Source organism: Tiliqua scincoides, chromosome 5, assembly GCF_035046505.1.
Source record: "Tiliqua scincoides isolate rTilSci1 chromosome 5, rTilSci1.hap2, whole genome shotgun sequence".
Classification (NCBI taxonomy): domain Eukaryota; kingdom Metazoa; phylum Chordata; class Lepidosauria; order Squamata; family Scincidae; genus Tiliqua; species Tiliqua scincoides.
In genome coordinates this window covers 29796181-29868269 of record NC_089825.1, presented here as the reverse complement: position 1 = coordinate 29868269, position 72089 = coordinate 29796181, and the positions used below count along the sequence as shown (strand labels likewise).

Here is a 72089-nt window from a genome sequence, read left to right as displayed (position 1 = left end):
CTGCACAGTGAACAAGTGAACAATGTTGAGTTTAAAATATGTCCAAATAAAATAATCTCAAGAGATGAAAGGAATCTGGTGGGCTACTGTGAGATGCAAGAAGCTGGACTAGATGGGTTTTTTGGTCTAATCCAGCAGGGCTCTTATTTTCTTATGATGAACAATGTAACCATGACATTCGCATTCCTATATATGCCTTTGACCATTGCTAACCGAACAAAAGCTTCAATTTACAGAGATCAAATTTGGATGGTACTCTGACCTGCAGTCTACTGGGGTGGCATGCCAGACTGTAGTGGACTGGATTTTTGGTTGTACCACCTGGCAGTGACATCATTGCTGGGCAGCAAAGTAGCCCCAGAACAGGCCAGTGGCGTAGCTGACCTGGGCATCACTGAGTGGGCAGGAAGGGGCTGTGAGGGTGCAATAAAGGGGATGCTGTAAACAGTTGCATATCAAGAAGGAAAGCCAGCATTATTGCCTTTCCCACAGAGGCACCAACTTTCCCCCTCTCACTTTCTTTTTGAACCAACTCTTAGAAAGGACGACAAAATAATTTCTTTATCCAAGAGCTCTGAAGCAGTTATTAAACCAGCTGTTTTCAAAAGTACACAAATCTGCGAAGATGCAGTTGGGTAACTGTTAAATGTTAAAGCAGTGAATGATCAGTATGTAGCAGATGGCCTGGGAATGGGTTAGAAAATGGCAAAGTTAATACTACCAGACTGAGATGTTCATTTGTGCTGTGGTATGCGCAGACAGGGTGAATAATGAAGGTTCTGTAATAATTGTGTAAATCCCAACATTATTAAACTGATTCAGCTGGGGTTTCTTAATATATGGGAAGCACTTGATGTACTTTGAGCAACACCTCCTCTGTTGCTGAAGCTGTTCTCATTAACTCATACCGCTTTATTTGCTGTGACCTCGGTGTTCCTGTTCCGTAATGAGTGGAATAAGAATGAGAAATCCACTCTCCACCTCACTATTCAGAGGAGGAAAAACACTAAGAAAAAGTGCAAGGGCCTGGACATGTAACCCCAAGGGTCCTCAAGCAGTGAGGGTTGACTGAATTCAAGCCAAGACTGAGAATGACGATGGGTGAGGAGGACAGGGGGCTATAGTATCACCCAACTGGATCTGAAACATTGAGGCCACATGGGTACCAAAGCTGATATTGTTGGCTCCTAGAAGATTTGCTTGTGAAAAGTGGTCAGAACATTGTTCTGTCTAGCTCAGTATTGTCTACACCTGTGTCCTTCAACCTGTGGGTCTTGACCTCACTGGGGTCACAAATCCTCATTGGGGGGGTGCGTAAGGACAACCTTTCAAAGCCGGTGTAAGAGAGGGCTTGGATCCAATTCAATAATTGTACTGCCTTGTAAAAAAGGAGTTCTTAATACAAACATGCACAGCCTCTTCTCGCTGTCTTGTCCTGCAGCAACTCGGGCCGGTCCTGCTCAGGGTTGTTGTGAAGACACAAGAAGTAGGGGGAAATGGGGTGGGCAGGGGCAGGGAGTGAGCTAATTGGGTTCCAGGAGAGGCAACATGAGTCAGGATCAGTGGGAGGCTCCCCAGTCTCATTTATTTATTGCAGTCTATACAAATTGGCAGTGACTGTCTAGGACTTCAGACACAGATCTTTCCCAGCCTTATCTGGAGATTGGCACAAGTGGATACACTGTCACTGAACAACAGACCCTCCCTCTGATGAAGGAGATGCAGGTGTGATGCCACTTATACTGCAACAAAAAAAAATCATTCGCAGCCAAATCTTATCTCATGATGGGGTGTAGGACGTTGGCCGCCAACGCAGCTGCAGCTGTATCCTGTGTGCCAGCAGGGGACCAGGCTGGCTGGGAGAGGTAAGGAAACTATCATTTTACTTGCCTCTGTGGCTGTTGCCTGTATTGGACATATAATTTATTATTAATTTATTTTTCTGGGGAAAAAAATTGTTCTGCTACTTTTGTTCATAGGTCAGTTCTGAATCACCTCTTCCAGAGAATCCTGCAACCTGGTCAGCAGGCCTGTGAAACATTTTTTTCTCCTGATTATCATGTCCAGAAACATCCCTATCAACGCAAACAACAGACCATTTATTGGCACTTTTAAAAAGTCAGGTTTGCTAAAGCCAGGGGCATCCTATCCATAAGGTGATGTGGTTTGCATTAGTGGCAAATTGCAGGGAGGGGTGAGAAGGTTGTGGATTTGGGGTGCCCTTCACCCTGAGTTTACCGCCACCGCCATCTCCCTTGGGCCCAGTTATTTTTCACATTTTCATCTCATGGCACACAGACAAGGCAGTAAAATTGTCAAGGCACACCATCAGTTTGACAATTGATAAGACACACTGCTCTGTCAGTCAGGGGCTCACGTCCCCCAATGACTTAATAATAAATGATCCTTCCCCAAACTCCCATGGCCTGCCTGCAGATCATTTGTGGCACACCAACGTGCCATGGCACAGTGGTTGAAAATGGCCGCTCTAGCCTGATATAGATGCAACTTGCACTGATCTGCTGTCCACCAGCTAATAGCAAAGCGGATCGTGGATCACCTGCCTCCTCTCCTAGCTCCAGGCATGGGTTTCTTCAGTTGTGGAAGTGCAGGACTTCTGCTTTGATTTATAGCACTGGTTACCAACCTGTGGGTTCGGGGACCACAGGTGGTCCATGACACTCTGAGAAGTTGTCCGTGGGGTTTCAGGGGAAAAAAAAGACCTTTGCTTGCACGGCGAGACACTGGAAGTGATTAATCTCCCATGGACCACCAAAGAGAGTGGATATGGACTCCCCACAGCCACAACCACTGACGTGTCAGCTGAGGCTGTGGGCAAGCCATTCTCCATCCTCTCTGATAGTCCATGGGAGAGCACTTGGGAGAAGGACCACCAGAGATTGTGGAGACCAGAATCTTCACAGCCACAAATGGTCCATGACAATTCCAATTTTTGCCTCAGTGGTCCATAGGCTTCTAAAGGTTGGGAACCACTGATTTATAGGGACGCTGCAAACGAAGGAGCTCCTCAATTTGCATGGTCTCTTTAAATCAAACCAGAAGTCCTGCACTTCCACAACTGACAAAACCTCACAAGGACCACAATGAGCTGTTGCTGTTCTCTTTTTTTTTTTTTTTTTGTCAATGTGCAGTCTGTGGACCCAACATCAGGCAGTATTTAGGGTTGCGCTGCCCCTGGCGAAAGCTCCAGCATCCATCATTTACAGATAAGCAATCTTGCCTCACTGCAGCCAGGCAAATGGCCACTTTCCTCCCATACACCCTTTTGTGTAGTTTAGCCATCATAACACTTTGTGATCCTGCTGCATTTAAATAAAACTCGATCCATCTTTTTCCCGGTAACTCTCTCTCGGCATAAAAGAGCCATCTGTGTGCATGAGAGCACCCACATCCCGACTGGCAGCGATAAGAAGCTTTCAGGCTACATATATTTCCTTTCTCCCTTCTTATGTAATTTGAAAACTACAAAATGGCTAAAATGTGCACTGAATTGTTTTTAGAGAGTATTTAGTGCTTGTGGAAGCAGCCAGCCAGAGAGCCCCGCGGGCTTAACATCTTTGTTTATCCATCCAGTATCCAGGCCACAGAAAACGCAGGCTACCCCACACTCCCCATATGCCTTAAAGCATATCTTGAAGAGGGAGGTGGGATTCTATTACCTAGAAAAGGGCAGCCTCTTTGGAAGACACTTTTGATCAAATATTTGTTTCCACTCCATTACTCTACCCATAAAAAAAACCCACAGGTTTTTCTCCTCCTTTTTTCTTTTCTTTGCCCATCCTCCTTGTTTCATTCCCTGTTGTTCAACATAATGCTTCATCTCACAGTGTCCTGATGCTCAAGAGAGAGAGATACCAGCAGAGATATCACAAAAGTCTAGGAAATTCTGTTTTCCAGGTGAATCTGGTTTGCAGATCTTACCATGTTATTTCTGGGTGTAACTCTCTTTCATGGCCTCTCTCAATCTCCTTTGGGAGAGAATTGGTTGTACTTCTCTTTATGTACCCCAGGAAGCAGGGGAAAGTGCACCAAAGTTTTTTGTTTTTTTTTTGTCTTGAGATTTCCAAGTCAAAAAAAGTGGGGAAGGTATAAAACTGTTGTTAGCTAGACAGAAGATACTATAGCCCAGCATCACTCTACTGTTCCTCATTTCCTTATTCTAGTCAACATTTCTCCATTTGGAAAAGTGAAGTGTGGGACAAGGAAAAGTAAATTGCAGAAGGCAGTAAGCACTGAGGAGGAGAAGGCCAGTCAGTAGAGAGGTGTAATAAGGCCAACAATGAAGGCGATAGATGGATGCAGACCACCATATGTTGCCAATCTGTTGCTGGAGGTAGTTGCTTCAGCTGTGGGGCCAATCTTTCCAGTTAAATCAGTGCAGTTTTGAGAAAGGTGGTGTAGGTTTCATGGAAAGACCTGTGTAATCAGGTCCTGTCCATGCAATTAGAGGCCCAATCCTATCCAATTTTCCAGCACCAGTGCAACCGCAATGCAGCCACAAGGAACAAATGTTCCCATACCTTAAGAAGGCCTCTGTGACTGCCTCCCCACCACAGGATGTAGTGTATGCCCCATTTGCACAGCTACACTGGCACTGGAAAATTGAATAGGATTGGGCCCTAGGTTAGGTCAGTGGTTCTCAAACTTTCTAGCACCAGGTCCCATGTTTTAAAATGACGCTCTATTAGGACCTACCTAGCTTTACGAGACTTTAAAAAAAAGTAATTTAGAAAGAAATAATATTTTTATTCCCTGCCCCCAAAGATCAATTTCTTGTAATGAGCCAGCCCTAATGAATAGCCTCAAGGCTTGAGGGGCTTAGTTATGTTCACCGAGCCCCCACTACCTGATATTGATGGACTTGGGGGGGGGGGAGAAACACACCAGAAAAAAGATGCTCAAACTTCTATCTCCCTATATTTGTTTGCATGCTCAGCTATTTGCAGAACAGTTAGCAGCAGGGTGACCAGATACGATGGAGGACGGAATGCCTATACCCAGTGGCGTCACTAGGGTTCGCGTCACCTGGTGCAGGATGCCAGCGCGTCACCCCCCATGCAGTGGGCGGGGCAACACCCCAGGTGGTGGGCGTGGTGATGTAACATCACTCCGCCCCCCACTGGTTTTTTGGCTGTACCTTTTGATAAAACAAAGATAGAACACATTCTGCATGAAATTACACATTGATTTATATATAACATGATGGTATTATTCCTCCAAACTGTGATTTTAGTTATTTTGGTAACTCATGGTGTCACCCCCCCCCCCCAAGGGTGTCAACTTACTAACACCTTATTGCAGCAGTTCTCAAACTTTTAGCACTGGGACCTACTTTTTAGAATGACAATCTGTCCAAGACCCACCAGAAGTGATGTCATGATGGAAGTGACATCATCAGGCAAATTAAAAATAAATAAGTATAAATAATTAAAGTAAAACAAATAATTAAATAAGCAGAAGCCAGCCTGGTCCACCAAGTGAATTTCCTGTGTAGTCTGCCTGCAATAACACCCCCCCCCTCCAAAACCAGTAAGGTTTTCAGCCCTACCCAGTGCCCACTTCCATTTAAGAACTTCTGTTTAAACCAGATCACTGTCAGGATCCACCTGGCTTTGCAAGTCTCAAAAAAGTTCACCTTATCAGCTGAAGCCTCTGTTTTGATCCTTTTTAGTGGGGGGGGGGGAAGGCTGCCTTCTGGAGCACTTGTTGAGCTCCAGGTGCATAGGATCAGGACCATTCTGGTAGCCTTACACTCTCCTTCATCTGATCTTCCACACCAGCCAAGGCAAATTTGCTTACTCTCAAGTAAACATGACAGTGTGGCTTAGTTTCGCTTTCCATAGGGCTCAATACATTCAACTGCTTGGAGGGAGGGACTTTCTTCTTAGGTGTTTTTGGGGGCTGTATTCATTGAATCAGAACCATTCTGGTGTTGTTGGATTCCTCTCAGCCTGCCCTTTCTGAATGACTAAGGCAAGTTCACCTACTCCGGAGTAAACATGCGATACAGCTCACTTTCACTTTCCATAGGGATCCATGCATTTTTTGTTCTCTGGTTTTTTGGCCATAACTTTTGATAGAAAGGAGATATTTCACTCTGATTTTTTGCATTGCATTCCGCTCGAAATTCTGCATCCAACGTTATATAATATGATGGGGTTACTCCTAACCACCACAATTTTAGCGTTTCACACCCCCCCAGTGCGCATCACCCCCTGTGCGCGTCACCCGGTGCGGCCCGCACCCCCCTATACCTCCTAGCAACGCCACTGCTATACCTTTAACCAGTGTATAGATGAGGGGGTTTTGGCAGGTGTGACTTTTTAAACCCTTTCATGTTGAGCTGCACCTGCCAAAATGCCCTCTTCTAAATAAACAGTGGTTAAAGGTATAAGCATTCTGTCCTACATTGTATCTGGTCACCCTGGTTAGCAGCTATTTGATTTCAATAGACTCAGAGCTTGAGGCAATTAATTCAAGCAAATCTGATCTTTCCATCACCTATATTTTCATTAGAGTCTCTGCAGAACCCACCAGAAATCATGTCACAACCCACTAAGTGGGTCCCAACCCACAGTTTGAGAAACACAAGGTTAGGCCATTAATGTTTCAGTCTGATGCCCATTAACCTGAGAGTAAGCCCCGTTAAGCAAAGCTGGACTTACTTCTTAGTAAACATGCATAAAAATTGAGTTGTTACTTATCCAAGTGTGTGTGTGTGGGGGGGGGGGATTTGACTACAACAAACACATCAACCTCAGTTCTTCCTGCCTGAAATTTAATGACCAAGGTGAAGTTTTGTATCTTTTTTTCATGGCAGAAGTTCTGATTGCACCACTAAACAAAGTGATTCTTTTCAGTGGTGCCATTAAAGTTAATGGGGCTTTAGACTCATAGGTGCTTTTTGAGTAGCAGCCTCTATTAGTTATCTGCTGAATCCTCCTCTGTGTGTGTGTGGGGGGGGAGAACCTTGCTTGCTTCATAAATATTTTTTTAAAAATCATGTTCGGAGGAAACTAAAAAATTATTAGCATTTCCTATCTATTTTGTGCCTTTTGGTAATCATAATAAGAGAATATTCTTAATTAAGGACCTGATTAAACAAAATTGAGCATTCACCAGAAAATTATCTCTGTGTAATAAATCAGTGCCACGATGACAGCAATTTGCTTGGTAGCAAAATAGCCGAGGAATTTCTAAAAGGGGAAATAGTGTACATCGGAAAAGTCAGAAACCATGCACTAAGGCAGAAACAATGCAAACCGAAATAAAACTGCCTTTAATTACACGTCTTTTTATCCTGTCTTAAAATTAATCAGGCCTTCCTTTGTTTTTGTTCCTCTTCTGCAGACCATGTGGGTCCAGATGGTTTTCAAATGTAATTTCTGGGGGATTTTAAACAACACATTCTTATTCTGTAATAGAAGGCATTTGATCCTTTATTTGATGTTGGTTCTTGGAAAATCCCTGCCTTTAAACATTCATGAGAGGATTTGAGTGGTAATCTAAACAGCTGGTCATTTTCCTGCTCAGCTCATTTCAATCGAACCCCCCTCCCCCCCCAAAAAAGACAGAGTGAAGGTTTTAAACATGTTCAAGGGTTCCAGACCCTAATAGAGACAATATAGTGTGACAATTTCATTTCCCAAAAATCTTTGAAATGTCAGAAGTACAAGTTCATCCCCCGTTCTCTTTATTTGATTTTTTGCTGACACCGCAGAAGCATTTTGGAACAGCAGTTTGGCATGTCAATGGTATAGATTTCATTGCTGTGGTTTTTCTGTCCAGGTGTAATATCAAGATATATGATAAATAATAACATAACAAGATGGGGTGGCTTTTCTCTAGTACTTTCTTTAAAGTACTCTGTAGTTGATCAAATCTGACCCAAGTGAATAACGAACAGCATTCATTAACACTTCATGGTCTTAGCTGCAACAGGCATTTTATTTTATTTATTTTCTCAAATGCTTTGCCTAATCTCTAAAGTGTGCACACATTTATGTAGGTGACAGTAGCCCTGTGCTGGGAAGCAATCTGAAGGTTACCAACACATGGAATTGCCTGATCCTGAGGAAGGGGGCAAAGTCAGGTCAGAAAGACCTGTCCCAAAACTAGTCTGAGGTTTCAAGACTGAAGCTTTGGGAGTCTGCGGATGCCAGCCAGCAGATACCAAAGGCATACAGCCTGTTACTAGAGATCCTGCTGCTAGAGATCCCAGAAATGGAGACCCTGCAGTTGGCTTCCTCTGAACTAGAGCTGTAGCCCCTTGACACAAATGTCCTACAGATTATGTCAGATTACCCTAGCATGGCGCTACCTTAGGTGGGGAACACTTGATCCAATTGGTTCCCCTGCCCAAAAATGTTGGGGAACTTTATGGTCAGAGGTCACTGAAAGATCTATCCTCCCTGTATTCATTTTTAAAGTGAATTATGCTATTAAGGACATATTCAAAATCACTTCCAAATTTGCTTTCTTCATCTCAGTTGTATTTTTCCCTCTTCATCCATGCTTGCTTCATTGTTGTACTGGAAGTCTTTGGAATGAGAAAGCACCAAGCCTGTTTTTGAATGCTGTGTCAATATGCATTCAATATGCAATATGCAACAACAGGGGAGAAAGCAAGAAAAAGAATGACTGTTGATTAGTAGTGGTGACCATAAATATGCATGGGTTCTAGCATTGTCCAAATCTAATTACTGGAATGAATGGCAGGAGTATATCCTTAGATACTTTGGGCCAGGCCTGCCAGGGGGATTCAGCTGAAAGAATAGCCTAGTCAAAGCACCAACTTTGTCCCTTCTTCTCGAGGACTCTGTGGGAAAATATACAAAGTGTAAACATTAGTGGATTATCAGCATTTAGTGATATCATTGCTCTGCACCTTTCCACCAGTGAAGAGAAGGACTAATTGTTCATCTTGAGAGTGATCCTCTGTTGAAAGATGGAATTGCTTGTGGATTATAGGAATGCAATGTACCAGTTTGGCTACATCCACGAGGAAATGGAACATTTGTGTTTGAAAGGGAAAACAGGAACCGTGGACGTGTGATATCAGGAATAAATGAACAAAAAGGAGAGATCAATGAACCCTACTGAGTGAAAAAAAAGTGCGTTTGAGACCCGAGACAAGAAAGAGTTAAATTTCCCAGCCTGAAATATTTTACAGGTTTATCTTTCATTTCCCCACTAAGATCTTTTTTCAATGGTGCCAAAGTAATGTGCTGAACAGATGCAGAGATCATCAGGATTGTAAACAGATTACATTTATTATGTTGACTGCATAGAAGTCACTGGCAAATATTAGTGACATCTGAAAATAATGAAGTGTATAGTAATTAACTACCTCCAAGACACCAGCCACATTTTCTTTGAAGGTTAATAGCATCCACTTCACCCACTGTGAAAGGCTGGTATCACTGCCACTGACATGGCATTCTATGCTTGAACACTGGGAGAGAACCATAGCATTTTGCCTCACTCAGCTACATGCTACTGTGTTTTCCCTTATTTTGGCAATTTGCTGTTGTAGTGACTTGCGCTACAGCTAGGGAGATAGGGTTTCTCTGATCAAGCACTGGTTAAGTTGTCCCACCTCCACAAGGCAATCCAGCCAATCATTGGGGTGCTCCTATCTGCTGTGCATGAGGCAGGGCGGGGCAAACACCCCAGCATGTAATTGTGCTCTAATGACCTTATAATTAGCATTGCAGCCCTCCTTCACTGGAGTACCCGTAGATCAAGTTGAAGATCAACTAAGGGGTGTGCTGAAGTCCCTACTTAAGCTATTTCTGCCCAATGTTGCATATACGCAACAGGGACTAAATGTGTACAACTGTGGGCTGGGCAAAAATGAACAGGGCGGATTTTAGCTGTTTGTTGGCAGCACACTTTAGACAAGTTTTTCCCAACAGTTATTACATGTGGGCTTTGATTTTACTGGCTTGGCTCTGGTGAAGGACTTGCAAGCTGTTGTAGGCTTCCTAGAGTAATTCCAAGTTGTCCAATGATGGTGCTACTCAACAGTAACCACTCTGCATGCCTTAAAAGGCATAAAAGCATCACTTTGGGTTTCCCTTGGGAAACGAAGTAGCTTTTTTGTGCTACAGGGCCATTCTGAAGCCCGCAGAGGCAAAATTGCTGGTGCGGATCTAAGCAAGCCCCATGGGGTGGCTGGAGCTTGTCATGGGGTAATGAGAAAAATATCCCCTCACCCCAAGGTGACCTCCAGACAACACCTAACCTGTGTTGGGTACAGTGCAGGCCATTCGGAGCGCAAGTTAGGATTGCCCTCATAGACACACAAATGGATTAATTTCTTAATCTTGACCTTCATGCCTTATCGAAATTTAGATGAAAATGTATTTATAGGTCCATGAACGGCAGTCTCAATACAAAGGGAATGCTAGCTTTGGAAACAGTGCTGTTGGTTTGGTCTTTTTGGCAGGGCGGTTTGGTCTTTTTTTAAACCAAGCACGTGTTGCAGGGAGAAAAAAACCGTTATTTAAGACCACGTATCACACGCCACCACACATATCTGTGGCAGGGGCAACAGGGTTTAAACTAATCTTGGTTAATCCTCAAGGCCATTATCCCCTCCTCAGGAACAGGGATGAATGGATGTTCCCATTCCATGTCGTTATTGTTCCATGGTTGGCTCTGCCTCAGTTGTCTGCTGCCAGCCTGTTGCTTTCATTGGGAGAATTCCGAACATTGACTTTGGAGCAGGGCCCTGTGCAATTTACTGCATTATTTTTGACAGTCCAAGTGCAGAGTGATGGCATCCAGGTACCTTTCTGCATAGTGCAGCAGTTTCCAAACTGTGGGTCTGGGACCCATCAGTGGGTTCTGGTCCCATTTTTGTTGGGTTGTGAAACTGACAGGGTATTTTAGGCTATGTGCATAAAGGGTTAAACAAGCTGCTACTTAGGTTGGGCAAGCACTGCTGCTCAATCACTATTGTAGCCACACCCCTTGTCATTTATAAATCAGGCAGCAGCCTCTAGGGCCTCTAAATATTTTGGGAACCGCAGTATTGATCAATGTGCCAATCTGCCTTTGTACTCATGCACTGGTAAAGAAAAACACACAACTGAGAACGATTGCCTAACTAGTCAGGTACAGCAGTCTGAGTAATGAGTTAACAACAAGATAAATGAACTGCAGATTATGAATGCATCTGTGTGCCACTCCGCAAACGAAATCATAAGGATCTAGAAAACTGCCTTGTCAGCCTGGTACTTTCTCAATACAAAGCATGTGCTTCACCACTGAGCTTTAGCTTAATTTAACTAACAGCGCAATCCTAACTTGTGCTGGAACAGACAAGTCAGTGGGCCTGTGCTGTATCCAGCACACGTTTGGGGCTGGCTGAGAAAAATTCCCCTGACCCCGGGGAGAGCCAAAGTGGCTCCAATGAGTCTACTCGGATCCTCCTGAAGAGGTGGCACAGATCAGAGCAGCATGGAGCCACTCCACACTGCCCAGGAATGGGGCTAGGATCAGGCATAACTGCACAATCCAGGCCCCATGTCCCACTCTCTGCCCGCCCAGCCATGGACCCACCCGCTGCCCACCCTCTCCCACCCCAACACGCCTTCTCCCACTTCCTCCCCACCCTCCACACACACCCCGACCCCCACACTGACCAAGCTCGAACTTATTGGGCTCGGTTGGCGCAGAGCCGGGATCCAGCCTCCACGGGTCAACGCACATCCCTGCACCAGCTCAGCTGACTCACATGGAGGCGTAAATGTGCTTTACAGCATGTTTGTGACCCTCCCAGGCCAGCGCAAGGGACTTGTGGTGGCCAAGCGCATCCTTTAGATTATGTTCTTAAATAATTTAAATAACTCTCAAATCAACAGAAACATTTGAATGGGAAAAATTTTGCAAGCAGCACCACTAGGGAGGTATGGAAAAACCATAATGAAACTTTTGTTATATTGTTCCACAATGACTTCATCAGATTGGGTATCTGCCTATTTATGGTTAATCAAGTATGTTCTTTGATTATCTGCTTTGCAGTTCCAGACCATATTTTGACCTGTTGCTTTTGAAATAAGCCATTTGTTTTGTTGAATTGCTGTTGCTTGCGCCATTGTTCTGGTTCAGATATAATGCTTAAACCAGCCATTTTCAACCACTGTGCTGTGCCACACTAGTGTGCCGTGAGTGGTCCACAGGTGTGCCACAGGAATTTGGGGGAAGATAATTTACTAGTAGGGCCAATGGGGATGTGAGCCCCCCACTGGAAGCATGGTGTGCCTTGTCAAGTGTCAAAAACCTAATGGTGTGCCTTGACAAATGTAGTGCCTTGTCAGTGTGCCACGAGATGAAAAAGATTGAAAACCGCTGGCTTAAACTATTGTTTAACATCATATGCTGGGCAGCTCTGAGTCTTATGATCACATACACCACCCTTCCCCCTTTCTTAATGAATTAAGATTGATGATGCAAAGCTTGGTTTGGGAATAAACCCATTTCCCTTTCACCTGGATGCAAGAAACTGGTTTGTATTATACAGGAAGAGAAGCTTTACTTCTCCTCCTAGTAGCATAGCTGGGGGGGGCAAGCAGTAAGTACTGCAGGCACTGCACCATGCCATGTAAGCTGTCCCTCACACTGCATCCTAAATCTACCAGCTTGGTTTTTTGCTTCATGCTTGTAAAGTTGGTGTGAATGAGTCCTTAGGGAACAATGTGTGGACACAAAACTGAATAAGTCCCTCCTCAGCCCTCCTCCCAGATCTGTCCAGACTGCTTCAAAATATTCACAAGAAATGCAATAAAATATAGAATGGGATCACTCTAGAAAGCAGAGAGCAGGGAAGAATAATGGCACTGAGACAGAAGTAGAAGCAGATAGGAGAAACAAGTGCAGTGGACAGCTTAAAAAAATAATAAACCCTCCCCAATATAAGACTTTTTTTCAGGAAATAGTTCTGCTTCTCAAAGCACTGCTTTTGACCCCAAAATCCATCGAGAGTGAACATTCAACTTAGCTTTTCTTCTGACAGTTTACCTAAGCGCAATGTGCCTGCATGACTACATGCTGTTTACTTTCAGTCATACATTAATTCATTAATTTGAAATGGACTAATTAGAAATAATGCATTTTGCCAATTTCTCCCCTCTTTTTCCCCAAATTTTTTAAAATATCACCATGTGACATACCACCTGCCATGTTGCATATGCTCCTCTTTTTTTCATTATGATGCTCTGTGGTTGATAAGAGAAGACATAAAACTGGCCAATATTCAGGGAAGTCTTTTTGTGCTGACACCAGGGTGACTGGTGCTTTTTTATGAATGTATTTTAATTGTGATCCAAGCCTATTGTGTTTTATTGTTTTGGGTTTTTTTACTTTATCATATATGTATCAATGCTTTTAGTATTGTTTAGTATTGTTTTATTTGTAAGCCGCCTTGAGTGCCCCTTGTGTGGTAGAAAGACGGGGTATGTATAAATAAGTAAGTAAGTAAGTAAGTAAGTAAATCAATCAAATAAATGCCGAGTCCTGGAATAAAAATTCCATGATGTGGGCACTGCTTTTACTGAAGCTGCTTAAGAAAAGAACTTTCCATGCTTCTAATTTGTTTTAGTTCCAAACTAAACCATTTGTGATCTATTGCACTAGAATACACATTGTTCTAGTTCTGTTCCTAGATGGAGAGATGGGGTGGATATCTGCCAAGTCTACATCTATTGAATTAAGCTGATTCTGGTGGCTAAAGGCCAGACAGAAAGTCTTTTTCTTGACTTGCTGTGGTTCATAAGGGGAAGGTTTCTGTGGCATTTGCCAAAAAATCAGACCTATTATACAAGAGGAGCTGTGCTAACCAATCTAAGAGCTGATGTAGATATTCATCAGAAGCAGAGAATGCAGTATAAATTTTTTTCAGCTTCTGCTGACCATCCAGATCAATTCTTAACCACTACTACTGGTATTTTTTTTTGTTGAAAAATGGTATATAAATATTCTTAATAATGATAATGACAATACTCTGACGTGTATCTGTGATGGCACTGAAATGTGACTTGTGCCAATGTAGCAGGGTGTAGAGGCTGCAAGAGGGGGTGGATCCAGCAGCAATGGAATGCACTGGATCTTATCCCCCTTTTCGGTAGCCTCCCCACTCCTTTTTTCTCCTCAGACTGAAATTGAGGAGACATTGCAGACTGGGAGGCTTATAGAGGTGTGAGTGGATTTAAATCCTCTTTTGCTTCTGAAGCCTCTTGATTCCGCCCCCCCTCCCTGATACACCACACCCATTTTTGGTGCAGGTGCACCAGCGGGGCAGTGTGGTAGAGGACAGGATTGGGCTTAACACCCAATAGCTATGAGAGAGCCACCAAGACTGAGTTATACTATAATTGGAGCATCCAACTTAAGTGGGCATTCTTGGTTGATCTCACAGGTCTCGATGGGGCACAACACAAGGTGTCCCCTAATGTATGCCAAGCTCAAGCCATCAAAACATGGTATAGTATAGTGGCAAAGAGTGACTGAGCTATGAATCAGAACTTCCCAGGTTCAATCCTTGCAGCAGACATGAAGTCAGTGTGTATCCTTCAGCAAGTCATTCCCTCTCAGCCAAGGCTGCAATGTAGGAACAATACATTTCATTTACAGGGTTGTTGAAAGGAGTACATTGAGATGATACATGTGAAGCACTTTGGACACTCAGAAACACTATATAAATACTTTGATATTTTGTGGATGAAACCAGTGCCTTGAACAATCAAATGTCCAAATACTAAGATATCTGGGTCCCAGAGGATGGGATACAGAAGCCTTGCTGAAATTAATTGGGTCAGGTTCTGGTCTGGGCCTGACTAGGAGACTACTTGGAAATCTTACATTATGCAGCCCTGAGTACCATGGTGGAAGAATGATAAACTGTAACAGCCCAATCCTAACCTGCGCCGGAACACTCAAGCCGAGTGGCCTGTGCTGTATCCAGTGGCAGGTTAGGAGGTGACTGGAGGGTAATTTGGATAATTTCCCCCCTTATCCTGTGTTGAAACCCAGCCACCCCTCTGCTGGTGTAAATCTGAGCAGTTCATGTAAGACTGCTTGGGCCAGGGACAGGGGTCAGGATTTGGTCTGTGCTGCCACAGCCGATCCTGCTTCGCTCCTGGGGGGGTCTCCTGGTCCTCCTCCTGGTCTGCCCTCCCCCACCCAAAACACCCCTCCCCGTCTCTGTTCCACCTTTCCACCACCCTCTCCCACCCTCTGCACCAGTTTGCCAGGGTTGGCACAAACTGTGGATGCAGCCTCCAGGAGCCAGTGTAGGCCTCTGTGCCAGCCTACCTGGTTTCCAAGTACCTGCAATGTGCTTTAAGACCCTGACCAATCTCAAAGTCTGGATTGCACTCTAGATATAATAAGTAAATATAAAAAAATGAGAAAAAAACCCAATTCGTTTTAGCTGGGACACAAAATGGACTTAAAAAACATTAGCGATGCATCACTAAGCTAACTTGTCTAAGAGGGTTGTCTCCTCAAGTGACTTTGGATTTAATGTATGCCACACTGGGGAACTTGCTAAGAATAAAGACCACGTTGGTTTTAGTAATTGACTTTGTACAGCTTCATAAAGGTTATCTCTCCTCCTTACGCTTCGGAAGGCACGATTCCAACAAAGGGTTAGATTTATATCCTGATTAGAAGAAGACATCCTGTGTTCCATTCCACTGAGACATCTCTAGACAGAGAGGGATCTTTCACTTTCGAAATAATGTTCTAAAATGTGTCTCACTACTTTGCTTTCTATTACAGAACTTACATGGGTGCCAGGTGACTGAGCCCGGCTTTAGAAGAAGACCTGAAACAAGAAGGCAGATGGTGAGCTTAGAAGACATTCTCCAAAGACTTCCCTTATTTGAACTTATTTCAATAAAAAGTGAATTGCTATCCAAGACGACTCCGGGTGGCTTTGCACTGCAGAAGTTATATAACAGCTTCCTTTCGTCGTACATGCAAAGATTCATAAAAGTTCCCTTTTTATACTGTGAGGAACTCCTCATTATGATGCACAAGCTGCCTAAGTTAGGTAATTATGTATCATTAGGATAACCATTATGAGATCGATTTCATCACTCATTATGATACATTTACTGTAAAACCCTTTGGAACATTCCCTGCAGTCCCTATTCCTAGATTCCCCTACCAAATATGCTGAAAAAAAATGCCTTAAAGATAAAGCCATTGATAATCAACATTTTAAAAAAGCACTGGTTCCCAACCTGTAGTTCGGGGACCACAGGTGGTCCGCGAGACCTTGAGAAGTGGTCCACGAAGTCTCAGGGAAAAAGATTGCCTTTGATTGGCTCCAGCAAGCTCCCCCACAGACCACCAGAGAGGGCAGAGAATGAACAGCAACCCACAAATCTTCACTCTAAATAATACATCTAAGAAATCTCTAATAATCGCAAATTTAATTGTATTTTTTGTGTGAAGGGGTGGGGGTTGCATCAGGGCCCATGAGAGGAGGGTAAAGGGGGTAATTTGTACTTGGGCCCAGGGTCAAAAAGGGGGCCCAGGAGCCAAAGGAGGGTCCCCAGAAATTTCCTGGGATTTTATATTTTCCAATCACATCAGTAGTTGCTGCCCGTGTGGGATGCTGGGTGCACAGCGGCTGCGGATACTCTATGTAGTTGCTGATACTGTGTGGGCAGGTAGAGCTGGGCTTCACATTGGGACGCATAGTAGACAAGCAGAAAAGTCTAAAGACTTTTCCTGCTGTTGCAACCCTCCCTCTGCCCTGTTTTTCCCCCACCCCACCCCTGTTCCACTAACCCCTGTTGCCAGCCTCTCCCACTCTGTTTCATACCCTCCCCTCCCCCTTTGGGAAGGGGGAAACAGAAACACTGTATCCCCTGATAAAATTCCTCTTGGAGGCCCTGGTTGCCAATTTGGAATTTACAGGGGGGATGTGGGGATATACAGTTTGGACCTCAGTATCCACTGATTTGGTATCCACTTTTTTTGACTCACCACTGATATCGAGGTCCATATTTAAATGCCTTGTAACAAGGAAAAAAGCATCAATATCCAATTTCCAACCTTCGTGCTGTTAAATAATTATCATTTCATTCCATTAGATTCCATTATTCACCCCATCTAGTGACTGAGTGCAGTATAGTGTCTATACCAATGAATTCAGGAGCAACAATGGAGGAGCAAGAAACTTGGGTCTTTAAAGCTATTTTTCCGCTGATTTGGTACCCACTGATTTTTTTTATCCACTGGGGGTTCCAGCACAGAGCCCCCATGGATAATGAGGCATGACCTGTATTTTGTTTTATACAATCCACAGAAATCCAGTTACAAGAAATAGACATTAAATATTGTATAACTTGTGGTTATGAGCTGTATGGTTATATACTGTATATGGTTATACAGTATATCTCATAAAATAAGGTGTCACTTTAATGTAGAATTTCAGCATTCTGCTTTTTTCACCCTTACACAATAAATTTCACTTACACACATTCCTTCTTCGCAACTATTAATTAGAGTGGAACCATGTCTGTGTTGCATCTGGATGCCCTAAGAAGGATGATGGAACATCAAAGCGATTCTTTGTTTTTCCCAACTGTTGGTATCACCTGTCATGTGTATTACAACTCATTTCAGGGAAAACTTGAACCTTTTCAACCGAGAGATCAAGTAAGAAGTCTGATCTTACAACACTATCATCATACCGATGTTCTGGGTCCTAGCTTGCCTCTCTGTGACTTGAAGCATCTTTCACTCGTAGCTGGGCTCACATAAGGACTCCATCCATGAAATGAATAGGTTCACCTTCTGCGAACTGAAAGTGTAAAGCCCAGCTAATTGGGTAAGAGGCACTTTTTCAAGTGGGTGCTCCTTTTTTTTAGCAAGGGGAGAGTAACTGGCCCATCTCACCCCAGCAGTGTCTGTTCTGGTGGCTGTCTGCTGGTATTCTTTTGCATCTTTTTAGATTGTGAGCCCTTTTGGGACAGGGAGCCATTTAGTTATTTGATTTTTCTCTGTAAACCGCTTTGTGAACTTTTAGTTGAAAAGCGGTATATAAATACTGTTAATAATAATAATAATAATAATAATAATAATAATAATAATAATAATAATAATAATAATAATAATAAAGCAGTAATTTAGAATATAGCAACACACACACACACACACACACACACACACACACACAATTTTAAATTCAAACCTGACAAGTGATCGGTTTATAACAAAATTTCCATCATATTTATTGGGCAGCCCAATCCTGACCAGTGCCAGAGCAATGAGGCTTCTCGGCCCATGCTGTATGGCCCCTGCTGGGAAGGAGAAAGCTGGAGGTCTCCTTGGGGTAAGGGGCATCTGTCCCCTTACCCTGGAAAGCCCCAGCCTGCTCAAGGGGGCTACTCAGATCTGTGCCTTCCAAATGGTATTAGTCTCTCAAGCCTGGAATGGGGATTAGGATTCAGCGTGTGCCAGCTCCAACGATCTTGCCCCCCTCCTGGATTTTGGAGTTGAGTTGGTTGGTTGGCAACCTTCAGTCTCGAAAGACTATGGTATAAGCCTACAGCACCCGGTATTCCCAAGCAGTCTCCCATCCAAGTACTAACCAGGCCTGACCCTGCTTAGCTTCCAAGATCAGACAAGACCAGGCATGTGCAGGGTAACAGTTGCTGCCGGAGTTGAGTAGGGATCTCACTTTGACTGATTTCTTCCGCAGTAAGGAATTCAATCATGGCCCTTTGTTTTATATGAATATTTCAAGCATCCACCATTTTGAAATGCTCATGTGCCACACTCATGTGACACTCCACGGGGCTCCCTGCACCCTTTGGACCGCAGCAGCAGGTAAGGCACATTGCCAATGCATATGGTGAAACTGAACCCATCTAGAGACCACCCAGACAAACTCACAACGTTATGTGGTGCCGGGTTTGAAAGGAAAAAAAGGAGGCCTTACTTCGATACCAACCCTCATATCTTTGTTCATTCATTCATTTTATTACATAAGAACATAAAGAACAGCCCCACTGGATCAGGCCAAAGGCCCATCTAGTCCAGCTTCCTGTATCTCACATGTGGTCAACATTCTGAATCAGTGCTCCATGGGCAGGCCTCTTCCTCAGCTTGATTTTCTTGAGGACTGATGAGGCAAGTACCCGTTTTTGAATGAACCGTTTTGCTTCAATGTGAAAAATTGAGCAAATGTCATATGCTAAGAATTTAGCAAACGTCTAAGAATTTAGCAAGTGTCATATGCCAGCAAGGCCCTGAACCCATCTAAAGATGCCTTTAATGACCCATCATTTCAGCTGCTGTCTTCAGAAGCATAATAGAAAAGCCAAGAAATTTTAATGTTTGTTAAGGATCTACTCTGTCATCGCTGGGAAAGCATCTAAATGAAACCGCAGTAAGTAGCAATAAGTAAACCCTATATATCACTGGTTCTCAAACTCCCTGGGAGTATGAGAACCAGGGTAAGTCTTTGTGGGAGCAGGGTGGAAAGCAGCCCAGGATCGCAGCGCTTTAGGGGAAAAAGGTTTTTTTTTTCCTCTAATGTGCCTGATGTGCTGCCAGGGTCTGGGGGTGGGTGGGGGGGGGAAGCTCCATAGAGCCCTTTGCAGGGCTCCCCACAGCTTACAGAAAGTAAAAAGGCGATCATGACTCTCTTCCAGACTGCGATCATGAAACCGGAAGTGGGTTGAGATTACTTTTTTTACTTTCTACAAGCAGTGGGGATCCCTGCAGAGAGCTCAATGGGGCTCCCTGCACCCTTCGGACCCCAGCAGCAGGTAAGGCACATTAGAAAAAAGTTCCCTCTTCTCCTGCAGCCGTGCAATGCTGGGGATCGCATTGCTGCCTTCCCCCTGCCCCCGCCACTTAAAGGGAAAGGGGAAGTGGCTCTCTAGCTGGGGGTCGCAGCCCACCAGTTTGAGAACCACTACTACATATTATTATTATATATTATATTCATAATATTTTTGTCAACTTTGGTTAGGTAATTTTGAAGGACTATAACAGACCACTGTTACGCCTTCGTTATTTAACTAATTCCGTGATATCTGAGTAGCACAAACATAAGAAGTAAATGACAAAAATATTTCAGAGACAGGAGAGATCATTTCCCCCAACACTTCTTTTTTTTTTTTTTCTTAACTAGCTCTTCTCATAGACCTGCTATCAGAGAAGCAATTTACCTGAAAGCCATGGTTTATAATGTTCTCATTTTGGCTTTGTGTTTGCAGATCAAAGAGGAAATCTAGCTTTGGGAAAGTTTCTTGATTTATCACTTTGATGGATTTCACATTTATTAAATGCTTATCCTTCTGAGCCCACATCTAGCTCCATGTGTAATTACCACCATTTATGTGCCATGCTAAAAATATGAACAGCTGTTTTTCAAGTTGCGTTTGATGCAACATGTGAGTTGAACAGCCTGATGCAAGATTGATCAAAGGCTTGGTCGTTCTAATCAGGAAGGATTAATATGTGTGATCGCATTTCCCTTGCATATCCGGTAGGATGAGACTAATTTAATCTCAATATGGACAGTGTATAGGCTTTTTGTTTTAGGAATGTTGCATCCCATCATCTTTTCTTCACTGGCTTTCCTGCCCTTTTCTTATGTCCCCATAGTCACTTGATTCTGCTAATTGTATGAACTTAAACCAGGGGTGTCAAACCCATTTAATACAGCAGGCCAAATACCATTAATAGCATCTGCGGAGGGCCAGAAGTGGCATCATTAAACAGGAAATGATGTAATTAAGCAGTTGATGACCAGAAATAAGCACACCCAGGAACTCATTAGCTGCAAATGACAGAAGAAAAAATACGCAAGCCTTCACCATATTTTCAAGATATGGGAGATCCCAAATATAACATGGGCTCTCCTTTTAGCAGCACCACTTCTGCCGAGATGTTATTTTGCAGCTCGGTAGCTGAGAGGCATTCTGTAAAGCGATGCCTTGGCAGGAGAGGCGCTGTCAGAAAGGAAGCACTATGATTAGTGGCTTCTCCCAGCACTGCTCTTTCAGCAGCGCCACTTCTGCTGAGGTGTCACTTCACAGTTCAGCTGCTGAGAGCGGCTGGTGGTGGTGTTGGGAGAGCCCAATTAGCACGCGAGATGGATAAAGAGCTTATGTGTGACACCCCTGCATTAGGCAATCCTAGTTGTCAATCCTAGTTGTCTTGGAAGTTATCAAAACTTCCAGCAGAGAGAGGGAAAGAAAGAGGTGAACACAAATAAATGGAATTAAACTGAGGCTACTCTAGAGTAGGCAGCACTGGTGCGAAGGCCTGTGCAGGCCCACCAGTGTGGAATCCAAACTCCCAGACACTGGCAGAGATACGTAAAGTGGCGAGTGGCCCAGGGGCTGGGAGAGGGCAGGCAGAGGGCATTCCAGAGGCGGGAAGGGGGTGTAATGGGACACAATCAGGCTCCAGGGATTGGTGAAGCAGGCCTCCACTGTATCCCATCCTTCCTCCTGGGTCTGGCAGCTTTACATGGGGCTGCTTGGACTTGAACCATATATATAGCTGGCACAGATCCAAGTAGCCCCATTGGGTAACTGGGGTGTTACTCAGGGTAAGGGGAGAAATATTTCCTTATCCAGAGGAGACCTCCAGTCTTCTCTTAAGCTGCATTAGATACAGAAGGGGCTATGAGGCTGCACTGCACCAGTGCAGGTTGGGAATAGGCTGTGAATTGAATTGCACCTACTCTTAGGTGTATATGATAGGATTGTAGCCTTATTTATTTAAGACACTTGTCAACTGCCTTTCCCCTTACACTGAAAGTGTCCAAGGTTGCTAACAATGGAGTGATTAAAATGAAATCCATAAAACAGCATAAAATGCAATAAAAATTATTAATAAGACAGATTCATGAAGAAATTGCAGTTCCGATGATAATTAATCCAATTATTATTGTTGTTGTTTTCAGTCTTTTCCCCCAAAAGACACACAGAGGAGCTTCCCTAAAAGCGATCTAGTGCAAACAAGATTAAAACAGAAACAAGCTAACCAGCAAAACCAGGCAGCAGTTTAAAAGAACAGCAGGACGCTGAATAAAATGGAGACTCTGGAAAGACTCACTAATACTAGCCACAGATGCCCTGTGAAAAACGGAGAGTTCCACATCAACGGGTTCTTCCAATTTTCAGTGAAATGAAAAGAGAAACACACACACACACACACACACACACACACACACACACACGCACACACACACACACACACACCTGATTGCAATTTGATTGGGCAAACTCTGAAAAAGGAATGGTACCACCTGAGAACTGAAGGCGGGGGGGGGCAGGCGTACATCCTTAACCCACATTACATTCATTCTACCTCCCCACACGCTTGCTCCAATCTGATAGTGCCAAGCAGACAGCCATGAAAAATAGCAGTGAAATATTTGGAGTCACTGTATTAGTAATGCATGCAACTCCAAGAGCCCTGCAGATAAGGGGGAGAAATATCAAACAAGAGTGGAGATAAGGAGAAAGGAAAAACAAGTGAGACTCTAGAAATAAACGACGACTGCTTCTTATCATCCGAGCCCCTTTTTCTCTATGCAAAATGTAGACGATGAGGTTGTGTGTGATGAATAGTACGCGTAAACACAAAAACCTTCAAAGACGGCTGGTGGAATTATTATCCTCCACACTCCTAAAAGTTATGTAGGAAGGATCTGGCGTACATCCTTTAAAGATGGAATGGTGACTTTGGAAACCAAAAAGACCAGGAAACTAAACTAGTAATTGTACCACAATTTCAGGATCCTGTTTACCAGAGAATGTCAAAGTAATTCTTTGTGATATAAGTGGACTACAGGGTATGTCTTTGTATCCAAGGCTGTGCCTTGCTGCAACCGCACATTGCTACCTCTGCGTCCCTGCCAAGAGTCTCTGTTTTAATGGATCATGCATTTGTGCATCAGCTTCAGGAGTGTACTGAATGAAGAGCGGATAACAGGCCTACAAAAGTGAGGGTCAGAAAAGTTTTTCCCAAACTTTATGGCGGTTTGATATGAATTTGGGATGCTGCCATGCTGTAGGCTTCCTCATGAGGAAGCTGCTTGAACCATTCACTAAAGAGTCTATGCCGTGTCTCCAAAACTAGACGTGATAGGGCAAAACGGATGCCATTTTTGGAATCGGCACCCCAAATATACCCAGGAATCGGTGTAACGTTTAAGGAAGCAAAGTGTGTGTTGGCCTGTGTAATTGAGCATGACTGTCATATTGCCCCTACTGGCTGGTATGCTACAGTCAGCCCCAGTCCAACTATTTCTTCCGAATGTGGGATCTCCAGTGTGTATGTGGGGCTGCCTAACCTTGGTGGCAGATGAGAGGAATACTTTTTGCACATGCAGAATGGTATCCTTCATTATGGAGGATGAAGGGCAGGAAGTCTGTTCTAGAGGGTAGAGCCTCCATTAGCCCGAAGATAACATCAGAAGGTCACCAGCTCAAGGACACCGGCAAAATTTAAGGAAAAAGAAAAAAAACAAAGAACTCATTAAGCCAATATGGAGCAGATAAGTCCAGGAGGCAGTCAAGTCACCTTGGTATATCATAGACACAGAGGGTAAAAATCTACTCAGAAACAAGAAGAAATAAGTATGAAATGTGAGGGCAAAAGAGAGGTATGTATCAAACACATATACTTACCTCCCAGTAATCCCTAAGGCCACCTATTGGTCTTCTCAGGTTTACACCACCACTTTCAATGTTGTGTGTCCAAGGACAGCAAAGGGGCAGGGAGCATTGGAACAGAGACAATAGGATGGTATGTGCCATTGCTGCCGGATCCACCCCCCCACCACCTCCCAGCCCACATTTCCTCTCCCCCTCAATTACCCCAGCTCTCTAAGAAGATGGATAATGCAGTACTATGCATATTTATTTCAAAAGAAGTCCCGTTGGTTAAATAGGGTTTACTCACAGGTAAGTGTGCCCAGGATTGCAGAGTGATGAACTTTTGAAAAAGCCCCTGAGCAAGAATTTAAGAATTTAGTTTTAATTCCTATAAGAAAATCATATCCCTTGCTTGCAGAGCATGGGTTTATGGCAGGGATGGGTAAGTCAGGAGCAACTTGACTTGAGTCAAGTCCTGAGTCTCTGCCCCGTGACTCGACTTGAAAATGAGTCATAACGGGGACACTTGCAGAGTCACCTGGAGCATTTTGTGCCTCAAAAAGACTTGAGTCTCAAGTCATTCCCTTTAAAAAGCCCACCTCAATTCAGCAGAAGAAAACAGGGCTGCTGCTGGGTTCTGTGTGTGTTTCAGAGTTCCCTTCAAACACTCCCCTACTGTCCCTTCCCATCCCATCTTTCAGGCTGCTGTGCAGAATGTGCCCGCTTCCCCCGCTTCCTCCACCCCCTCCTTCTGCTTGCAAAACCCACTTGTCCCTATGGGGAAAAATGACTCCTCTTGTCTCCCTCCCTCTTCCAGAGATGCATCCTCCATCCAATGGGTGGTCCGAGAGAGAAGAAGAAGCACCTCCTTGCCCGGAGTTCTGTAGACATGCAGGCGCCTCACGTATATTACTGAGCTAGCTAAGCCAGGTGAAATGAATACTTTTGCAAAATTTGTGACAATTTGTGACAGGTATTTATATACCGCCTTTCTAGGTCCTCAGATTTCTCCTCAGACTTTATTCAAGGTGGTTTACATAGGCAGGCTAATTTAAATCCCTGTAGGGATTTTTACAATTGAAAGAAGGCTCTATCTTTCAAGAGCTACAACAATTCAGATGTTTCGTTCTGATCTGGCCTCCATCCTGGCCTCCATCCTCCCACTCTCAGAGCAGATGGAATAACTCGGCTCAGCTTGTCAGCTGCTTCAAGGTCGCACAGTGCCGGTGGCCTCGAACTGGCGACCTTCAGATGTTATCTTCAGGCAAACGGAGGCTCAACCCTCTAGACCAGACCTCCTGCCCCTCTAGACCAGACCTCCAGAAATACAGACAAGTTCTGCATCACAAGACCCTGCAAGTTTTTTTTAAGTGCAAACAAAAACAGTTAACCATTTTACTGCATCTCCCCAACCCGTCTCAGAACATAGCATACCCTGTTGCTGCTGGTACATGCAAACCCAGCTTCTGAATCGTCTCAAGAGCTTTTTGGGATGAGATGGAGGTGGCGCAAGCAGTAGCTGTTGGCAGTCAACTCAATTTGCCCAAGTGGATGGTGACTCATGAGTCAGGGGCCCCTGACTTGAGCGTTTTGCTGATTCTTCCACGCGTATGACTCCACAAGTCAGCAAAAAATGCTGATTTGTGCAACTTGGACTTGAAACACCTGGCTCAAGTTTCCATCTCCAGGTGTATTTCTAATCAATGTCCTCCTATAATGTTGGGACTCATGAAGAACAACTTTAATTCCCAGGATCTATTTGTTAACTTACTTGTTAAGGGGTACTTTGATGTAAACAGTTTTGAAACTGCTGAAAAAGTGGCATGGAAGCAGTGCAGAATTTAAAATAAATATGGTTGGATTTTTAGTAAAAGTATATTTTTGTCCCTTTCTGTGTTATCATTCCCATGATTTTATATTTTTTATATGTCTATACAGATTGCTTTTCCTTAGCATCCACCAGTAGTTATTCTTCAAGTCATAACATTTGGTGAGTGCTATAATTGTTTACAGCTATGCATAATTCAACACCCACTTTAATATAGCTAATTAAAAACCTCCACTCATTTGGCGACTGAAGAATCAGGGTCCCTCTGTCCTTCTTCCCTTTTGGTGCTTAGTAACTCTTTTTAAATGACAAGTGTACCACAACATTACACAGCACTGTGAGTCATTATTTCTATTGTGTATGAACCATCATTTTACTGAGTCAGATGATAGGTGAATCTAGTTCCGTATTGTTTATACGGTTTAGTATTTATATCTAGTTCTGTATTGTCTGCTCTGGCTAGCAGAACATAAGAAGAGCCCTGCTGGATCTGGCCAAAGGCCCATCTAGTCCTGATGGACTGTATCTTCTTGTTACTCACAGTGGCCCACCAAATGCCAAACAATTCAATCCTAAAGTCAGCAGCTCCACTGGGTGAAGTGATGACCAAATGGCTACCATTGCATCCAGCAGCAGCACCAAGGCCACCAGAGGTCTCCTCAGAGGAAGGGGACTTTTGTCCCCTTCACCCAAGTAAGGGTGCAGGGGCTACAGTGGGTCTTCTCCAGTCTGAGTCAGCAGTTTTGCTGGCACAGCAGACTGGAGGAGCTCTGTGTCAGGCTTTTCAGCCTGACTTGGAGCATAGGATCCGGTGAAGCAGGTTTCCTCTGGTCCTACCCCCTCTCACCCTGGTTCCTCCCCCTTCCACACTCTCCCCCCAGCCTTTTCACCCACTCCCCACCTCCCCCCGCCCTGAAACTACTCACTGCTAGCCAGCACTGCTGGAGTGCTGGCCAGCCCTCCATGTGACACTCAGCGCCAGTAGCTCCTCCTTTCGGGGTGCTGTGGATGTGCCTTTACGACACATTTGTGACACCCACTGCCGACACTAGAGCTCAGCACCAGCTCTGTGAACCTTTAGGATTGAGCCCTCAGGAAGCACACAATACAACAAGATACCTGCATTCTGTTGCCACTTCCTTACACCTGACATTCTGAGGTACCCTACTTCTAAAACCTTGAGGTTGCGCATACCATCACAGTTTGTAATCTGTGATAAACTTTTCTTCTAGAAATCTGTCCAGTTCCCCTTTAAAGGCATCTAGGCCAGATGCCATCACCACATCCTGTGGCAAGGAGTTCCACAGACTAATCACATGCTGTGGAAAAGAATATTTTGTCTGTTCTAACGCTTCCGACACTGAATTTTAGTGGATGTCCCCCGATTCTGACATTGTGAGAGAGGGAAAAGAACATCTATCCACTCTATCCGTCCCCTGCATAAGATGTCTTCTGGGGTTTGAGGCAGAGGTCTTTTCCAGGTCTGCTATCTGATACGTGATCCTTTTTAAACTGAAGGTGTCAGGATTGATCTTTGGACCTTACACGTACAAAACATGTGCTGTACCACTGAGCTATGGGCAAAAAAACAGCAGGTAACTTACTGGAAGAAAATGCATTTCTATATTGTTGCTATTCATTTTAGGTTCCTTCCATCTGGCTTCTAAATATCATGTTAGAAAATTTCACACAAGGGAACACAATTCCTGTTTTCCTCTGGGTGCTCTTTTAATACATGATTGATGTGTAGAAGCAGAGTTTCTCAGATGGCTCCTTGCAGTATATCAGCTAATGAGTCACTATTCTGGAACCATAATACAGCACAAACTGTAAAAGTCAGTAGCTATAGCTGCTTCAGTCTGGTTTCCAAACTTATCCTCATTACTACATGTTTCATTCAAGTGACTTCTTTTCAGACCAATCACTTGCACAGAACCTTGGTTCATGCTTCATATCTTTCCAGAGATTTCCCTGCCTATCCCACTGTTTCTGGACTTTGATTACTCACAAAAGGTTTTCTTAGTTGTCACTTAAAGATTCACTTAAAAAAAATTCTTTCCCACTCTATGAGTATGTGTATTGCTTAATAAGAATGGGTGCCTGATTATGAAAAATTGCAATGAAGTTTAGTGATTAAGCAGAGAAAACATCTTATAAGACATGACTTGCCGAGTGCCTAATAATGTTCTAGCACACAGGACTTGATAATTGCACTACAAAATAGCTTTTCATTCCCCACGGACACCAAACCCAGACCCAGAGTATTAAAATGAATAATCCCTGTTTTTCATGATAACAAAATGATGAATTATTTCAACCTCAGCAGATTATATATACTTCAGAATTTTTCAGTAGCATTCAATCAGGCACAAATCATTATTTATATACCGTCGTTTGGCAGTTTGAGTGCCTCTGTGCTTTTTAATGTTTTCATCCTTTCTGTACACTTGTACAGAAATCAGTTGCTCCCATTTTACAGATGACAAATGAGGCGAACACTTAACAATGTAAACCTAAGCAGGTTTCCACCAAAAGACCTCATGCTAAGGACAATGTTCTTTAGTCCCTAGAAATTGTGCATATGAATTGTGCACCCGAACTGGCCAAAGGAAGCATTTCCAACAGCACAAGGAATTTAAGGGCCAATTCCAACTGGTGCTTGGGCCAGCACAAGTCCCTTGCACCGGCCCGGAGGTGTCGTGAAAGTGCTATAAAGCACTTTTGTGCCACTGGAAGAGGAGGCCGACACAGGCACCGCGGAGCCAGCACACCGGTAGGTTCATGTTGGCTGAGTCAGGCTGGTACAGGGGCTTGGAGAGGGCAGAACGGGAGCATTCATGGGTAGGGGGAGGGGCGAGGGGCAGGTGGATCCATGGGCAAGCTGGGCCTGGGTGAGGGATGGAGCCAGGTTCTGGCCTGTGCTGGATCCTAACACTACTCCCAGGCAACTCAGCACAGTGCCAGGTTGCTAAAATCTGCACCACTTCTTTGTGTGTTTTGCACACTCAGAAAGTGCTATTCAAATGCCAATCCTTGTTTGTGAATGGAAAGCAAAGATGTATTCAGTATTACGTGGGATTCAGCTGTTCATCTAAGGCAGGGGTCTCCAAACTTTTTGGCCAGAGGGCCGCATCAAATATCTGGCACGGCGTTGAGGGCAGGGAAAAAAATTTAAATATAAAATGTATATAAATAAATCAGAGATGAGTGAATAAATGGGCTCATTTATTCAACCTCTCTGGCCCTTTAGACCAGACGCAACCATCCAGACGCAACCAGAGCACAGTTCCAGTCATGTTCAGCCAAGTGGGTCAGAGGCTTTCAGGGGACAAGAAGTTGCTTGCGGGCCGGATAGAGGCTTGCCGCGGGCCTTATCTGGCCCCTGGGCCAGGGTTTGGAGACCCCTGCTCTAAGGTCTACTCAGAAGTTACCCTACTTGTATTCACTGATGAATGGCAGGGGAAACAGGAACATGCTAGCCACACACCCCCATGTTGACTTACCATGCCCCCCCCCCCAGTGTTGACTTACCCTGGTCAGGTGCCCCCAGTGTTCTGGATCACATGAAAGAACTTCCATGTTTTCATTCTGAGCCGTGCAAATAAGTGTTGAATCTGAAATCTCCTGGGATATGTGGTCAGCAGGTGCACTGGTGTGGGAGCAGCTAGCCAGCATGCTCCCATGCCCCTTCCATGTATTTAACGAACATGGGGAGGGTAACTTCTGAATAGACTTTTGTCCTCCACTTTCTCTCATGCACATGCCTACTGTTACCCTGCACATGCCCGATCTTGTCTGATCTTGGAAGCTAAGCAGGGTCAGGCCTGGTTAGTACTTGGATGGGAGACCGCCTGGGAATACTGGGTGCTGTAGGCTTATACCAGAGTCTTTCAAGACTGAAGGTTGCCAATCACATGCCTTCAGACCCTCATCCTGCCCATCCAGCTTCATATAGCTGATGAGGCAGGACATTACCCATGAAAGCTGATGTCCCAAGAAATCAGTTTGTGTCTAAGGTGCCACAGCAGACCTAGATTCAATAAGTAAGGCTCAATGATATATGACCACACCATTTGATGTTGTTGCTCCCCCTTTGGTGTAGTGTTTTGGGAGGTGGACTCAGACCTGGAAGATCTAGGTTCAAATTCCCCCTCAGCCATGAAGCCTCACCTACCTCACAGGGTTGTTGTGAGGCAAAAAAGGAGGGGAGCAGCCGTGTACACCGCCCTGAGCTCTTTGGAGGAAGGGCGGTATAAAAATGTGATAAATAAATTTTGCTGTTGTTTTTGCAGAGGGTGAAGGCTGGGTGGAGAAAAGCTGCTCATCACGGATCAGTCTGCTAGGGAAGAAAGATTTGGACCTGAAAACTACCAGTCAGAAAAGAGATTAGAGGCACTCATGGTGACTTGTGCTTGGGTTGATTTAGATTTTAAAACCCAAAAACCAAAGCTGTCTCCTGGTCCCCACCAGTGACTCTGCCTTTTTCCCCTTTCTGCCCCTTATGTTGGGGTCAGTCTCCCATAACGCCAATGCCTCACCCTCAATACTTCCTGCAAATCCCCCCTTAAAACTTATCCTCTCCTTGAAGCCTTTGGCCAGTAGTGTAACTGAGGGGGGGTCACAAAACCCCAGGCATCACTCTTCCTTTGGCATCCGGAGGGCGTTCTGAGACCTTCAGCAGGTCTTAGAAGTACAATTTCGGTTTTGAGTGTAACTGGAAGTGACTTTCTAAGGCAGTGATTTTCAACCTTTTTCATCTCATGGCACACTGTCAAGGCACTAAAACGGTCAAGGCACACCATCAGTTTTTTAACAACTGACAAGACACACCATGCTGTCTATGGTGGCTCACATCCCCCATTGGCCCTACTAATCAATGACCCTCTCCAAAATTCTAGTGGCACACCTGGGGACCATTCATGCCACACCAGTGTCCACGGCACAGTGGTTGAAAATGGCTGTTCTAAGGCCTTCCGAAGGCCTCAGAATGGGTTCACAGCTCCTATTGCATTTAGAGAGGGCGTGGGGGCAGCCCTGGAAGGTGTGCCCTGGGGTGGCACATCTTCCACAGCTGCCCCCGCAAAGGTGAGAAAGTATGCTCTGGGGTGGCACACCTTTCAGCTACGCCACTGCCTTTGCCTGCAATCCTATGCACACTTCCTGGGAGAAAGCCCTACTTAACACAATAGGATTTACTTCTTAACAGGCATGCATAGGGTTGGGCTGCCAGGCACAACACTGGAGCCCCTATACTTTGTACTTGTAACTAAGGCTTAATGTAAATGACTGAAATAATGGCATATTCTTTCTCTATCTATCTCTGCCTCCCTGCTTCCTTTATCACCTCCTCTGCATCAGATACTAGATTGTAAGCCCCTAGGGCTTACAGAACCAGCGCAGAACTGAAGAGGCCCATGTCAGACTCCAAGGCTTGGGAGGGGGAATAGGATCTGATGGCAGCCTCCCTCCACCCCCTTCCACCCTCCCTTCCACCCCCTCCAGGCCTGAACTACTCTCCAGCCTTCCCTCCCTTGCCCAGTTTCACCCCTCCCTGCCTTCCTCTGTCCTCCCGCAGGCACAAAACACCTCCCCACCGAGCAGATGTGACACTTACTGCCACATGATCCTCTTTCATGTTCCACCAGCACAAAGGCTCAGCACCAACTTGCCCACCATTGCCCACCAGTGGCGAAGTGCCTTACAGAGCTTTCGCTACAGCCATTGTCAGGGCAGCTCACAGGCTGCTGGCTTTGCTCCTGCGTTTGATCGAGCTGTAATACTCATCTTAATAATCCTAGAGAGAAGGTAATAAAATGTGTCCTTTAAGCCTACAGGTAGTTCTGTTTGCTTCCCACATTCTCTATAATCTGACCTCATTGAGCATTCTAGGACAAGCTACTATTGAGTTTTTTTTTTAAGTCTGGGAAGGAAATATATTTGTCATGTTCCATTCCTTCAAATCACATGTTTCATTGTCTCTTTTATTATATAGTCATAAAAACAGAGCTCCAGCTCATGACAGCAGGATACAATTGCAGCTTTCTCGTTCCCACTACCCTCAGCATCCATTCAACATTTAATCAACTATACAAAAGCCATTTAATGCTTGGGATACTCCAGTGCTATAAATATTATCCTTTAAGTAATTACATGGTTTTATATCCTGTAGCATATTTGGTAACACTTAAATGTAGTGTCTTGAGTGCATGTAAATGAATATTTCATTTCAATTGGATAATTTGGGTGGGGGGATTGTGGTTGCATACTAAACAATCTTCTTGGATTTTCAAAATTAAAAGTTTATCCTGTTTGGGGAAGACTCATGTGAGAGTGCTTACCTCACACAGGTTGTAAGACTAATATGTGCAACAGCAAATGGAGAAGCAGACTCTGTCCCTCAAGACCTACTTTTTGTCCTGCGTGAGAGAAGTTCTGAGGGACAACCGAGGGTGAGAGGGTTTTTTGGCCATTCGGCTTACAGAGCTACTCATAGCATACAGAACTACTCAGTAGCTTCCTCACAGTAGTTTTCAGTCAGGGGAGCTTTGGTGGACAGAGGGTGCTGAAGAAATAATCTCCATTCGTAATAGCAAAGTGCTGGTTCCAGACTCATGTGGGCCCTTGACCAAGCGCTTTGAGGCGTTGTGAGGTCATCATGTGTGCTGGTGCTCATGTGTGTTTATCTCTCATGTAATGACCACCCCTGCCATTGCATCACCAGGTGTGGATGACAGGGACCAGGCTGTTTCGTTTACATGAATGAAAAACAGCTTGGCAGTGAAGAGCAGTTAGGGTCTCCACAGCTGCACAAGGGTTTGGGGGAGGGTCATCTCAGCAGTGGTGGTGGCAGCAGGTTGGTGTGATTCCCTTTGGCCACACTAGTGGCCACCATCTTTTTTCATCCAAGCCTAGTGGATTAGTTATGGTCTCTTTTATGGCCCTGGCCAGGGCTCCGGTAATGTATGAATTAGGCAAAAATAATAACTGTCTCAACATTAGGAACAACTCCTGCTCCTGATATTATTCTGTCCAGCTTGATGGCATAATATTGACTTTTTTCTGATTATTGAAAAGGTCTGTAAACAAAGCTTAATACATTAGACTCTCCCAAATGCACTGGTACATAGAAATGTGAATGATGAGCATTATTCTGTCATTCCAGAAAGTGTGGAGAGGATTTTTCCCAATATTTGTGCAGCGCCACATTTGTCCGGTAGCACAAACTCTACGCCTACTCAACTGGAGCAGAACCATTATATCTGCAATAACAAATTCTTTGGGTCATGGGGGGAAAAGAACAGGAACAGGCATATTTCTTTTGCTCAGCAGAATGTTATTCAGGCTTGATGTTACTCGGGGAAACAGAAATCATAAATAAAATAAACAGGCCTGTGAAGCTTTTGACCACCTTGATTTCATAACTGTTAGCTTTGCCTGACAGCCTGGACTCCTCCAGAAAGTGAAATGTACAAGCAATATTTGTTTCCCTTCAATCGGCACAGGAATTTTCTATTATGGAACTGTATTTGGATCTTCTTAGTCTCATGCCAATGCTCACCTATTTGGCTGGCAAAGCTCTTTCGGAATATGTAAAACCAGGAGGGCAATGCTAGCCACTGAGGAATTTGACCATGGTTATTTTTTGTTAGCTATATACATAGCAGTAGTGTTGCTGGGGGTGACTGGGGTGGACTGTCATGGGTGCCACACGCTTGGGCAGGGTGGGGGGAGGGTGATAGGTGTACCATCTGAGCCCCTGACAACCAAAGCTCTGAGCTCTCCCACCCAGGAGGGCTCTCCCATCCATCCTTACATCTAATTGGCCACAGAAGTAATAGCAGTGGCATGACACAATGCTGACACAATCTACTTCCTGGCACCAAACTACTTCCTGGTGCCATGCTTCGTGCTGGCACACCAGGCACTGGCAAGCCCAGGCCCGCTACTGCCAGCAGCACTTGCTGCCCAGCATGGTAAGTAAGGGGGTGTCGCATGGGGAGGGGTGACACCATGTATCAGCAATGCCACTGATGCATATTGGTATTGTATTGGCAACCTTCAGTCTCGAAAGACTATGGTATCGCGCTCTGAAAGGTGGTTCTGGCACAGCGTCTAGTGTGGCTGAAAAGGCCAATCCGGGAGTGACAATCCCTTCCACACCGGGAGCAAGTGCAGTCTGTCCCTGGTCTGTCTCCCTGGCTATGGGCCTTCCTTCTTTGCCTCTTAGCCTCAGACTGTTGGCCAAGTGTCTCTTCAAACTGGGAAAGGCCATGCTGCACAGCCTGCCTCCAAGCGGGCCGCTCAGAGGCCAGGGTTTCCCACTTGTTGAGGTCCATCCCTAAGGCCTTCAGATCCCTCTTGCAGATGTCCTTGTATCGCAGCTGTGGTCTGCCTGTAGGGCGCTTTCCTTGCACGAGTTCTCCATAGAGGAGATCCTTTGGGATCTGGCCATCATCCATTCTCACGACATGACCAAGCCAACGCAGGCGTCTCTGTTTCAGCAGTGAATACATGCTAGGGATTCCAGCACGTTCCAGGACTGTGTTGTTTGGAACTTTGTCCTGCCAGGTGATGCCGAGGATGCGTCGGAGGCAGCGCATGTGGAAAGCGCTCAGTTTCCTCTCCTGTTGTGAGCGAAGAGTCCATGACTCGCTGCAGTACAGAAGTGTACTCAGGATGCAAGCTCTGTAGACCTGGATCTTGGTATGTTCCGTCAGCTTCTTGTTGGACCAGACTCTCTTTGTGAGTCTGGAAAACGCGATAGCTGCTTTACCGATGCGCTTGTTTAGCTCAGTATCGAGAGAATGAGTGTCGGAGATCATTGAGCCAAGGTACACAAAGTCATGGACAACCTCCAGTTCATGCTCAGAGATTGTAATGCAGGGAGGAGAGTCCACATCCTGAACCATGACCTGTGTTTTCTTCAGGCTGATTGTCAGTCCAAAATCTTGGCAGGCCTTGCTAAAACGATCCATGAGCTGCTGGAGATCTTTGGCAGAGTGGGTAGTGACAGCTGCATCGTCGGCAAAGAGGAAGTCACGCAGACATTTCAGCTGGACTTTGGATTTTGCTCTCAGTCTGGAGAGGTTGAAGAGCTTTCCGTCTGATCCGGTCCGGAGATAGATGCCTTCTGTTGCAGTTCCAAAGGCCTGCTTCAGCAGGACAGGATGCATAGCACTAAGAGACAGCAGGACTGATGCATAGCACTAAGATAAAATATGTGAGCATGTTCTAGCAGATCTAAGCAGCTCCAGCTTGTTCAAGAAGTCAACAGAGGTGGTAGCCTCATTAGTGGGGTGGGGGGCTGCCACCCATCCACTTCCGCCACTTCTTCTTCACTCACTTCCTGAATTCCAAAAGGAATAGAGCAATGGAGAAGAAGATGATGTGTGGAAGAGAGGAGAGTGGTGGGCTAGAGTGGCTCCAATGCTCTAGCCCACCTCCTCTATGCCACACTTCTTCTGCTCTGTTCTCTTCCTCCTTGTCAAAGCCAGAGAGCAGCAGGAGGAGGAGAAACTTACTGCTTGGTAAGGGGTGAGGAGGAGGCATTTGGCATGACCATGCAAGGGGGACAGCAGCATTTGCATGTTGTCACAGCCACTGCATCAAGAAATATTGGACCAGGCCTGAACCGAAACACTTTCCATCACAGAATTAAACAAAGAACTTGCATTTGACTGATACCTGCCCTTAATTTGTGAGAGCCATCTCCATGTGGAATTCTGTATAGGAGAAATCCACCTGGCTGGGAAGAAATACTGCTAATAGAAATGCTTCTACTTTTCATTGAAATGGAACTTTTAATCTGCAGAGTGCTTCATATGTTCACCCTCATAACAATCCTAATACATGACCGTGATGATCGATCATTTATATAGCACTTTTAATTAGCAAAGTGCCCTGGTCTTAATCCTATGAGGTAAGACACTATTATTCTCATCCTATAGATAGGAACATAAGAACATAAGAACAGCCCCACTGGATCAGGCCATAGGCCCATCTAGTCCAGCTTCCTGTATCTCACAGTGGCCCACCAAATGCCCCAGAACGGAAAGTGTGAAATAGTGCTATAAGTTCCTCTGTCCTCTGCCCACAAGTATCGTTGACACAAAACACTTCTTGACCCCAGGGGAAAGAGGGGTAGGAAAAAAGGAGGTTACTGGTTGAGCAATCAGGACACCAAACAGGCCTCAGAGTTTAGTGCTTAGGGAGGGAGGTTAATGCTCAGAGTTTAGTGCTTAATGAGGGACCCCTAGAGTTGAAGGTCCCTCTTTCCTCCTCCGTTCGGCTCCTGGTTTCCTCCTTACCCTGGGTTTTGCCTCAGCCCCTGGGGAGTAGCCATCAGATAGTGTGTCCAGAGACTGTTTCATCATTGGCCCTTAGTAGCTCTGGGTCCTCACCTTCCTGAGCCACCTCTCCTTCATCTCCATTTCCTGCTTGACCTGGTCCTGTTCTGATGGTTAAAGAAGCAATATTGCCCAGGGTGGAGAAGGCTTCATCCTGCTCGGAGCAGCAGAGGAGGTTTAGAGATGCCCAAAATGCACCCACGGTTCTCTCCCTCTCCTGTTATATCTGCCACCAGACAGCTATCTTCAAGTGGCATGGCTCGGTCCCTGAGACTCAGCTGAGAACTCACAGAAGGCTGAGTGTTTGTCTCTGAGCCCAGCAGCTCCAGTGATGGTGGATGGACATTAGAAGCACATCAGACTAAATATGTGCTTTGCAGCATGGCACCAGTTGTGGCTCCCGCACTGGGGCTGTGATGAGACATCTGAAGTTCCCAAAATGTATTGGGGTGGGGTGGGGGATATTGTACTACATCATGTTGGGAAAAAACAAAATTCATCTAGGAATAGCTTCACTCAGACTTTTCAACCCTACTGCCATTCTAAGCCTAACCTGCTTCTCATCCACCACCCTTTTCTACCCATTCCTTGTGTCAATGCCTCATACAAATTTCACACAGAATTGTAACATGAATACTGTGTAATGCACTAATCTCTTTTCTTTCTTTATCTTTCCACTCAGCAACGCACTGGCCCTATTTAGGGTGACCAGACGTCCTCTTTTTCCATATGTCCTCTTTCTTAGCCTCATGTCCTGGAAAAAAAATGAAGTGTCCTCCTTTTCCCTGTGAGTGGGTCCCTGCAGGCAACACATAGCCTTCCTGTAATTAATAAACTATATAAATAAATTATATGTAATATAATTTTAAACTTAATAATAAGTAATATAGTGGTTAAATTAACCACATAAAATCAATATACAAGTCTTTTTAGCTTTTATTTTATAGGGTCTTGGATGTCAGGCCTTTCTTGGATGTCCTACATTTTGGGGTGCCTTGTCCTATTTTGTGGTTATGATATCTGGTCATCCTATTGTGACAACTAGAAACCAAGACCATTACACTGTGGTCTACATTTTTTAGGAAGCCCTGGCCTTTGCGGGCAAAAAATGGTGATATCATATGAAATGATCAATATCAGTGCCCAGTATGATATTTTGATTTGCTGACTGGCTGGCTGAGTTTATTACCAACATTGGTTTGTTCCCAAACCTGCTTACTTATTAGCAGGGATCCTGTTTAATCAGGTTTGGACAAAAGTGCAAACAGGAAAGAAAAGGGTGGTGATAAAGAAGAGAACTTCACACAGTATGAATATAATCTCTCTCCCTCCGCTTTATTTTGAAAACAGCATTGTGTCTCTCTCTCTTCCCAACATAGCAGACTTTCTAATTTGGCACCCAATGATGGGCTGTTTGGCATAAAAATAATTGCAAATGTCCTTTGGAGGGAAAGTCATTTTTATTTAGTAAATAGAATGCATGAATAATGAACAATACAAGAAAATTGTAAAATAATTAGCAAGTGGTTCAGAGGTGCTCATTTACAGCTGAGGAAATTAAATATGCAAATACATTATTATCACAGAGGTAGTTAACAGACAAATGAGTGATAAAAGATGGTGCCTTCTAATTCATCATTGTTTAAAAGACACCTGTGAATTCTGTCTGAAAAATGACAACACGGAGAAATGCAGATGGTTGCATTTTGCCTTCTATCAGTCATTTTTTGCACGCTAATTAGATTGGCAAAGGGGGAGCAGAGAATTCCCCCCACTGTAGGATGATCTGTGTTATTTAAACATTGCCGTGAAGCCAACCAAGAAAAGGCTTGACAACTGTTCTTTTGCTTTCATTTCTAAGGAATCCGTTTTAAACTTGTATAAACTCCTGGAAACTTTACTAAAAGATGAACAGGGTCAGTTAAGAGCTAATTGGAAATCTCAGTTCCAAGTTACCTATGTCAGCATCAGTGGTGAAGCTAGAGGGGGTGCAAAGCATTAAGTTTTGCAGGGAACCTCAACGCAGCATACAAGTGTCCTCTCCCCTCCCCTTTGGAGCCATTCAGGATTCTGTGCAGCATGTGCTATATTCTTGGGAGAGAGGACATTGGAAAGGTATCCTTGGGATAAGTGAACTTTTGCTTGCTTATCCCAGTAAAGCCTCCACTGCCACCGTGGGACTCTTCAAATCTACACCTGTAATCATGGTGGAGAGGGAGATGGAAGGGGTTAGGATATCACTGCATGCAAGTGCTTCCAGTACTTCCCCCAATCTGCGTCCCTCTCCACCCCATTCCACCCTCGTTCCATCCCCTCCCTGCCTCATTCACCCCCACCAATGTCACACCTACCTTTGTAGGTCCAGTGGCAAGTCTACAGTGCTGCCTCCTGGAGTGACAGCACACCTAAAATGGCCACCGCCTGAGGCCATTTTACATTGGCAGAACTGTGTTCTACTGTCGTAAAGGCCTCCGTGCTCTATCTTACCAATCCGTGATAGAACTGGGCCATAGGCGTATCATAATAAGATGTACTCAGAGGATTGTGCGGGAACAATTGTGATACAATGTTCTCAACAATGCGTTTAGATCAGGGGTCTCCAAACCCTGGCCTGAGGGCCAGATGCAGCCCGCAGCAAGCCTCTTTCCAGCCCGCGGCCAACCTCTTGTCCCCTGAAAGCCTCTGGCCCATTCAACTGAACATGACCAGAACTGTGCTCTGATTGTGTCTGGAGGGTGTTCTGAGGGCCAGAGAGGTGGAATGAATGAGCCCATTCATCTTCATTTATTCACTCATCTAAGTTCCATCTCTTATTTATTTATTTAAATTTTATATTTAAATTTTTTTCCGGCCCTCCACACCACGCCAGATATTTGATGCGGCCCTCTGGCCAAAAAGTTTGGAGACCTCTGATTTAGATTCTTCTACACCCTAATCCACCACTGTCATTGCCTCTGTATTTCTCCTCTGTAGTTCTCCACTTTTTTTTGGGAATCCAGGGATCAAAAGGGGCAAGTGGAGCAGTAGAAACAGGTGGGCAACAGCAGGTATCCCCTTCCAGAGTGCTGCTTGACGGCCGAATCCTATGCCTGTCTACTCAGAAGTAAGTCCCATTAGAGGCAATGGAGCTTACTCCCAGGAAAGTGTGGATAGAATGGGGCTATCAGCCAGTCTCAGGGATTGGCCAAACCTGATTGGGTTCAGATGTCTCTGAAACATGGAAAAGAAAATAATCAGATAATAAAAACAATTATGAAGGCCCTTCCTACTCCTACTCCATTATATCAGGACAACAGAAATCGATGACCCAGCTGAATTGCAAATTTAATGAAATGTTAGACTACTCAGCTGCTACAGAAAAACCTGGGTTCAAATGCACGTGAGAATGAATGAGCCCTCTTTAAAAAAAAAGAAGCCAAATCCAGTCTTAAATTTAAAAGAGGAAATGATAAGGAGAAAGAACACATTCCCCAGAAAAGCAATCCTCGTTCTTAGAACTCCTTTTTGACACCAGGTTCAGTCTGTGCAGTCAAATGGGTTACTCCAATACAATGCAAACCAAATTACCACTTCAATTGCCAGCCGCTGTATAAAAGAAGCAATAGTTCAGAGGGATGAAAATTACCAACCAATTTTGTTGATTATATATATTTATTATAGACTGTGCAGTAAACAGACCTGACATAGAATAAACCGGCTCTTTCATTCTAGGAGGGGAAAAAAAGAAGTACGATGCATCATTTTCCCTGGTAGACTGAAAACAATTTTTTTCCTCCCCAAACAAAAAATGTTTTACAACATCACCTTGCTCTTTTTCTTTACTTTGAGAAAATTAAAAAAAAAAAAAAGTACATAGCGGGGTGCCTTGTAACGAAATGTCTTCCACGATTGAGACAGGGCCTTCTATATGCCTACTGGCCATTTCACTTAATGGGATTTTTATTAGTGTACACTCACTGGTTATTTAAACCACAGGGGTCTGCGCAGGTAGGAGGTACAATTTGAAGAGATAGAAAACGGAAGGAGCAATTTTGGGTTTTTATTTATTTATTTATTTATTTATTTATTGTAAACACGTCGCATTTATATTCATGGATTTAAAATGCATTTTCTATTCACACTCTCCCAACTTGTTAGGGTGACAAATTCACAATTCAGAATGAAACCGGTAGCTTCTAGAACTTGCTTTAGGAAGCTCTTTGAAGCACTCAGGTCTGGAATCCATTGTGCGCTCACTCCAGAGTAGCCCCACTGAAACTGGTACTCTTTTTCCTGGGGACGTCTATCCCAGCTGATAACCGCTAAATCCAATTCTCCTAAATATATACATTAGACACAGATTCCAGTGGCTTCAATAAAATAATGATGTGGGGTGTGTGTTAAAATATATATATATTCAGAGAGTTGGAGTATAATTGTGGATTAAAGTTCTGCAAGTCCCCTGTTCAGAACACATCTCAGTTGCGAAATTATTAGATAGCCTTCAGCAAGACATTATTTTCTGAACCTCAACCTCTGCAATATGGGGAGGATCACAATATTTGCACTTATATAGGGCTTTCTGACTGCGTAAAGCATCTCACAAGTCACATCTTGACATAGCACTTCAGCAACACCGTAAGGACAGGGATTGCCCAATGCAATGTAACTTCCCCAGCTCCTATGCAACTGTGTCAACATGGCACGCACAGCATCCTGGGGGGGGGGGGTTTCAAGTACCAGAGGCTTACTTGAGGCAAGAGAACAGGTAGTGAAGGGCCAAGAGGTGGGCAAATCCAACTTTGGAAGGGGGTGGGATCGACAGCACCAGCATGTGCTGTATCCTATCCTCATTCCCAGACCTGATCCACCAACACTCAGACTTGTGCTAGCAATTTCACTGGCATAGGTGTGATTAGACCCGTTGCACTGGAGCTTTCCCTGGGGCAAAGGGACAAATGCCCCCTAACCTTGAGGAGACTTCCAGCATGCAAAATTCCCCTGTAGGATGCGGCACCAGCCATGCTGGCGCCATAGTATTGGTATGGGGGAAATTTGTGCAGGATTGAGCTTCCTGTCTCTCAGCTCCTTTGCTGCACCAACTATCTGTATTGGGCAGCAACTGTTACCCTGCATATGCCTGATCTCATCTGATCTCGGAAGCTAAGCAGGGTCAGGCCTGGTTAGTACTTGGATGGGAGACCGTCTGGGAATACCGGGTGCTATAGGCTTATACCATAGTCTTTCGAGACTGGAGGTTGCCAACCATTATCTGTGTTGGGTCCATCTTGCTACTCATGCTCTTTAACATCCCCACAAAAGTGCTGACTGAGGATATCCAGAGGTGCCAACAATATGCTTAACATGGTAGCAGGACCAAAACTTTGCTGACTCCGTGTTAGTGTCTTAGCTCCACATCTTGCTGCTAACCAGCTGCAACCTTCTGTATCTAGGTGGCCTCCTCAGAGATTCAGGCAAGCTTTGGAGCTGGAATTCAATCATCAGTGCCAACACTGCAAGCTGGAAGAAAGCACTCAGAAATAGAGTGTTGTTGTTTTTAACTGAACACTGGCCAAGAAAGCTCAAAAGAGCCAATCTCATTCCAAATGAAACCAAGGACAGTTTACCCATTTTTACTAGAGGAAACCCCAGTTTGCTATTTGGCTGGTCCCTTCTTCTTAGGATTAGCTGTGGCCTGTGTCAGGGCTGAGCCCTACTTAACCTAACAGCTCAACACAGGACTCTTAGAAGCATTACTGAGATAATATATGTGAGGCATTTGGACCACTTGAAATGTTCAGTACAAACGTTAAGTATCAAGTATGATGATTATTATTCACGGATCCACACATTTCAAGACTATCTTCTCCCAGGTCATGAAATTTGCCACGGCATGAGAGGCAATACAAACAACTTCCTGTTTGTTATGTATGAGTTAGCAAATATTCTTGATGATTTATTCCTGACAGACTCCACATTCATTTCAATGGAGGGACGGCAGGAGTAAAAACATATCCTTGATTATCAGAAGAATTCCATATGGACAAGTTGCAAAGATGTATGCAGCTGACACTTTGGCTGGCTTAATTTGCAATACGTGTGCTTAAGAAGGTCAGGTAAAGGTCAGGCAATGATGTTCTCATTAACATCAACAAGTCTCCCGTCTCTTTTTAGAGACGGTTTTCTTGAGGGTTGGTTCTTAACCAATTATTTCTTCCTCCAGGTTTTACAGAAGCAAACCAAATGCTTTGATTCACCTTTTAGCCCATAGATTTAAACTCCCTCATTCTAATTAGCATTTGTGGGCTTGCCTAATGACACAGGGATGTGGAAGAGAAATATAGAAACATGCATAAATCCCTCATTTAAGAAAACCTGGATCTCCATCCACATACAGGTTGTATTTAGAAGATGGACAACACCAGGATCTGGTTGCAATTTGAATAATCCCCTTCTTCGGCAAGGTGTTTGAGCAAGGATTGCCATGCAATTCCAATCACTTGGACCCATCTGATTATCTGGTTCCATTTCAGTCTAGTTTCAGATTTGCTTTTGGAATGGTCTGTGTTGGAAAAGATTGGGGAGTGTGACCCTGCCAATAGAGTGTTCACAAGATGTACTGGAATGGAATTAGGCAGGAGATATGGTCTGGAGGTGGAGCTGTTGCTTTCCCTGGAAAAGCTAAGCAGGATCATCTTGGGTCTAACCTTGGATGGGTGACCAGGAGCCACTGGCTAGAAATGAAAGAATGTAAAACCCCTGCTAATTGGGTAAGAGGCACTTTTTCAAGTGGGTGCTCCTTTTTTTAGCAGGGGGAGAGTAACCAGTCCATCTCACCCCAGCAGTGTCTGTTCTAGTGGCTGTCTGCTGTTATTCTTTTGCATCTTTTTAGACTGTGAGCCCTTTTGGGACAGGGAGCCATTTAGTTATTGATTTTTCTCTGTAAACCGCTTTGTGAACTTTTAGTTGAAAAGCGGTATATAAATACTGTTAACAATAATAAAAGAGTCAACTGGCAAGAAATGTGTAGCATCCTGAGAGCCAACCTGAAGCGTGTTTTGCAGCTGCCTGTAAGATGCTTGGAAAGTGCAAGAGCTGTCCAGCCAGGATGACTGCAGTATGAAGGGAAACGTCTGGAAAAATGGAGAGTTTTATGAAGTTTCTCTTATAGAATAATGTTAAAACCCATTTGAAAAAAGGGGGTTTATGGTCAGCCTTGTCTATTTGACTGCCTTAAGTCTATGAGAAAGGCAGTATATAAATAAATAATTAAATAACACACACCCCTCCACACACGCACACATAAGATAAGGTAATATCTGGTATAAAGCAGGACCGCTTTATTAATTCCATGATTCAATAAGCTTAAATCCTACAGCAGATACTGTCTACCACATACCTCCCCCTTTAGTGCAGGCACCTACCTTGAGGGAGACAAACATAACTGTTCATTCCCCCTTTGGGCATTAGCACCCTAACTGCAACCAGAGCATGTCAAGTAAAGCTTGGCTTGGCTTGGGCAAGTAGACTATCCCTAGGGCAGATAGGATGGGTGCAATGTCACCTGAACTCCACATGGCTAGTTCATCACACATACTGGAGAGAAAATGCTGAGGGAGGGGTACCTCTCTCCACTCACTCAATCAGTGAGGGCTTTGAAGAGGTGTTCCTGCCTGGGAATGCACCTGTGGAGGCAATGGCGGCACTTACCTTTGGCAGCTTTCCAGAAGTTCAAAGGTGAGATAATGGCATGATTATGTTGGGGCTGTACTGTTACCCTACACATGCTCGATCTCGTCTGATCTCAGAAGCTAAGCAGGGTCAGGCCTGGTTAGTACTTGGATGGGAGACCGCCTGGGAATACCGGGTGCTGTAGGCTTATTCCATAGTCTTTCGAGACTGAAGGTTGCCAACCAACCTTCCGGGCTTAAATGTCAAAAGCTCTCCACCCTTCAGCAATCTTCGGGCCATTTTGGGCCCAGCCACCACAAACTCTTGCCAATGAGCAAGCAGCAAAAACACAATCCAAGGTGAGAGTAGCGGAAGCTGAACCTGAAGCTACCCTGAAATCACTGAAGGGAGGCTTGGGTAGTGTTATGTCACTCCCTGCCAAGTCTCACATCCAGGATGGTTCACCTTCACCGTCCTGGCCTTGTGGTGCAAATGGGGTTCTGTGTTTCTTGCTTCTTGCAGCGGGCAGGTGCTGGGCAAGAAGGCCACTTCTTGAACAGTAGTGTGGCTGCATTCTCCCATTAACGTTTCACAGGAAGGGACAACAAGCACAGCAATTAAATTCATGAATGATTGTAAATAAATGCAGCCAAACACATACAAAGGGACTTGTAAAATTTGGAAAAACACACACACATTCTAAGAAAATGTAAGCTATTTCAGAATGTGTAGGAGAAAATAATATGAAACAGAGATGTTATACAGGCTGTAATCACCTGGAGAGCAGTCGTGATCAAAGGAAAAAAGAAAGGAGAAAGGGAAAAGATAATGGATATTAAATTAGCTATAAGTATGGCTTTTTGCTGCAAATTTGCTTTACAAAATAATTCAAGGGAATGTTGACGCCGGTATGCGTCAAAAGGTTTTAGGAGCCCTCTGTGGCTACAGCAAAGTTGCACCCAGAGATCACCTTTGAATTCAGGCATTTCAGCAACTGAAAGATGGAAACAGCTGAAGATGACCAAAGAAGGTGCTGTCTGATTATTTTGAAAGCATGATGTGTGATTCTTGAAGGAGGTATGAAGAGTGGGCCAGAAAGATAGTCAGAAATGGATGATTAAGAGACAATGAAACAAACAAACAAACAAGGATGAAAGAACAGGAAGGAAACTCACATTGAAAAAGAAATCACGAATTTGGACATATTCAAAAGAGTTTTCAGTTTCATTGATAATACACATTATACATTTCATGTCTTTGTGTACAGGCTTATCCAAATGCACATGCTGAGATGGAAACTATGAGCAGGTGACTAGGGATTTTCAAGCAGTGTTCCTGCAGTAGCCATGGTAGACTGTTGCAGCAACCAGTGGAAGAGTATTGAGTCATTTTCAACCTTAACTTATGGGTGTATTTTCACAATACCTCTTTCCATGTCAATGGAAAGGGAGACTAAAGGGAGACTAAAGGGAGACTTCACTTTTTGGTGATTTTCCTCCATTCACCTGTAACATAGTGATGAGATATTTCTGCCTCAAAAATTGACTGTATGAACTGCTCCTTAATTATCATTGTTAAAAGTATGTATATAGTAGCCTGTTAAAAGTGCAGATCTGTCACATTTCCCCAAATGCAGTTACATACCAGTCTAATATATTAAAAATAAAATATTGAAATGAATGGGGACCCACCTGAAATTGGCTCACATCCCACCTAGTGGGTTCCAACCCACAGTTTGAGAAATACTGATCTAGATCAATCAGAGCCCAGTCAAGGAAATGAAAACAATGGAGATGCACACTGAGCTCAGCATTGGTCTGTGTTGTGCCTTGAGCTAGATCAGGTGGGCCCAGTTTTATTCATTTATTTACAATCCGTTCTCTTTATCTGCTGGGGTTAGGTTCCTGGAAACCCCAGCAGATATGAATCAGTGACTATCAAATAATTGAACCTGTGGGATCAATGGAGTTAGGGAATGAGTAGCTTACCTGGTCAGGAATGCTAGCAGCAGATAGCCTCAGAATGGCTGTGGATGTTTAAAAATGGCCATGGCTTATATTGCCATTGCTTGCAATATTTGCACGGTAAGGCTGCATTTAAACCTTTGCAAATCTAATTACAAGCCTTCAATTGATTCATTGGCCCCAACATCATGATGAGATAGGCAGCAGCTGTATGATACAGCACATGCTGTGCATGCAGAAGCTTCTAAGTTTAAGCTTTGACATCTGGGGGTTGGATAGATTTATGGGGAAAAATTCCATCACAGATTACGGGCCATGATGACTGTATGCCACCTCTTAGTTTTACAGGTGGCCTATCTCTGAATGCCGGATACAAGAGACTGGCAATAGGATATGGGTATCTTCTTGTTTTGAATGCTCCCTGGGGCATCTGGTGGGCCACTGTGAGATACAGGATGCTGGACCTGATGTGCCATTGGCCTGATCTAGCAAGGCTGGGAAGGACCCCTGTCTGAAATCCTGGAAAGCCCCCTGCCAGTCAGTATAGATAATTCTAGGCTAGTTGGCTTATAAAGCAATCCCTATTTGCTCTCCTAGTGTCACAATCATGCCATAAGGCACATTTCTGACAACTCAGGAGTTGTGAAGGCTGGTGTACAATGCAGACCACTCAGCCTGGCTGTTCCAGTGCAAGTTAGGATTGCGCTCCCAGTCATCTGAGAAAAAAGCAGCCTCATATGCTCTCTGAAGTAATGAAAATGGAAGCATCACATCTCAATAAATAAATAAATAAATAAATAAATAAATAGGATTGGTCTCTTAATTTCCTCACTTAGACATGTGTTGAATTTAATATCTGAGTCAAATATAATAGCAGTGGCAACCCACACGATGAAATCGCATACAGCTCCATAAATTGGAATACAGTTTCTTCCTTGAAATAGATTTGAGGCAATTAACCCAATTAACAAATTACAAAGACAATTAACACAAGAGCCTCACTGACAGGCTTTACCGAAAAGATAGCAAGATATCCTTTTGCTTCTCCTCATAGCCTGGGCACAGTTTGATTTGTTCGGTTTCAGGACACAGTGGGGTGGACATTTTCTTCTGAAAAAAAAATCAGCGTTAATGAGCTGTTGGTTGAATGCAGTACCATGGAAACTTGCAGACCATCACTCAGGCAAGCAGGCGATAATTCATTCCCCTTATGATTCCTTCTCCAAAGGCTAAATATATTCCAAGCTGTGTTTAAAGATTCCAGACGGTCCCAAGCAAATAAGCTAAGAACAATTGCCAGCTTGATACTAGAGAGGCAGATTTGCAAAATGATCTGTCCGATGCTGCAGTTGCAGAAGACTTGACTTTTGCTTTGCTCCAAAAATTAGGGCTTGAATGCATTTGATGGCGAGGCAGCATCTGGGTGGCAGAAAGTTAAGTCCCTTCGATGCGAATGGTACACAGCTATACAAGGCTATGTTTGTGTTGCAGTGCTCACAGGCTACCTGTCTCATGCATGGCCAGGGGAAGGCAGGTACCTTGGGGAAAGACAGGCTGAAGACAGGCTGCAGGTTAACAGGCTGGATGGAGGCAGGAAAGAAAGAAAGACAAATGGAAATGGCTGAGAAAACAGAAATCTCTGGAGGCACGGATGAAAATCAGGGAGCTTCCCCCAGTAATAAACTCCTCATACCAAGAAAGTGAGTGGGTTTCAGCATCTCTCCATCTTACAGCAGCATTCAGTTGGCCCCTCAGCAGTGTCTGACTTTCTGGACCAAGTTGATCATGGGATGCTATAGCAAACCCCTGCTTGAAATTCTTCCACTGGGCTGGAAGTTCCTTCCCCCAGACAGCAGCTCCAGTGGCACAGGGAGAAAGTCAGTGCAAGGGTTCAAGTCACCAGATACTACCCAAGAATTTCCAATAGGGTGTACTTTAGGACAGTATTCTACAGATTATAGTCTTAAAGTGTTGACCTGTCACAGAAGAGCTAGCTGACCCCCGAAAAATCATAGAGGTGTTTGTTTAAAGTGAGTAAGAGAGGATCACAGCCTCAGTCTTCCTGAACTGGGAGGGCACCAGGATGAGGTCTGGAGGGCACCAGGATGAGGTCTCTTGTTATCTGGTGTGCTACCTGGGACATTTGGTGGGCCGCTGTGAGATACAGGAAGCAGGACTAGATGGGCCTATGGCCTGATCCAGTGGGGCTGTTCTTATGTTCTTATGTTCTTATGAACACAAGATTTTGCAAGCTCCAAGATGGTGGCACACACCCATGGAGGACGCCATGATCCCGGTAAATTTTGGAAGCACTGGTGTAAGGCCTTTAATAGGGGAAGTCAAATACTGCTTTTCAGAGTCACATACAAAGTCCCAAACTTGTCCTCATTATTTACTGGGAAATTTGCTCCTTATTTCACTGAAGACTCTTCTCTTATGTTTCCAAAACATAATTCACAGTCTGAATCATCTTCATTTCTGGCTCTAGCTGGTTTTCTAGAACATTTTCTTAAGATTAGTAGAACCATGTGAATTCTTCCTTAAATGTTAAGTAGAATGAAAATGTGGAGAAAACGAATGTTCATATCTAATCTGCACAGATGTGTTTAAAACATCCTAACCTCTCCCAGGTCCTCTGTTGATGAATCATGCAGTTAGGTGTTTTGGTATTCTCAAAAGATTAGATTGAAAAACAAATGAAATTATTGAACTCAATGGACAGAATATTCCATTTCCTGATATTTACTGAATTATCTCTGCCCTGCTAATCTCTTTAAACACAGCTGACTTTGACAAGCTTTGGGAGTGTTGCAGAAGGTGAGCACTTCAGCTGACCCATGAGATCCCTGAAGGATTATTATAGTTTCAGCCTAAAGTACTGTAGATAGAAGTCTCCCTTTACCTCTAACCTGAAACATATTAACTAGGTCCCTTGATACAGCTGACCTTGAGAAATCAATGGCAGTCTTGGACAAGATCAGAAGCAAATCCTTATGTTCTTTTGTATATGAAATGGACAAGTATGGTAAGCATTACTTTTCAAGACCTATGCAACTCCAGAATTATGGCAGCTCTTACAACTATCCACCACGTCAGTGTTTCTCAAACTGTGGGTCAGGACCCACTAGGTGGGTCGTGAGCCAATTTCAAGTGGGTCCCCGTTCATTTCAATGTGTGTTTTATTTTTAATATATTAGACTTAATGCTACCATGGTATGTGACTGCATTTGGGGAAATAGGACAGATCTGTACTTTTAACAGGCTACTATGTATATGTAGGCACAATCCTTACCAGGTCTACTCAGATGTAAGTCCTATTTTGTTCAAGGGGGCTTACTCTCAGGAAGGTTATTCCTGGGTAAGTATGCATAGGATTGCAGCCTTTTGGGTGTTTGGGGAATTTCTTTTAAAGAGATCAGCAACTGCTTGGGAGAGTTAGGAAGGATCTTTATTTTAAATAACTTTTTAAACTTATACTTATTGTAAACTTTTCATTTAATCAATTGATTTGATTTTGTTATGTAAGGGTGTTAAAAATTTTCCTGCTTGATGATGTTACTTCCAGCCATGACATCACTTCTGGTAGATCCCAACAGATTGTCATTCTAAAAAGTGAGTCCTGGAGCTAAAAGTTTGAGAACCATTGCATGGGGGAAAGCAATTGTTCTCCCCCCTCCCCACAGCACAATCAACCAGTTAGGCAAAGGTGAAAGAGACTGTGGTTGATGGTATCAAAAACTGCAGAGATGCCCAGGAGGATCTACAAGATCACACTTCCCTGTCTAACTCCCAGAGGAAGTTATTCAGTAGGGCAACCAAAGCAGTTTCTGGCTCAAAACCAAACTGGAAATGAAAAGGTTTATGCAATTCACTTCTATTCTAGCCTAATTTCTAGTCTCAGACTTCACATTTTCTCCCTAAAAGAGGTTTATGTATATAAAATTTCCTTCTTTTAAAAATATAAAAATATTGACTACCTAAATTACATTCTTATGAGCTTAGTGTTTTTATGCAATTTTTTGGTGCTGGGTAGGAATATTTGTTAGGATTATATAAATATTACTTTGCAATGAGAATGAAATTCTCATTATAAAAGAAAGTAAAGTATTTTGTAGGGTAAATATAACTGTTCTGCTTTACTTCAGAGCAGAGAAGGATTACATGTATTTGAGTTTATGATTTATTCTTTAATATTCATTTCAATCTACAGTGACTTGCAATGAGGTCTGCAAAATACTTCTTTCATTTTCATTATTTTGTTGATTCGTGATCTTGCAGCTTAGCTTGATTTAAATAAAAAAAAAGTATGTCCTCAGACAAGAAATCTAATAAATACTCCAGGCATGTATTAAGTTTAAAAGCCAGTCCAATTGCTGAAGAGAACATAATTTCACAAGACTATGTAACCTGACTTGTGTTATGAATGCATATAATCTTACAAAGAGGTCACTGTGCTAACAACTCTGAATAACTTGTTTTACAGAACTACTTGGGGGGGGGGGATTTGGTGTGTGTAGGAGTTAGAGACCAGGGGCCCATAGTATAAGACTCACAGCCTGATCCAGTGCAAATTCCTCTGTGCCCAGGCTGCACTGTATCCCATGGGGAAATTTAGCAAGCAGGAGGTCTCCTCGAGGTAAGGGGACATTTGCCCTCTTGACCCAGGGAAAGTCCCAGGCCATGCAACTGATCTACTTGGACCTGTGAAAGCCACATGGATGGTGAAAGTCTGTGTGCACCTATGTCAATGGATCAGGCCCAGGAGGGAGGAGGAATAGGATGTGGCGTGTGCCAGAGAAGCTGATTCCACCACCCTCCCAGACCCAATCCTTCCATCCCTACCACTGTTACCACCCTGCCCCCTTTCCATCACTTCCCACCCTCCTCCTGCCCCTGTGTGACCCAGCAGGAGACTCACCTGCTTCAGCAGGTGCCCTCTGCTGTGCCAGTGCAGGTGTGAAGGCCCCAGCCTTTGTGCTAGCATGCTCAACCTTCATGCCATCGCAAAGAGCTTTATGACACTTTTGTGATGCGCTGAGGTCTGGTGTTCCAGCACAGCACACACCATGCCAGAGTACATAGGATTGGGTCATCGGGATGCAAAAGCATACCACGCAGAATTTACTGTGGTGTGGCTCTTCCGCTATACTGTATAACTACCAACTTCTACTTTTCCTTCTAGAACTTCTTCTGCCCTTCCTGTTTAGTCCTGAGATGGACTTGCCTGAGGTTATTCCAGAGCACTCTGAGATACTGGCCTGGATCAAGGAATGGATTAGTCACAAACATCACAGAATGAGCTGGGTCCCCTGCTGCCCAAGCAGTAAGTCAATATTATTTTCACAGCCACTCTGTCCCAAAATTCATCCCTCTGATTTGCAACTGACCATAAAAGCCAACCGGTTTAGGATGTGTTTAAGCTATGTGCCACCAACCTCGCAACAAACCCTGGTGCCCATAAGTCAGCACGGGGATGGGAAGGAGTTGGGGGTGTACAGAACTGAGCAGGGAGGGGGAGGAATGGGATGGAGAGTGAGGTGGAGAGGGGGTAGCTCAAGGCCACGAAGGGACAGTATTAGTGGCAGTGGCACCACTGTTATCCTATCCCCCTTCCCAGTTTTGATCCACCTCCCCAGATCCATCTGGACTTACAACAGCAAAATTGCTGGCACAAGTCTGAGCAGACCCTCAAGCAAGACCCCCAGACTTACCCCCAGATAAGGGAACAAAAGTTCCTTTACCTGGAGGAGATCTCTGGGACTGCCCCCTCCCCTGGCAGGATGCAGCACATTCTCCAGTGGTGCAGCTGCATCACATTCTCCAGTGGTGCAGCTGCATCGGTGGTTTTATTTCTTTTATTTTTCTTTATTTTTTAAAAAATAGGATTGGGCTGTAGGTCACATCAACCAGAGCTTCAGCATCAACTTCAGCTCTTAAAAGCCACAGTTTTTTTTTTCCTTCTTCTTCTGCCATTATATTGATCAGAAAAGATTTTAAAATGAGGCATTAACCACTAATTTTGCTGATGATGACTAATACAGAGCAGAGCACAGCTTGCCCCTCTGCAGGTACATTAGCTCTACAATACTGACAAGAAGACAAATGAGTATTTATTATTAACTGGACACACATTCCAGAGGATATCTAAAATGCAGATTCTTTTCTATACTATTTACCTTTTCCTTGCCAGAGTTGAAAGCTCTCTATTATAAATTCAACTATAGTGTATGTATCTAAATGATCATTGCTGTAGCAATCCAGATGGAATATTTTCGTATTGGTAACTGCTAATTTTTCTTTCGAAATGTTTTCAGTATTAGAAGCAATTTTAAGATCACATTTATGGTCCAAACCTATCCCCCTCCCCCTAGCATTGTGACCCGGCAGTGTAATAACAATAATATAATACATGTATTTCTATACCGCCTTTCTTGGTCGTCAGATTTCTCCTCAGACTTTATTCAAGGCGGTTTACATGGGCAGGCTGTTCTAAATCCCTGTAGGGATTTTTACAATCAAAGAAAGGTTCTATCTTTCAAGAACCACAACATTCAGATTTTTCTTTCTGTTCTGGTTTCACATTCCGGCCTCCGATTTCCTCCCACACAAGCTGACAAGCAGCTCCTTCATCTCTCACATGGAGGGCAGCCAAGATGCTTCTTCTCTCACACCGAAGAGCAGGTGGAATAACTTGGCTCAGCTTGTCAGCTGCTTCAAGGTCTCACCATTCACGGTGTCAGTGGTCTCGAACTGGCGACCTGTGGATGTTATCTTCAGGCAAACAGAGGCTCTACCCTCTAGACCAGGGGTGCCCAAACCCCGGCCCTGGGGCCACATGCGGCCCTTGAGGCCTCTCAATGTGGCCCTCTGGGAGCCCCCAGTCTCCAATGAGCCTCTGGCCCTCCAGAGATTTGTTGCAGCTTGCACTGGCCCAACACAACTGCTCTCAGCGTGAAGGCAACTGTTTGACCTCTTTGCGTGAGCTGTGGGATGAGGGCTTCCTCCACTGCTTGCTGTTTCATGTCTGTGATGCAGAAGCTGCAGCAAACGAAAGGCCTGCCTTGCTTTGTGCAAGGCCTTTTATAGGCCTTGAGCTATTGTAAGACCTTCATTCATTCATATAAGTTCATCTTTAATATATTCATTTAAGTAAACTTAAGTAAATTTATTCAAATTTTAAATGTAAATTAATTCTTTCTTTTCCTGGCCCCCGAAGCAGTGTTAGAGAGATGATGTGGCCCTCCTGCCACAAACTTTGGACACCCCTGCTCTAGACCAGACCTCCTGCCCCTGCCCCTCAGTGTGTAACTGACATTGAGCTGGTGGAGGCTCCTCTACCATAGTTGCAAAGCCTTCCACATGCTGTCAGACCCATGAAGACCCACCAGAGCAGGTAAGCCCATGCAGGGGGTTGGAGGGAGGCAGGGACAGAGTTGAACATAGTAGGGGGTGGGTGGAACAGGGTAGGATAGGGGTGAGTAGAACAGGAACATGGCAGGGGCAGGAAGGAGGACAGTGTCGTGCTCCCTCCAAGATTTGGTTTACAGGAGGGTGCACTGTTCTTGCTTCACCTGTTGGGGTGGTGAGGTAAAGATTTATGATAGGTGTTTTTGGATGAAGACCTCCTGGAGAGAATACCCACCATAAGCAGAGGTGGCTTTTTTGGTGATAACGAAATGAAAACACATAACATTGCTTTCTGCACTGCTCATTTTTGTGTAAAAAATCTAGAATCTCTGAAACATGGAACCATTTTCTAAATAACACCCCGACATATTCTCTAACACCTCTACATGCATATAGCTGCATCTGCTGACACTATACCACCTGTATCACCAATCTAGTACACTTTTAAAATGATTATAATTACAATGTATCAAAATGCACTCTTGGAATGAAGGCCTTCTGCACTGTTCATTTTTGTCAAAAAACAAAATCTGAAAAAAATAAAACTTCTGGTGTTTTGCAGAAACAGTTCTTTACTCTGCCACCCCTCCCCAAACACACCATTCCCCCCCCCTTTAGAATAATTAGAAATAAAGAATGTTTTCCCCTGAGGCTTATTACACACACTGACTGCATCCTTGCAATGTAAAGTAAGCAACTCCCTATCCAGTTCATAGACACTGTTAAATCCAGTTTATGGATGTTTTGCAGCACTGCAAGCCACATAATGCAACCAGAATGCGTCGGTCTAAGCAGTTGAATGTAGGGTCCAGGTATCTAAACAGAGTTTATTTATTTATATATCCTTCTCCCTCACCTTGAGGAGACCTGCTGCTGCCTCCTAATTTTTTCTGGATACAGCGCAGGTTATGCAGCTGGGCTGTGCCGGTGCAGGTTAGGAGGCTGCTGGAGGCTGCACATTGTCAGTTTCACTCTGGAGCTGCTGAGACTTCTCCTGAGTTGCTTCTGTGCTCAGCAGTGTGGCCTGTAAATTGGAAGGCGGGGCTGAAAGTGTTTGTTATTGGAACATTCATAAGTCGGGGGGGGGGAAGCTTCTGTAATGTATTTCTGTGTTCATTCCCATGAACTGCTATCTTGGTGCAGAGAGGGAGATCAAGCTTTTAGGGGCATTTATTTGAGGGTGCAATCCTAACCAGCGCTTATGCCAGCATAGGTGCCCCGGGAGGGTCACAAATGTGCCGTAAAGCGCATCTAGATGCATCAACGCTCCGTGGTGGGAGCGTTCAAACCCTCTGTGGTGGCTTCCTTGCTGCTGCTTGTGCCAGCACACCCGCGCTGACGCAAGCGGTGAAGGTAGGCTTGGGGGGGGGGGCGTGGAGAAGACAGGAGGGGGAGTTTCTGGGCGGGGGAGGGTGGGCGATGGGCAGCCCCGGGGGCGGGCGCGTGGAGAGCTGGGGACGGGGCTGGGACCCAGCAGTTATGCCAGATCCCACCCCCATCCTCGAGGAGAACAGAGCGGCTTCAGGCCGCTCTGCTCTCCTCAGACTTGCGCCACCTCCAGAGGTGGTGCAGGTCCGAGGAGTACCATTGGGGCATGCAGCCCTTACCCAGGGGTAAGGGGAAGAGCTTCCCCTTGCCTCTGGCTGAGCCGCTGCAGCCAACGAACCTGCGTTGGATGCAGCACAAGCCTCCTGGCTTACCTGCTCCAGCGCAGGTATGGATTGCACCCTTAGTGGCATAGTTCCTATTTGTGACATTAGAAGACCAAGACCACGATACTGCATGCACTGGGAAGAATAAACAAGGTTCTTCTTGGGAATGTGCCACTGTTGTGTTCTTAACCAATTTCTGCCCAGCCCACAGGGGTACACATTTGATCCCTGTTGCGTATATGCAATGTTGGGCAGAAAGTTAAGCGTAGTAGTTTCTATGAGCAGTATAGCTTGAGCACAGCATACTGGGAAAAGTAATCTGACAAAACAAATCTGACAAAAAAAAGCGTAGGGGAGGTATTCTGGAGAGGGGAAGGCATGGCCCGGGGCATGGGGGAGGCGTGTCGGGGAGAGGCGGATCTGCGGAGCCGAGCTCTGCAGGATCCTAGGCACTTGTGCCGGGCTGCTTGCCCTACACAAGCACCTTTACTTTACTTTACTTTACCTTTTGGTTGCCGATAAAGTGAGTAACCCCATTGCGGGGCTGCTTCCCTTACTCGGGGGAAGGAGATGAATGTCCCATTCTCCCAAGTAGCCTCCCGCGGTAGCGCAGGAGGTGCAGAATCTGGCGGCAGCCCTCTGTGGAGCTGCTGGGTCTGGGAGCTCCGGGTGGCTCAGGATTGGGCTGCCTGTTTTGTGAGCCACCAAAAATTGGATCATGACCCACTGGTGGGCCACAGGCCCACAGTTTGGGAACAACTAGCCTAGATTAATTATTGAGTGGTGCAGAAGTTGCTTTGAATGATCTACTCAGAAGCATAATAATGTTTAGACTTGTGGCTCTGTTCCATGACACAACTGCACTGGCTTTTGAGTCAATGTTTGGTACACCTGGAGCATTATCTGTGCAGTATTCCGTAAACAACAATTGATCTCAAAATTCAGAGAATGTATTCAAAAGGTAATAAAAAAAGGAGTTAAATTTCAATTCCTTTGTGGATTAATTTTTGAAAGGTCATTTCATTAAAATGGATTTTGCTTTGTTCACTAACACATATTGGGTGGCCTTGAGAGAGGGGGGATCACAGAAACAAATTCATTATGACGGAAAAGTTATATAAATTGCAAAAGGGATTGGCACGGATTGAAAATCATCATTAGAGAAAGTGAATGAATGTGAATAGAATAACTCCAGCCCAAGCAGTTTATTGTTTATCGAAGCATGTATAATTTATCTACCATTCAAACCATTTCCTAAAGGATCAAGCCCTTCATGAATAAGGAAGGCTTAACTCCAGAACTAGAAGCCCCCAAGGTCATGTTCTCCTTTGCCCCTGGGACTGTGGGATGTCATTCTGGAATCATTTTGTTCTGAGTCTTGCCCTAAATCGTCAGTGTAGTTATATTTTGTATATTGGTCTGAATGACTAGTGATGAATAAAGGGAATTACTTAGGGATCAAGAGGCTATTTATATCATTAATATCTGCATTTCTCTTCCTCCAAAGTAGTTCCACAATACAGTTTTTCAATAATTGGGGCCATATGGCGGAAGAATATTCCTAAGTCTACAGCAGCGGTTTTCAAACTCTCAGGGAGAGTTTGAGCCGCTCTAAGTTCTTGCGGGGGTGGGAGAGGAGGCCGTGGGGGTGGGGGAAAGGCAGTGGTGCGATCCCCAGGATCAAGCCACTCAGGGGGGCTGCAGGAGCTTGGGTGCACTTACTTGAGCCTTCTGCAGCCTCCCAGGGTGCGGGGAGCCCTGCACGACCTTGTGCAGAGCTCCCCGCAGCTTCAGAAGTGAAAGTGGAGCAGTCGTGCTCCACTTCCACTTTAGCGGAAGAGGGGCACGATCGCTCCACTTTTGCTTTCAAAGCTGCAGGGAGCCCTGCAGAAGGTCACGCAGGGCTTCCTGCACCCCCAGGAGGCTGCAGGAGCTTCGGGTAAGTGCACCCAAGCCCCTGCAGCCTCCCTGAGTGGTGTGATCCTGGGGATCACGCCACTGCCTCATCCCTGCCTCCTGCCTGCCCCCTCGCCTTAAGGGGGCAGAGGCCAGGGCCCACAGGCTTGGGTGTTGCGACACCCCAGTCTGAAAAGCCCTGGTCTAGAGTCTTCCCAAAATGGCCTAAGATACTTTGCATCAGGCCAAACTATTCCCCCAAATTGATAAAATGTACCTCCCATATGAACCTGCCCATGTTCTGTGCAGCAATAGTAGACTCTATTGCAAATTCCTCTGTTGACTGAGGTTCATTTGGTGGGGCTACAGGCCTTTTTGATCCTAGCTCTCTTTTCTGGGAGGCCTAACCTGTTCTACGCTGCCTGTTTTTAAGGGGACTCTGAAAATATTTCTGTTTCATCTTATATTTCTTGAGTTCCCCCCTCCCTTTGGTAGCACTCTGTTTCAGTTTTCTGTTGGTTTGTTTTCTCCTCTGCTGCTGTTTGATTACTCATTTTATTTTAAAATTGTTTTAAGATTGTTAGATGTAGGCTGCCTTGAGGGTCCTTTAGATGAAACAAAAAGGTGGGCTACCAAAATAAATAAATAAATAAATAAATAAATAAATAAATAAATAAATAAATAGTTTACAGCAGACTCTTGTGCATGTCTATTCAGAAGTAAGTCCCATTGTGTTAAATGAGAGTTACTCCCTGAAAAATGTATATAGGTTTGCAGGTTTAATTTTTACACTTAAAAAAACAACAACTTTAGAATACTAATATTCTAAGCCATTCTGGGGCTTCCATGGCGCTTCCCTGGGCCTCGCAATGCCTTATAAGGCATTAAAAACGTCACTTCCGCTTTCCCTCTGAACACCAGAAGTATCTTTTTTTTTACTTTTTCAGTCATTCTGAAGCCAGCAGAGACCACAGGCACATCTCTGATCGCCTTCAGAGACTTTAAAGGGGCCTAAAACTGCAGCTTTCTGTATCCGTGGTTTTTAGTATCTGCGGGGGGGGGGGGGGCGTCTGAGAATGGATCTTTCACAGATACCAAGGCCCCACCTGTATTAAGCAAGCAAGTTCTTCAAAAAATGTCTAAATGAAACGCATGTAAAATGAGAGGATTCTGTAAATTGACTTCAGCACATGTCTAAATGTCATCTTTATTTCTATGACTTACAATTGCAGGACATTTTCCATGCTGAAAGCAAACCTTATGATAAAACATCTGTGATATTTTCCACCAGATCTCATTAAATCTGAAGCATGACTGGTAAATAGCAAGCTCTATCAGGTTTATCATTAGATAGATAGATAGATAGATAGATAGATAGATAGATAGATAGATAGATAGATAGATAGATAGATAGATAGATAGATAGATAGATAGATAGATAGGGCATTAAAAACGATGCAAGCTGTTATTAATTAATGTTCTACACAGGTGTTCTGCATCCAATCACTTTGAAACATGTGGATTCAAGGACACTGTTTGGGAATTACAAATATACTACCTATCCACAGATTCAGGACCCAAGGATTTGACCCAATGCAGGTCAGGAAGGTCTCACTCTACTTCCTAGACACAGCCAGAAGAGTCTTCCTGTCGCATCTGCCTTTTGAGGCCCACGGAGGCTGTACGAGGCCTCCCTGGGACTCAGGAGACCTCCCTGATGTGACCAACTCATGATACTGTGAGAGCCGACCCAGTGATTTCATTATCCACAGGTTTCTGTATCTGTGGGGGTTCCAGGAATGGATGCCCCATGGATACCAAGGTTCAACTATATTCAGTAGAAAGGCTTTCACACAAACTTTGAAACACAAAATAGACGAAAGCAGTGTTTCTCAACATTTGTCCCCTGCTGTACCACTTTGCATGGTCCACCCAATAGAAGTACCACCGGAAGTAACTGGTGATGATGACATCATCAGTTACTTCCAGACTGGGAGGTCAGATCTAATGCAACAAAGTAAGAGGCTCAGGGCAGATGGAGGGACTTTTTCAAGCACACAAAATGCACATGTTGGAGCACTGCCCACTGAGCCAAGTCTCCTATCACTGCTTATCATGTTGCATTGCTGATCTCACTTCTAGGTGAGGGGATCCAGGGGTCCCACAAGTACTACCGGACACCACCTCAAGTACCACCAGTGGTACTGGACTAGAGAAAGAAGTTTCTTTTGAAATAAACAGTTTGAGAACAAGCACCACTTATAATAATCATTGTTGGAAAACCTGAGTTTGAATTAAGTTATACTATAACTTGGTTATAACTTGGCAGTGGTTCTCAAACTTTTAGCAGCGGAACCCACTTTTTAGAATGAGAATCTGTCAGGACCCACCAGAAGTGATGACATGACTGGAAGTGACATCATCAAGCAGGAAGAGTTTTGACAATCCTAGGTAGGCTGCAATTCTACCTACACTTACCCAGGAGTAAGCCTCATTTACTATCATTAAATGCATATGCATAGTAGCCTATTAAAAGTACAGATGTGTAACATTTCCCCAAAAGCAGCCACATACCATGTTAGTATCAAGTCTAATACTCGTATATTAAAATTAAAATATTGAAATGAATGGGGATCCACCTGAAATTGGCTCACGACCCACCTAGTGGGTCCTGACCCACAGTCTGAGAAACACTGAGTTATAGGATTTGTCCACTCAGTCCTGCTTCAATTGAATTCAATTTGTATACTATGCCAGGTATATGAACTGTATACTATGCCAGGTATAGAGCTGGTTGAAATAGCTCTAGATTGTGGCTTCTGCTTGCCAAAACTGCAATGTCTACCTTATGTTGCCATTTTCCGCTACCATCAGTGACACAGAATGTCTGCGAACATCGGTGCTCACCAGGAACATCTTCATTCAGTGTGGGCAGTTGATGTTGCAAGTCATGATATGCCATCCTGACATAATTCGGCCGAGCTCCAAATGGCTGGCGTAATGTATAAATCTGTTTTAAGTCTTCTCCATTAGTTCATATATTTTAATGCATTGAGAAAAGGTAATTTTAGCTGGTTATCAAGGTAAGGGAAGGCTGTAGCTCAGTGGTGGAGTATGTATTTGCTTGCAAATGGCTCCAGGATTCATCTCTATGTAGGGTTGAGAAAATCCCTATCTGAAACCTTGAAGAACCACAATTAAGCCCAATGGACCAATGGTCTGGCTCATATAAGAACATAAGAACAGCCCCACTGGATCAGGCCATAGGCCCATCTAGTCCAGCTTCCTGTATCTCACAGTGGCCCCACCAAATGCCCCAGGAAGCACACCTGATAACAAGAGACCTGCATCCTGGTGCCCTCCCTTGCATCTGACATAACCCATTTCTAAAATCAGGAGGTTGCACTTACACATTATGGCTTGTAACCCGTAATGGATTTTTCCTCCAGAAACTTGTCCAATCCCCTTTTAAAGGCATCCAGGTCAGATGCCATCACCACATCCTGTGGCAAGGAGTTCCACAGGCCAACCACACTCTGAGTAAAGAAATATTTTCTTTTGTCTGTCCTAACCCTCCCAACACTCAATTTTAGTGGGTGTCCCCTGGTTCTGGTGTTACGTGAGAGTGTAAAGAGCATCTCTCTATCCACTTTATCCTTCCCCTGCATAATTTTGTATGTCTCAATCATGTCCCCACTCAGGCGTCTCTTTTCTAGGCTGAAAAGGCCCAAACGCCATAACCTTTCCTCATAAGGAAGGTGCCCCAGCCCAGCAATCATCTTAGTCGCTCTCTTTTGCTCCTTTTCCATTTCCACTATATCCTTTTTGAGATGTAGCAACCAGAACTGGACACAATACCCCAGGTGTGGCCTTACCATCGATTTGTACAACGGCATTATAATATTAGCCATTTTGCTCTCAATAGCTTTTCTAATGATCCTAAGTATAGAATTGGTGTTCTTTACTGCCAATTGGTCTATATTGGCCAATATAGTTTCCCGGGTCCCCCCTCTTTCCCTTTTTAAAGATAGGCGTGACATTTGCTATCCTCCAATCTTCTGGCACCGTGGCCGTTTTGAGGGACAAGTTGCATATTTTAGTCAAGAGATCAGCAACTTCATTCTTCAATTCCTTAATAACTCTTGGGTGGATGCCATCAGGGCCCAGTGACTTATTAATCTTTAATTTATCAATGAGGTCTGAAACATCTCTTTTAACCTCTATCTGACTTAATTCCTTGGTCAGGAGGGGCTGTTCGGGCAGCGGTATCTGCCCAAGGTCTTCTGCCATGAGGACAGATGCAAAGAACTCATTTAATTTCTCTGCCATCTCTAAGTCTCCTTTTATCTCCCCTTTCCCTCCCTCACCATCCAGAGGGCCAACCGCTTCTCTGACCGGTTTCCTGCTTCTAACATATTTGAAGAAGCTTTTATTATTCCCCTTAATGTTGCTGGCCATGTTTTCCTCATAGTCTCGCTTGGCCTCCTGTATCACCTTCTTACATTTCTTTTGCCACAGTTTATGTTCCTTTTTATTCTCCTCATTTGGGCAAGACTTCCATTTACGGAAGGAAGCTTCCTTACCCTTTATGGCCTCTCTAACTTGGCTGGTTAGCCATGTGGCCACCATCCTGGACTTAGTCGAGCCCTTTTTCCTTTGCGGTATACACTTCTGCTGGGCCTCTATTACTGTTGTTTTAAGCAGCCTCCATGTACTCTGGAGAGATTGGACTCTTTTTACCCTCCCTTTCAACCTCCTTCTAACCAGCCTCCTCATTTGAGGGAAGTCCACCCGTCCAAAGTCAAGGGATTTTGTGAGAGATTTGCCCAGTATTCTTCCCCCAACGTGCATGCTGAAATGGATTGCAGCATGATCACTGTTCCCCAATGGCTCAGTAACATTGACATCTCTAACCAGGTCCTGGGTACCGCACAATATTAAATCCAGAATCACCTGTCCTCTGGTGGGCTCTAAGGCACAGTCATTTAGCATGTCAAGGAATCCGGTCTCCTTTTCATGACCAGAACACAAATTGACCCAGTCAATATGAGGATAATTGAAGTCCCCCATGATTGCAACCCTGTCCCTCCTTGTCACCTCCCTGATCTGTCTCCTCATTTCAAGGTCCCCTTCCGGTTTCTGGTCTAGAGGACAATAGTACGCCCCCAGTATTACATCACTCCTCAGGCCTGGTAATTTAACCCATAAGAACATAAGAACAGCCCCACTGGATCAGGCCATAGGCCCATCTAGTCCAGCTTCCTGTATCTCACAGCGGCCCACCAAATGCCCAGGGAGCACACCAGATAACAAGAGACCTCATCCTGGTGCCCTCCCTTGCATCTGGCATTCTGACATAACCCATTTCTAAAATCAGGAGGTTGCGCATACACATCATGGCTTGTACCCCATAATGGATTTTTCCTCCAGAAACTTGTCCAATCCCCTTTTAAAGGCGTCTAGGCTAGATGCCAGCACCACATCCTGTGGCAAGGAGTTCCACAGACCGACCACACGCTGAGTAAAGAAATATTTTCTTTTGTCTGTCCTAACCCGCCCAACACTCAATTTTAGTGGATGTCCCCTGGTTCTGGTATTATGTGAGAGTGTAAAGAGCATCTCCCTATCCACTCTGTCCATCCCCTGCATAATTTTATAAGTCTCAATCATGTGCCCCCTCAGGCATCTCTTTTCTAGGCTGAAGAGGCCCAAACGCCGTAGCCTTTCCTCATAAGGAAGGTGCCCCAGCCCCGTAATCATCTTAGTCGCTCTCTTTTGCACCTTTTCCATTTCCACTATGTCTTTTTTGAGATGGGGCGACCAAAACTGGACACAATACTCCAGGTGTGGCCTTACCATCGATTTGTACAACGGCATTATAATACTAGCCGTTTTGTTCTCAATACCCTTCCTAATGATCCCAAGCATAGAATTGGCCTTCTTCACTGCCGCCGCACATTGGGTCGACACTTTCATTGACCTGTCCACCACCACCCCAAGATCTCTCTCCTGATCTGTCACAGACAGCTCAGAACCCATCAGCCTATATCTAAAGTTTTGATTTTTTGCCCCAATGTGCATGACTTTACACTTACTGACATTGAAGCGCATCTGCCATTTTGCTGCCCATTCTGCCAGTCTAGAGAGATCCTTCTGGAGCTCCTCACAATCACTTCTGGTCTTCACCACTCGGAAAAGTTTGGTGTCATCTGCAAACTTAGCCACTTCACTGCTCAACCCTGTCTCCAGGTCATTTATGAAGAGGTTGAAAAGCACTGGTCCCAGGACAATCCTTGGGGCACACCGCTTTTCACCTCTCTCCATTGTGAAAATTGCCCATTGACACCCACTCTCTGCTTCCTGGCCTCCAACCAGTTCTCAATCCACGAGAGGACCTGTCCTTTAATTCCCTGACTGTGGAGTTTTTTCAGTAGCCTTTGGTGAGGGACCGTGTCAAACGCCTTCTGAAAGTCCAGATATATAATGTCCATGGGTTCTCCCACATCCACATGCCTGTTGACCTTTTCAAAGAATTCTATAAGGTTCGTGAGGCAAGACTTACCCTTACAGAAGCCATGCTGACTCTCCCTCAGCAAGACCTGTTCGTCTATGTGTTTTGAGTTCCTAGAGTTTTTGAGAGATTCTATGGAGTCGGACCCACCTTCAATCTATACTTTGCTGGATTCTATCCCTTCCTTAACATAAATGGCCACCTCCAACACGCCCCCCCCCCCGTCCCTCCTGTAGAGTTTATAGCCCAGGATTGCGGTATCCCACTGATCTTCCGCATTTCACCAGGTTTCCGTTATGCCCTCTATGTCCATGTTTTGCCTTGTCACCAGACATTCCAGTTCTCCTGTCTTTGCTCTGAGACTTCGGGCATTTGCATAAAAGCATTTGTACATGGAATGCCCCAGGATGGGCTGCTTATTAGCTCCTTTGTCCCCGCATCCTCTCATTGTGCCAAACCGTCTATCACATCCCATCATGCTACCATTCCCAATTTCTTCTCCTACTCTGCCTTTACCTTGTTGTTCTCTAACCTCCCCATCTATGGGGAGGTTCTATCTAACCTCATAGGGATGAGGAGTCTCGAACCGGATGGCCCTCGGCTCCTGTCGGCTTTCCCCCAGGGATCAGTTTAAAACCTGCTCTGCCACCTTTATAATGTTATGCGCCAGCAGTCTGCTTCCATTCTGGTTCAAGTGAAGCCCGTTCCTCTTGTACAGGTCCTGCTTGTCCGAAAACGTTCCCCAGTGCCTAACAAATCTAAACCCCTCCTCCCTACACCACCGTCTCATCCACGCATTGAGACCCCTGATCTCCGTCTGCCTAGCTGACCCTGCGCATGGAACAGGTAGCACTTCAGAGGCCGCTACCTTTGAGGTCCTGGTTTTCAGCTTCCTACCTAATAGCCTAAATTTGGCCTCCAGGACCTCCCGGCTACACTTGCCCACGTCGTTGGTGCCAACATGCACCACAACCGCTACCTCCTCCCCAGCACTATCTTCCAGCCTGTCTAGACGAGAAGGTTCAGGGTATAGATGGATATAGGATAGATGGATATACATAGGATATAGGATATAGATGGATATAGGATATAGAAGGTTCAGGATGCAGATATTCATGCCCTGTGTACATTTGTATTCTTCCTATGTCTAGTTCCTCTTGCAGTGTAAAAAATAATCTATACCCTGATCATCTCAGAAAAATTGAGGATAACTCAAAACTCCAAGGATTCAGATCCCAGAGGGACTCAACAAGACTAGTGGAAACACTGTTCAAAGGATGAAAAGCCCTTATATAATACCTGCAAGGAAATGGGCTAGTCCCAGTTGATTTATTGGTGCCGAAGCAGGCAATGGAGAGATAAGCAAAGCCTGGCTCCCTCTCTATTCATTTTAGTTGGATACTTCCACTGGAGCAGTACTAATTATAATTAATGTGATCACATAGTTTTATTCCCCCCCCTTTTTTTTTTGAAGTTCACCACATGAATGACACAGACACATCTATAAAAATATAACAAATTAGATGTGTCAAGCTGAATGATAATGGTCTATATGTGGGAGAGATTGCAAGACAAGTTGTATTACCTGACTAATCTGTGTCTTGGATGTGCAATTGTGCACAACCAGTAAAAGCACCAAAAGATTTAACTGGCATGAAATGAGTGATGTAAATCTAGCCATATAACATTTGTGCAAATAGTTATGCTTCCAACCAGATATTTCCTGCAAGCCTACATTAGATTTTATGGGAAAGAACTCTCTGTTATTTCCAAGGTGAGTTTTTTTTTAAATACTTCCTAAAATGAATATAACTGTGACATGTAAAAGTGTACATTTTCTCCCATTAAAACATGCTTAGCTTCTTGATAATAAGGAATGTGAATATCAACACAGATGTCATTGACTGCCATAGCCACCTATCTCTCCTGTGAATTGTTTTAGAATTAGAGAATCATAGAGTTGGAATATGCCCACAAGGTCATCTAGTCCACCCACCTGTCTGCAGCAGGAAATACTCCTAGAGCATCTCCAGTAGGTGCCTGGCTTGAAGATCTCTAGTGAGGGAGAATCCACCACCTCCTTGGGCAATCTGTTCCATTGCCAAACCAATATGACCGTCAAGAATCTCTTCCTGATGTTCAACCAGAATCTCCTCTCTTGCCGTTTGCACCCATTGGTTTGTACTCATTAACTTGCAGAATAAGCTTCTTGTGGCACGTTTGAGACATAAAATGACAAGTAGATTCCCCATCATCCTGCCTTGGTCATGAAACGACCAAATGCTAAACAAAATTCAGGATAGTAAGTGCGTGAACCATTCCAGTGCAGCACAGAACCTGCAGGTGCACAATCAACCTGCAGGTGTAGTTTCAATAATTATCCACAGATTTTTATCTCTCAATGCCAGGAGAAGGGTCTTTTAAATTAAAGGAAAATAGTTGTTTAACAATGGGGGTTACCCTGCACATGCCCAATCTCGTCTGATCTCAGAAGCTAAGCAGGGTCAGGCCTGGTTAGTACTTGGATGGGAGACCGCCTGGGAATACCGGGTGCTGTAGGCTTATACCATAGTCTTTCGAGACTGAAGGTTGCCAACCAACCAATGGGGATGGGGGTAGCCGGCTGACAATCCATCAATCATTCTCCCTCCAGGCAGCTTCAGCTTCACTCCAAGACTCCTCCCTTCCCCCTGAGCATGTGAGAGAAAGATACTTTGCACTGGTGAAGGAAGGGGTTGGCGTGAAGTCTTTCTAAGCACCTTGAGAGAGACTGATTGAAGGATTGTCTGCTTAATGACTCTTTCTTACATCACAAAGGTCAGCAAGGCTGTTTTTACATCACCTAGCAAAGGGAGCTTTTGTTTTTTAAATTGATTTGCTTTAGAGCATTTTTTTTGTCATCCAGGAACGGAACCCTCGCAGGGCAGGAGGTCTGGTCTAGAGGGTAGAGCCTCCGTCTGCCTGAAGATAACATCCACAAGGTTGCCAGTTCGAGGCCACCGGCACCGTGCGACCTTGAAGCTGCTGACAAGCTGAAGCCAAGCCATTCCAGCTGCTCTGAGCATGGGAGGATGGAGGCCAGAATGTGAAGCCAGATCGGAATGAAACACCTTGAATGTAGTCGTTCTTGAAAGAAAGAACCTTCTTTCAATTGTAAAAATCCCTATTTAGTAAGGGATTTAAATAAAAGCCTGCCTATGTAAACCGCCTTGAATAAAGTCTTGAATAAAGACCAAGAAAGGCGGTATATAAATACCTGTTGTTGTTGTTGTTGTTGTTGTTGTTGTTGTTATTAATGAGACTCAACCTATGTATGCATTTAACAGTGATAGTAAATGGGGCTTACTCCTGGGTAAGCGTGGATAGGATTGCAACCTAGGATTGTTAAATATTTACCTGCTTGATGATGTCACTTCCGGCCATGACATCACTTTCAGGTTAATGACTGCACTTCCAGTGGGTCCCGACAGATTGTCATTCTCAAAAGTGGGTCCCAGTGCTAAAAGGTTTGCGAACCACTGCTGTAGCTATCTACAATTGCTTGATCAACTGAAACCACCACATCCAGCTGAGTTAATGGGATGCTTTGTGTTCTTTTAACTGGTACTTAATGGAGGAAGGAAAACAGAGACCTACCATTATGCCTCATCAGAAATGATAGATCAAAATCCCCACAACGGAAAGTGGCATTTGAATGAGGAACTTCCTGTTATGGATTCTTTGTCATCCCCAAGTATTGTTTCTAACAGCTATCTCTGGATGCAGCCTTACAATGTCCTGGTGTTATTGTCCACTTTGGCAACAAAAAGAGATACCCAGCAAACTCCGGTTGTATAGGCCACTGTTTGTACAATCAGTAGATAATTCCATTCACTTGAGAAAACAGAAGAGCCCTAACAATTTACATCCAATATATGCCTTGTAATTAAATGTTTAACCAGGTTCTCCAGTGCGTCAAGGCTAACTGCTTTTTATCATTAACGATTGTAGTTTATTTCACTGGGAAAATAACGTGTGTTTTTTGTTTTTGATGTTATCAGTAACATTTATTACCTTTTTCCTTTGTGTGTTGTTCCACTACAAAGTTAAAAAAAAGAAAAAAAAAGACCAAAATCACTGCAGTCCCTTTGGATTATTTTTTTTTTATGAGTTGACCTCTTTGCCGCATCCAAGCATTTTAAAAATGAGTTCATTGAAATTCAGTCCAAAAAGGAATGTAATTTACTGTTGGTTGATAATAAGAGATCATCTGGCTTCAGCTAGACTTGTGTGGCCGTGTTTAATAAAACATTTGATGCAATCTTGATTAGGCCACACAAAGCTTGGTATTTGGGAAACATCGCGTGTGATTTGGGCTTTTATCTCATCCTAACCCTCGTGTCCCTTGTGCTGAATGAAATAATCAGTTTAAATGTATGTCCTCTAATGATGTGTTTGTCATGAAAACAGAGCCCACAATCCCTTCATCAATGTGACAGGGAAGAACAATTGATTTAATTCATGGCTGGTTGCTAAATATTACTGTGGTAGGGTGCTTTTTAAGAGGCCTGATCATTTTGCAAAGCTGTTTTGCTGCACAATTTCTGGGTGATAAGCTGGGCATTACCCTAGATGGTCTTTGTGGTTCTCTGTTGTGTGTTTTGAAAAGGAAAAAGAATAGCTTATTGACTTTAGCCCCAGAAAACGTACAGAACTGGCAAGAGAGGCATAGGTTCAATACCCACATGCCCATCAGAGTCATAAACCATCTCCAAACTAGTTTCGTATGCGTACATATATTAGCCTCATTACCCTATATCAGTGTCTCTCAACCAGTGGTACAGGTACCACCAGTGGTACAAGTACCACCAGGGGTACTTGCAGCACCCCTGGACACCTGCTGCCTGGCAGTGTAATCAGGAATGCGATGGAACAAACAGTGGTAGGAGGATCAGCTTGGTGGGCAGAGCTCCAAAGCATGCTTTTCCATGCTCAATAAAGCCCTCCTGTCCATCCTGAACCTCTTACTGATGTTTGTCACATCGCACCTGGCCGCCCAACTCAGAAGTAGCTGGCAATGATGTCACCGCCAGCTACTTCTGGTGGTACTTTGAATAGATGGACCATGTGAAGTGGTACAGCGGAGGACAAATGTTGAGAAACACTGCCCTATATGGGGGTGGAGGGATTGCATTTATTTGTCTATTTCAATTTCAGTCTACTTTGATCCAAAGATGCAGGGCTGTAATGATAAATGGAGCTTAAGAATGACAGCAGAACTCAAAACACTATTATTTTAGTGATATTCTTTATCCCCCAAGGGCTGGGGACAAGAATAGGCCCTCAGTTTGGCTGTACTTGTCGTAAGAGGCCACTAAGCAGCTACCGGGTAGATGGGACTCGTCAGCCTGGGAAGGCAGCTCATCTAAGAGAAGGAAACTCTGACTTCAAACCTCCACTGCCTTGTGGCTATATCCAGTTGTGGAAAAGGCTTCAGGAGTCAACCTTGAGGTAAAATCCGGAGCCGGATTCCCTGAGGCAGTTCGCGGCTGTACACAGTCACGCTCTGGCAACTCCTGCGACTCTGCTGGAACCAACCGTAGTGGCTTCTGCCTTTCCATTGGACCATTCCAGCGACGTGGAGAGGGGGGGATTTGCTGCATGGGTAACAGCCTATCCTCCATAACTTCTTTACCCAGGCTTCGATTCTTTATACAGTGTCATCAGTGGGCATGAAGCTTTGCAGAGTGATGTAACTCAAAAAGACAGTTCAGGGAAGAAATGAAACAAGGGGTGAATCATGAAATTCCCGTAGGGGTAAACTTCAGATTCCACAAATATGTTTTTTTTTTTTTTTTCACCAGGGCTTCCTAAAGTATATGTCACAGCACCTTAGGATATCACAGCTTACCTACAGGGGTGCCACAGGATGTCCCCAGTGGTCTGTCCTACCTGTTTCCCCAGGCATTGTTACCTTGTATCTCATGAACTTTTGCAAGATTTGGGCACTGTCACCTTGGATCTTGCAAGTTTTTGAGAGATCCAAGATGGTAGCACCCAGCAGGGCTGGGAAGAAGATGCTGTGGGGTGTTGTGACGCAGGTAAACACTTGGGAACTACTGCTTCACACTTTTTTTTTTTTTTCCTGAAAAGCAGGCCCAGAGGAAGTAGTGGGAAAGGGGATACCCCCTGCCATTTGTTCATTAAAAATTTCAGCCCCCCTGAACTGGTTCCCTACCTGCAGTGAAAAAGTGGTGGGGTCCTTGTCTATTCTAGCCTGCAGGTACCAACTAGAGAAGCTGAAGAGCAGGAAATACATTTTGCAACTGATTTTAAATGGACAAAAACCTGAAAGAAAAACCATCTAGCAGCTTGTCCCCTGCCCCCCACCCTTCCAAGACAGGTTCCAAGACTGTTTTTCAAAATAGGCAACTGACCCTAACGTAGGGCGCAATCCTGAGAATGAGTTGAAGGGAAACTGAAGAGGAGAAACTGATGCCCTTACCAGGAGACATCAAGAGGTGGCTATGGACATAGAGGGCCTCTAGTTCAGCACTTAACACCTCAACTTGATACCATGTAGACCCATAGTAGGACATGGCCCTAGAAACCCAGTGAGCCCCCCCCCCACTTGCTTGTTAATGTTCTTTTAAGGCTTACCAATAAGCTTACCATTCTTTAAAGGCTTTCTTGCTTTAAACATGGTGTTTCTTGGTGTTCCTTGCTTTAAACAGGGCACTGGAATCATTCAAACTTACAGCATGAAGAGAGCAGGCTACGGGCAACCTGAATGCCTGGTGAAAATAGACATAATGCGAATCAGAAAGCAGGCGACATTCGCTTCCTGTTACAAATCTTTTATTTATTTTTCAAATTTTTATACCGCCCTTCCTGCAAGGAGTTCAGGGTGGTCCACATAGTTCCTTCCCTCCTTTTATCATCACAACAGCCCTGTGAGGTAGGTGCAGCTGAGAGACAGTGACTTGCCCAAGGTCACCCAGAAAGCTTTGAGCAGGGTTCTGGATCTTCCAGTCTGAGGGCCCCATCCTGACCCCTTGTGTCAGTGCTTTCCAGCACTGGCATAGCAGTGCCAATGGGATATGTGCTGCATCCTGCAGTTGGGTGTCACTCACGGAGGTCTCCTCAAAGTAAGGGAATGTTTGTTCCCTTACCTTGGAGCTGCATTGCCCTTATGTCAGTGCTGGAAAGCACTGACATAAGGGGTTAGGATTGCGCCCTAAGTCCCACACCACAACCACTACACCATTCTGGCTCTCAAATAAATAAATAAATAAATGCAGTTCACTCTACCACCACATGATTCTTTCAACCACAACGCCACAACTTTCCACTGTGTGTGCAAATCAAAACTTTGTCACCTGCTTTTCATATATGCAGCGTCTCTAAGACTTTCAGTAGAATCAACATGAAAGTGCCTCCTCTTGGTTTGCTCTTCTAATTTACAATTACTTTGAAAATTAATTGAGTAAATGGGAGAATTTGATAGCCAAAGGTCATTAATTAGATTTATATTCATTAAAGGTAATGGCCTTTAAGTGTCTGAACAGAAAGTATTTTGTTGAGAGACTGACAAAAGAAATTAATTGTTAGCTGCATTCAAAGCCAGAGAGAATACATTGCTTGACCTTGAACCTCTAAGTGCAGAAGCCATTACTTTATTGAACAAGCTTGTAATTCTTTGTCCTGACAAGTAGAAGATCAAGATGTTGCCCCATGCTACAACTTTGCCAAAGCTTCAACACAACATTTCTCCCTGCAAGGAAAGCCAATGTAAACACTGCAAGACCTGCAGTGTATAGCGGTGAGCAGTGTAGCTGAGATGACAAAGTTCTATGGCTCTGCTCAGCCTTCATTGTCCGTAACAGCAGTGAAATATGATTATTCAGAAACGCTTGTCTATGGAATTCAAATTTCCTTACTTCCTGGCAACAGCGAGAGACTCAGGCTGAAAAGTGACATTGTTTGTGACATGGGATGTGGCAGCCTAATGAAAGGGGTTGTAAACAGATTTATTATCAGGATTTAGTATGTAAACATTAAGAGCACTATTGTACCTGTTAAGCCACTGCAAAGGAGAACGGATGATGGGGGTGGAACGTATTTCCTGAAAAAGCCCAGAATGTCATCTGTCAGTGCACACATCTTGTACAGTTCTAGGCCCCTACAGACACAGGCCACATGCATTATGGGTATGTTCTATGGAGAAAGTTTCCTCCTGCGTTGTACTTGAATGATAGGAGCCAGAGATACGCCAGCCTCTTTTCGTGATTGTCCCATTAACTTACAAGGAAGCAGGATTGTATCTCCATCTGATTTTATGAAATTACCCCCTCGCTCTCTGCAGCCCCTTCACCCCATCACCCTTCCAGTCTCCCACCTTCAGATGAAAATTTTCAGGGGTCTCAGAGACTGCAAGGGAGGAGGGGACAGGAAATATACCTTCAGTGAGCTTTCTTTCAGCCCTGGGCCACCCTGCTGGAGGAATGAGCATTTTGCCAGCACCGACTGCGTTATGGCAGTCATGTTTATGGCATGGGGAAGGGCAGGATTAGATAAGGATAAGGAGCAGCGCATGGCATGGGGAAGGGCAGGATAAGAAGGTGATGGGGGCATGGAATGAGAGAATTGAGTCTGTGAAGGGGGCATGTTCAGCACAGCAGTGGTCACCAAACCCTAACCCCCTTCCCAGACCTGGCATGTCTGAGTAAAACCTTCTGTGCTGCAAAGGCTTACCCCCAGATAAGGGAACAAAATTTCCCTTACCCAGAGGAGACCTCAGCAACTCCCCCCTCCCAATACAGCAGTAGCTATTTCTGCATCACTGCATTCGTGGGGGCGGGGCAGGAATAATAGGATTGGTCTGTTACTCTTTTAGTTCTTTGGATAGAAGAGGTGTGATTTTTTGCTGACAACAAAATAAACCACATCACACTGCTCTTTACACATCTTATTTTTGTAGACAAACAAGCAAAACCCCTAAGTCTGCCCAAAAAAAATAAACTGGGAAATCTGCAAAAATAAAAATGGACTGGGAGATGCATGGGTAATGACTGCGGTTGACACTATAACACCTATATCTCCAACCTAGTACATTTTGAAAGTGATTATAATTTATAAAAATTCAGTCTTGAAATTAAAAATGCATAACTCTCTTTTTTGCATGTTA

At 44.4% G+C, this 72089-nt stretch overlaps 3 pseudogenes; all 3 read left to right on the top strand.

Annotated features, from left to right (window-relative positions):
• The first annotated feature begins 29259 nt into the window (after positions 1 to 29259).
• Positions 29260 to 29373, top strand: LOC136655072 (5S ribosomal RNA; annotated as a pseudogene).
• Positions 29374 to 40936: 11563 nt separating this feature from the next.
• Positions 40937 to 41053, top strand: LOC136654981 (5S ribosomal RNA; annotated as a pseudogene).
• A 2526-nt stretch (positions 41054 to 43579) lies between these two features.
• On the top strand, positions 43580 to 43701 carry LOC136654569 (5S ribosomal RNA; annotated as a pseudogene).
• Positions 43702 to 72089: the final 28388 nt, after the last annotated feature.